This window comes from Platichthys flesus, chromosome 17, assembly GCF_949316205.1.
Source record: "Platichthys flesus chromosome 17, fPlaFle2.1, whole genome shotgun sequence".
NCBI lineage: Eukaryota > Metazoa > Chordata > Actinopteri > Pleuronectiformes > Pleuronectidae > Platichthys > Platichthys flesus.
This window is the reverse complement of record NC_084961.1, coordinates 21,387,239-21,459,327: the sequence shown is the minus strand read 5'-3', so window position 1 is coordinate 21,459,327 and position 72,089 is coordinate 21,387,239. Positions and strand designations below refer to the sequence as shown.

Below are 72,089 nucleotides of genomic sequence, written 5' to 3'. Positions count from 1 at the left end.
AATGTTTTGTTAGGGAAAAATGAAATACATGGGAGAAAAAAATCTCCAGCACCAGTCACGCCCAGGGACCCACTGTAAAGCCCCGCCCTGAGTGCTGAGAAATGCCTAGAAATGTCTCACTCTTTGTGTTAGGTAAAAAAATTACATGGGACACTTGTAGGCACTTTACATTATAGCAAGAATTCCTAGAAATGTCCCAAATGTTTTGTTAGGGAAAAATACAAAACATGGTAGAAAAAAATCTCCAGCAGCAGCCAAACCCAGGGACCCATTCTAAAGCCACACCTTGAATGCTGAAAAATGCCTAGAAATGTCTCACTCTTTTTGTTAGGTAAAAAAATAACATGGGACACTTTTAGGCACTTTACATTAAAGCAAGAATGCCTAGAAATGTCCTAAATGTTTTGTTAGGGAAAAATACAAAACATGGTAGAAAAAAATCTCCAGCACCAACCAAGCCTGGGGAGCATCTGTAAAGCCCAACATTGAGTGCTGAAAAATGCTTTGCATTTGCAAAAGGCTTTAGAGTGGGTCCCTGGGCGTGGCTGGTAATGGAGAATTTTTTTCCCATGTATTTAATTTTTCCCTAACAAAACATTTGGGACATTTCTAGGTATTCTTGCTATAATGTAAAGTGCCTACAAGTGTCCCATGTCATTTTTTTACCTAACACAAAGAGTGAGACATTTCTAGGCATTTTTCAGCACTCAGGGTGGGACTTTAGAGTGGGTCCCCGGGCTTGGCTGGTGCTGGAGATTTTTTTCTCCCGTTTTTTTCATTTTTCCCTAACAAAACATTTTCGGACATTTCTAGGCATTCTTGCTATAATGTAAAGTGCCTACAAGTGTCCCAAGTATTTTTATTTTTTTTACCTAACACAAAGAGTGAGACATTTCTAGGCATTTTTCAGCACTCAGGGTGGGACTTTAGAGTGGGTCCCCGGGCTTGGCTGGTGCTGGAGAATTTTTTCTACCATGTATTGTAATTTTTACCTAACAAAACAATTCGGACATTACTAGGTATTCTTGCTATAATGTAAAGTGCCTACTAGTGTCCCATGTATTTTTATTTTTTTGAATGCAGAAAAATGCCTAGAAATGTGTTACTCTTTGTGTTAGGTAAAAAAATGACTTGGGACACTTGTAGGCACTTTGCATTATAGCAAGAATGCCTAGAAATGTCCCAAATGTTTTGTTAGGGAAAAATGAAATACATGGGAGAAAACAATCTCCAGCACCAGCCAAGCCCAGGGACCCATTCTAAAGCCACACCTTGAATGCTGAGAAATGCCTAGAAATGTCTCACTCTTTTTGTTAGGTAAAAAAATAACATGGGACACTTTTAGGCACTTTACATTAAAGCAAGAATGCCTAGAAATGTCAAAAATGTTTTGTTAGGGAAAAATGAAATACATGGTAGAAAAAAATCTCCAGCACCAGTCACGCCCAGGGACACACTGTAAAGCCCCAACCTGAGTGCTGAGAAATGCCTAGAAATGTCTCACTCTTTGTGTTAGGTAAAAAAATGACATGGGACACTTTTAGGCACTTTACATTAAAGCAAGAATGCCTCGAAATGTCCCAAATGTTTTGTTAGGGAAAAATAAAAAACATGGTAGAAAAAAATCTCCAGCACCAGCCAAGCCCAGGGACCCACTCTAAAGCCCCACCTTGAGTGCTGAAAAATGCCTAGAAATGTCTCACTCTTTGTGTTAGGTAAAAAAAATACATGGGACACTTGTAGGCACTTTACATTATAGCAAGAATGCCTAGAAATGTCCCAAATGTTTTGTTACGGAAAAATTAAATAAATGAGAAAAAAAATTCTCCATTACCAGCCACGCCCAGGGACCCACACTAAAGCCCAACATTGAGTGCTGAGAAATGCCTAGAAATGTCTCACTCTTTGTGTTAGGTAAAAAAATGACATGGGACACTAGTAGGCACTTTACATTATAGCAAGAATGCCTAGAAATGTCCCAAATGTTTTGTTAGGGAAAAATACAAAACATGGTAGAAAAAAATCTCCAGCACCAGCCAATCTCAGGGACCCACTCTAAAGCCCCACCTTGAGTGCTGAAAAATGCCTAAAAATGTCTCACTTTATGTGTTAGCTAAAAAAAATAAAAATATATGGGACACTTGTAGGCACTTTAAATTATAGCAAGAATGCCTAGAAATGTCCGAAATGTTTTGTTAGGGAAAAATGAAATACATGGGAGAAAAAAATCTAAAGCACCAGCCAAGCCTGAGGAGGCACTCTAAAGCCCAACCCTGAGAGCTGAGAAATGCCTAGAAATGTCTCACTCTTTGTGTTAGGTAAAAAAATGACATGGGACACTTGAAGGCACTTTACATTAAAGCAAGAATGCCTAGAAATGTCCCAAATGTTTTGTTAGGGAAAAATTAAATAAATGGGAAAAAAAGTTCTCCAGCACCAGCCACGCCCAGGGACCCACTGTAAAGACCCACCCTGAGTGCTGAGAAATGCTTAGAAATGTCTCACTCTTTGTGTTAGGTAAAAAAATGACATGGGACACTTGTAGGCACTTTACATTAAAGCAAGAATGCCTAGAAATGTCCCAAATGTTTTGTTAGGGAAAAATGAAATACATGGGAGAAAACAATCTCCAGCACCAGCCAAGCCAAGGGACCCACTCTAAAGCCCCACCTTGACTGCTGAAAAATGCCTAGAAATGTGTCACTCTTTGTGTTAGGTAAAAAAATGACTTGGGACACTTGTAGGCACTTTGCATTATAGCAAGAATGCCTAGAAGTGTCCCAAATGTTTTGTTAGGGAAAAATGAAATACATGGGAGAAAAAAATCTCCAGCACCAGTCACGCCCAGGGACCCACTGTAAAGCCCCGCCCTGAGTGCTGAGAAATGCCTAGAAATGTCTCACTCTTTGTGTTAGGTAAAAAAATTACATGGGACACTTGTAGGCACTTTACATTATAGCCAGAATTCCTAGAAATGTCCCAAATGTTTTGTTAGGGAAAAATACAAAACATGGTAGAAAAAAATCTCCAGCAGCAGCCAAGCCCAGGGACCCATTCTAAAGCCACACCTTGAATGCTGAAAAATGCCTAGAAATGTCTCACTCTTTTTGTTAGGTAAAAAAATAACATGGGACACTTTTAGGCACTTTACATTAAAGCAAGAATGCCTAGAAATGTCCTAAATGTTTTGTTAGGGAAAAATACAAAACATGGTAGAAAAAAATCTCCAGCACCAACCAAGCCTGGGGAGCATCTGTAAAGCCCAACATTGAGTGCTGAAAAATGCTTTGCATTTGCAAAAGGCTTTAGAGTGGGTCCCTGGGCGTGGCTGGTAATGGAGAATTTTTTTCCCATGTATTTCATTTTTCCCTAACAAAACATTTGGGACATTTCTAGGTATTCTTGCTATAATGTAAAGTGCCTACAAGTGTCCCATGTCATTTTTTTACCTAACACAAAGAGTGAGACAATTCTAGGCATTTTTCAGCACTCAGGGTTGTGCTTTACAGTGTTTCCTCAGGCTTGGCTGGTGCTGGAGATTTTTTTCTCCCGTTTTTTTCATTTTTCCCTAACAAAACATTTTCGGACATTTCTAGGCATTTTTGCTATAATGTAAAGTGCCTACAAGTGTCCCAAGTATTTTTATTTTTTTTACCTAACACAAAGAGTGAGACATTTCTAGGCATTTTTCAGCACTCAGGGTGGGACTTTAGAGTGGGTCCCCGGGCTTGGCTGGTGCTGGAGAATTTTTTCTACCATGTATTGTAATTTTTACCTAACAAAACAATTCGGACATTACTAGGTATTCTTGCTATAATGTAAAGTGCCTACTAGTGTCCCATGTATTTTTATTTTTTTGAATGCAGAAAAATGCCTAGAAATGTGTCACTCTTTGTGTTAGGTAAAAAAATGACTTGGGACACTTGTAGGCACTTTGCATTATAGCAAGAATGCCTAGAAATGTCCCAAATGTTTTGTTAGGGAAAAATGAAATACATGGGAGAAAACAATCTCCAGCACCAGCCAAGCCCAGGGACCCATTCTAAAGCCACACCTTGAATGCTGAGAAATGCCTAGAAATGTCTCACTCTTTTTGTTAGGTAAAAAAATAACATGGGACACTTTTAGGCACTTTACATTAAAGCAAGAATGCCTAGAAATGTCAAAAATGTTTTGTTAGGGAAAAATGAAATACATGGGAGAAAAAAATCTCCAGCACCAGTCACGCCCAGGGACACACTGTAAAGCCCCAACCTGAGTGCTGAGAAATGCCTAGAAATGTCTCACTCTTTGTGTTAGGTAAAAAAATGACATGGGACACTTGTAGGCACTTTACATTATTGCAAGAATACCTAGAGATGTACCAAATGTTTTGTTAGGGAAAAATGAAATACATGGGAGAAAAAATTCTCCAGCACCAGCCACGCCCAGGGACCCACTGTAAAGCCCCACCGTGAGTTCTGAAAAATGTCTAGAAATGTCTCACTTCATGTGTTAGCTAAAAAAAATAAAAATACATGGGACACTTGTAGGCACTTTACATTATAGCAAGAATGCCAAGAAATGTCCCAAATGTTTTGTTAGGGAAAAATACAAAACATGGTAGAAAAAAATTGCCAGCACCAACCAAGCCTGGGGAGCATCTGTAAAGCCCAACATTGAGTGCTGAAAAATGCCTGGAAATGTGTCACTCTTTGTTTTAGGTAAAAAAATGACATGGGACACTAGTAGGCACTTTACGTTATAGCAAGAATGCATAGAAATGTCCCAAATGTTTTGTTTGGGAAAAATTAAATACATGGGTAAAAAAATTCTCCAGGACCAGCCACGCCCAGGGACCCACTCTAAAGCCCCACCTTGAGTGCTGAAAAATGCCTAGAAATGTCTCACTTCATGTGTTAGCTAAAAAAAATAAAAATACATGGGACACTTGTAGGCACTTTACATTATAGCAAGAATGCCAAGAAATGTCCCAAATGTTTTGTTAGGGAAAAATACAAAACATGGTAGAAAAAAATTGCCAGCACCAACCAAGCCTGGGGAGCATCTGTAAAGCCCAACATTGAGTGCTGAAAAATGCCTGGAAATGTGTCACTCTTTGTGTTAGGTAAAAAATGACATGGGACACTAGTAGGCACTTTACATTATAGCAAGAATGCCTAGAAATGTCCCAAACGTTTTGTTAGGGAAAAATTACATACATGGTAGAAATAATTCTCCAGCACCAGCCACGCCCCAGGGACCCACTCTAAAGCCCCACCTTGAGTGCTGAGAAATGCCTAGAAATGTCTCACTCTTTGTGTTAGGTAAAACAATGACATGGGACACTTGTAGGCACTTTACATTAAAGCAAGAATGCCTAGAAATGTCCCAAATGTTTTGTTAGGGAAAAATAAAAAAAATGGTAGAAAAAAATCTCCAGCACCAGCCAAGCCCAGGGACCCACTCTAAAGCCCCACCTTGAGTGCTGAAAAATGCCTAGAAATGTCTCACTCTTTGTGTTAGGTAAAAAAAATACATGGGACACTTGTAGGCACTTTACATTATAGCAAGAATGCCTAGAAATGTCCCAAATGTTTTGTTACGGAAAAATTAAATAAATGGGAAAAAAAATTCTCCATTACCAGCCACACCCAGGGACCCACACTAAAGCCCAACATTGAGTGCTGAGAAATGCCTAGAAATGTCTCACTCTTTGTGTTAGGTAAAAAAATGATATGGGACACTAGTAGGCACTTTACATTATAGCAAGAATGCCTAGAAATGTCCGAAATGTTTTGTTAGGGAAAAATGAAATACATGGGAGAAAAAAATCTCAAGCACCAGCCAAGCCTGAGGAGGCACTCTAAAGCCCAACCCTGAGAGCTGAGAAATGCCTAGAAATGTCTCACTCTTTGTGTTAGGTAAAAAAATGACATGGGACACTTGAAGGCACTTTACATTAAAGCAAGAATGCCTAGAAATGTCCGAAATGTTTTGTTAGGGAAAAATGAAATAGATGGGAGAAAAAGTTCTCCAGCACCAGCCACGCCCAGGGACCCACTGTAAAGACCCACCCTGAGTGCTGGGAAATGCTTAGAAATGTCTCACTCTTTGTGTTAGGTAAAAAAATGACATGGGACACTTGTAGGCACTTTACATTAAAGCAAGAATGCCTAGAAATGTCCCAAATGTTTTGTTAGGGAAAAATACAATATATGGTAGAAAAAATTCTCCACACATTAGCCAAGCCCTGGGAGCCACTCTAAAGCCCGACCTTGAATGCTGAAAAATGCCTAGAATTGTGTCACTCTTTGTGTTAGGTAAAAAAAAAACAAAAAAACAACATGGGACACTTGTAGGAACTTTGCATTATAGCAAGATTGCCTTGAAATGTCCCAAATATTTTGTTAGGGAAAAATACAATACATGGTAGAAAAAATTCTCCAACACCAGTCAAGCCCGGGGACCACCTCTAAAGCCCTACCTTGAATGCTGAAAGATGCCTAGAAATGTGTCACTCTTTCAATTAGGTAAACAAAAAAAACAAAAAAAAAAAAAAAGGGGCACTTGTAGGCACTTTGCATTATAGCTAGAATGCCTAGAAATGTCCCAAATGTTTTGTTAGGGAAAAATACAATACATGGTAGAAAAAATTCTCCAACACTAGCCAAGCCCTGGGACCCACTCTAAAGCCCCACCTTGAGTCCTGAAAAATGCCTAGAAATGTGTCACTTTATGTGTTAGGTAAAAAAAACAATATATACATGGGACAATTGTAGGCACATTACATTATAGCAAGAATGCCTAGAAATGTCCCAAATGTTTTGTTAGGGAAAAATTACATACATGGTAGAAATAATTCTCCAGCACCAGCCACGCCCAGGGACCCACTCTAAAGCCCCACCTTGAGTGCTGAGAAATGCCAAGAAATGTCTCACTCTTTGTGTTAGGTAAAAAAATGACATGGGACACTTTTAGGCACTTTACATTAAAGCAAGAATGCCTCGAAATGTCCCAAATGTTTTGTTAGGGAAAAATAAAAAACATGGTAGAAAAAAATCTCCAGCACCAGCCAAGCCCAGGGACCCACTCTAAAGCCCCACCTAGAGTGCTGAAAAATGCCTAGAAATGTCTCACTCTTTGTGTTAGGTAAAAAAAATACATGGGACACTTGTAGGCACTTTACATTATAGCAAGAATGCCTAGAAATGTCCCAAATGTTTTGTTACGGAAAAATTTAATAAATGGGAAAAAAAATTCTCCATTACCAGCCACGCCCAGGGACCCACACTAAAGCCCAACATTGAGTGCTGAGAAATGCCTAGAAATGTCTCACTCTTTGTGTTAGGTAAAAAAATGACATGGGACACTAGTAGGCACTTTACATTATAGCAAGAATGCCTAGAAATGTCCCAAATGTTTTGTTAGGGAAAAATACAAAACATGGTAGAAAAAAATCTCCAGCACCCGCCAATCTCAGGGACCCACTCTAAAGCCCCACCTTGAGTGCTGAAAAATGCCTAAAAATGTCTCACTTTATGTGTTATCTAAAAAAAATAAAAATATATGGGACACTTGTAGGCACTTTAAATTATAGCAAGAATGCCTAGAAATGTCCGAAATGTTTTGTTAGGGAAAAATGAAATACATGGGAGAAAAAAATCAAAAGCACCAGCCAAGCCTGAGGAGGCACTCTAAAGCCCAACCCTGAGAGCTGAGAAATGCCTAGAAATGTCTCACTCTTTGTGTTAGGTAAAAAAATGACATGGGACACTAGTAGGCACTTTACATTATAGCAAGAATGCCTAGAAATGTCCCAAATGTTTTGTTAGGGAAAAATACAAAACATGGTAGAAAAAAATTTCCAGCACCAGCCAATCTCAGGGACCCACTCTAAAGCCCCACCTTGAGTGCTGAAAAATGCCTAAAAATGTCTCACTTTATGTGTTAGCTAAAAAAAAGTAAAAATATATGGGACACTTGTAGGCACTTTAAATTATAGCAAGAATGCCTAGAAATGTCCGAAATGTTTTGTTAGGGAAAAATGAAATACATGGGAGAAAAAAATCAAAAGCACCAGCCAAGCCTGAGGAGGCACTCTAAAGCCCAACCCTGAGAGCTGAGAAATGCCTAGAAATGTCTCACTCTTTGTGTTAGGTAAAAAAATGACATGGGACACTTGAAGGCACTTTACATTAAAGCAAGAATGCCTAGAAATGTCCCAAATGTTTTGTTAGGGAAAAATACAATATATGGTAGAAAAAATTCTCCACACATTAGCCAAGCCCTGGGAGCCACTCTAAAGCCCGACCTTGAATGCTGAAAAATGCGTAGAATTGTGTCACTCTTTGTGTTAGGTAAAAAAAAACAAAAAAACAACATGGGACACTTGTAGGAACTTTGCATTATAGCAAGATTGCCTTGAAATGTCCCAAATATTTTGTTAGGGAAAAATACAATACATGGTAGAAAAATTCTCCAACACCAGCCAAGCCCGGGGACCAACTCTAAAGCCCCACCTTGAATGCTGAACAATGTCTAGAAATGTGTCACTCTTAGTGTCAGGTAAAAAAATGACATGGGACACTTGTCCCAAATGTTTTGTTAGGGAAAAATACAATACATGGTACAAAAAATTCTCCAACACCAGTCAAGCCCGGGGACCACCTCTAAAGCCCTACCTTGAATGCTGAAAGATGCCTAGAAATGTGTCACTCTTTCTGTTAGGTAAACAAAAAAAAAAAAAAAAAAAAAACATGGGACACTTGTAGGCACTTTGCATTATAGCTAGAATGCCTAGAAATGTCCCAAATGTTTTGTAAGGGAAAAATACAATACATGGTAGAAAAAATTCTCCAACACTAGCCAAGCCCTGGGACCCACTCTAAAGCCCCACCTTGAGTCCTGAAAAATGCCTAGAAATGTGTCACTTTATGTGTTAGGTAAAAAAAACAATATATACATGGGACAATTGTAGGCACTTTACATTATAGCAAGAATGCCTAGAAATGTCCCAAATGTTTTGTTAGGGAAAAATTACATACATGGTAGAAATAATTCTCCAGCACCAGCCACGCCCAGGGACCCACTCTAAAGCCCCACCTTGAGTGCTGAGAAATGCCAAGAAATGTCTCACTCTTTGTGTTAGGTAAAAAAATGACATGGGACACTTTTAGGCACTTTACATTAAAGCAAGAATGCCTCGAAATGTCCCAAATGTTTTGTTAGGGAAAAATAAAAAACATGGTAGAAAAAAATCTCCAGCACCAGCCAAGCCCAGGGACCCACTCTAAAGCCCCACCTAGAGTGCTGAAAAATGCCTAGAAATGTCTCACTCTTTGTGTTAGGTAAAAAAAATACATGGGACACTTGTAGGCACTTTACATTATAGCAAGAATGCCTAGAAATGTCCCAAATGTTTTGTTACGGAAAAATTTAATAAATGGGAAAAAAAATTCTCCATTACCAGCCACGCCCAGGGACCCACACTAAAGCCCAACATTGAGTGCTGAGAAATGCCTAGAAATGTCTCACTCTTTGTGTTAGGTAAAAAAATGACATGGGACACTAGTAGGCACTTTACATTATAGCAAGAATGCCTAGAAATGTCCCAAATGTTTTGTTAGGGAAAAATACAAAACATGGTAGAAAAAAATCTCCAGCACCCGCCAATCTCAGGGACCCACTCTAAAGCCCCACCTTGAGTGCTGAAAAATGCCTAAAAATGTCTCACTTTATGTGTTATCTAAAAAAAATAAAAATATATGGGACACTTGTAGGCACTTTAAATTATAGCAAGAATGCCTAGAAATGTCCGAAATGTTTTGTTAGGGAAAAATGAAATACATGGGAGAAAAAAATCAAAAGCACCAGCCAAGCCTGAGGAGGCACTCTAAAGCCCAACCCTGAGAGCTGAGAAATGCCTAGAAATGTCTCACTCTTTGTGTTAGGTAAAAAAATGACATGGGACACTTGAAGGCACTTTACATTAAAGCAAGAATGCCTAGAAATGTCCCAAATGTTTTGTTAGGGAAAAATTAAATACATGGTAGAAAAAATTCTCCAGCACCAGCCAAGCCCAGGGACCCACTCTAAAGCCACACCTTGAGTGCTGAAACATGCCTAGAAATGTCTCACTCTTTGTGTTAGGTAAAAAAAAATGACACGGGACACTTGTAGGCACTTTACATTAAAGCAAGAATTTCTAGAAATGTCCCAAATGTTTTGTTAGGGAAAAATTAAATAAATGGGAAAAAAAGTTCTCCAGCACCAGCCACGCCCAGGGACCCACTGTAAAGACCCACCCTGAGTGCTGAGAAATGCCTAGAAAAGTCTCACTCTTTGTGTTAGGTAGAAAAATGACATGGGATACTTGTAGGCACTTTACATTATAGCAAGAATGGCTAGAAATGTCCCAAATGTTTTGTTAGGGAAAAATATAATACATGGTAGAAAAAATTCTCCACACATTAGCCAAGCCCTGGGAGCCACTCTAAAGCCCGACCTTGAATGCTGAAAAATGCCTAGAATTGTGTCACTCTTTGTGTTAGGTAAAAAAAAAAATAATAATAATAACATGGGAAACTTGTAGGCACTTTGCATTATAGCAAGAATCCCTAGAAATGTCAGAAATGTTTTGTTATGGAAAAATGAAATACATGGGAAAAAAAAATCTCCAACACCCGCCAAGCCCAGGGACCCACTCTAAAGCCCCACCTTGAGTGCTGAACAATGTCTAGAAATGTGTCACTCTTTGTGTTAGGTAGAAAAATGACATGGGACACTTGTCCCAAATGTTTTGTTAGGGAAAAATACAATACATGGTAGAAAAAATTCTCCAACACCAGTAAAGCCCTGGCACCCACTCTAAAGCCCCACCTTGAGTCCTGAAAAATGCCTAGAAATGTGTCACTTTATGTGTTAGGTAAAAAAAAAAAATATACATGGGACACTTGTAGGCACTTTACATTATAGCAAGAATGCCTAGAAATGTCCCAAATGTTTTGTTAGGGAAAATACATTACATGGTAGAAAAAATTCTCCAACACCAGCCAAGCCCTGGGACCCACTCTAAAGCCCCACCTTGAATGCTGAACAATGTCTAGAAATGTGTCACTCTTTGTGTCAGGTAAAAAAATGACATGGGACACTTGTCCCAAATGTTTTGTTAGGGAAAAATACAATACATGGTAGAAACAATTCTCCAACACCAGCCAAGCCCTGGGACCCACTCTAAAGCCCCACCTTGAATGCTGAACAATGTCTAGAAATGTGTAACTCTTTGTATTAGGTAAAAAAATGACATGGAACACTTGTAGGCACTTTACATTATAGCAAGAATGCCTAGAAATGTCCCAAATGTTTTGTTAGAGAAAAAATACAATGCATGGTAGAAGAAAGAATGACTAGAAATGTCAGAAATGTTTTGTTAGGGAAAAATGAAATATATGGGAGAAAAAAATCTCCAACACCCGCCAAGCCCAGGGAACCACTACAAAGCCCCACCTTGAATGCTGAAAAATGCCTAGAAATGTTTCACTCTTTGTGTTAGGTAAAAAAATTACATGGAACACTTTTAGGCACTTTACATTATAGCAAGAATGCCTAGAAATGTCCCAAATGCTTTGTTAGAGAAAAATTCAATGCATGGTAGAAAAAAGAATGACTAGAAATGTCAGAAATGTTTTGTTAGGGAAAAATGAAATACATGGGAGAAAAAAATCTCCAGCACCAGCCAGGCCCTGGGACCCAGTCTAAAGCCCCACCTTGAGTGCTGAAAAATGCCAAGAAATGTCTCACTCTTTGTGTTAGGTAAAAAAATGACATGGGACACTTGTCCCAAATGTTTTGTTCGGGAAAAAAAAAATACATGGGAGAAAAAAATCTCCAGTACCATCTGAGCCCGGGGACCCACTCTAAAGTCCCACCCTGAGTGCTGAAAAATGCCTAGAAATGTCTCAGTCTTTGTGTTAGGTAAAAAATACATGGGACACTTGTAGGCACTTTACAATACATCAAAAATGCCTAGAAATGTCCCACAAATTTTTGTTCTGGAAAAATATAATACATGGGAGAAAAAATTCGCCAGCACCAGCTGAGCCCGGGGACCCACTCTAAAGCACCACCCTGAGTGCTGAAAAATTCCTGAAAATGTCTCAGTCTTTGTGTTAGGTAAAAAATACATGGGACACTTGTAGGCACTTTACAATACATCAAAAATGCCTAGAAATGTCCCACAAATTTTTGTTCTGGAAAAATATAATACATAGGAGAAAAAAATCTCCAGCACCAGCTGAGCCCGGGGACCCACTCTAAAGCCCCACCCTGAGTGCTGAAAAATGCCTAGAAATGTCTCAGTGTTTTTGTTAGATAAAAAATACATGTAACACTTGTTGGCACTTCACAGTGTATCAAAAATGCCTAGAAATGTCCCACAATTTTTGTTCGGGAAAAATATAATACTTGGGAGAAAAAAATCTCCAGCACCAGCTGAGCCCGGGGACCCACTCTAAAGCCCCACCTTGAGTGCTGAAAAATGCCAAGAAATGTCTCACTCTTTGTGTTAGGTAAAAAAATGACATGGGACACTTGTCCCAAATGTTTTGTTCGGGAAAAAAAAAATACATGGGAGAAAAAAATCTCCAGTACCATCTGAGCCCGGGGACCCACTCTAAAGTCCCACCCTGAGTGCTGAAAAATGCCTAGAAATGTCTCAGTCTTTGTGTTAGGTAAAAAATACATGGGACACTTGTAGGCACTTTACAATACATCAAAAATGCCTAGAAATGTCCCACAAATTTTTGTTCTGGAAAAATATAATACATGGGAGAAAAAATTCGCCAGCACCAGCTGAGCCCGGGGACCCACTCTAAAGCACCACCCTGAGTGCTGAAAAATTCCTGAAAATGTCTCAGTCTTTGTGTTAGGTAAAAAATACATGTGACACTTGTAGGCACTTTACAATACATCAAAAATGCCTAGAAATGTCCCACAAATTTTTGTTCTGGAAAAATATAATACATGGGAGAAAAAATTCGCCAGCACCAGCTGAGCCCGGGGACCCACTCTAAAGCCCCACCCTGAGTGCTGAAAAATGCCTAGAAATGTCTCAGTGTTTTTGTTAGATAAAAAATACATGTAACACTTGTTGGCACTTCACAGTGTATCAAAAATGCCTAGAAATGTCCCACAATTTTTGTTCGGGAAAAATATAATACTTGGGAGAAAAAAATCTCCAGCACCAGCTGAGCCCGGGGACCCACTCTAAAGCCCCACCCTGAGTGCTGAAAAATGCCTAGAAATGTCTCAGTCTTTGTGTTAGGTAAAAAATACATGGGACACTTGTAGGCACTTTACAATACATAAAAAATGCCTAGAAATGTCCCACAAATTTTTGTTCTGGAAAAATATAATACATGGGAGAAAAAATTCGCCAGCACCAGCTGAGCCCGGGGACCCACTCTAAAGCACCACCCTGAGTGCTGAAAAATTCCTGAAAATGTTTCAGTCTTTGTGTTAGGTAAAAAATACATGGGACACTTGTAGGCACTTTACAATACCTCAAAAATGCCTAGAAATGTCCCACAAATTTTTGTTCTGGAAAAATATAATACACAGGAGAAAAAAATCTCCAGCACCAGCTGAGCCCGGGGACCCACTCTAAAGCCCCACCCTGAGTGCTGAAAAATGCCTAGAAATGTCTCAGTGTTTTCGTTAGATAAAAAATACATGTAACACTTGTTGGCACTTCTCAGTGTATCAAAAATGCCTAGAAATGTCCCACAATTTTTGTTCGGGAAAAATATAATACTTGGGAGAAAAAAATCTCCAGCACCAGCTGAGCCCGGGGACCCACTCTAAAGCCCAACCCTGAGTGCTGAAAAATGCCTAGAAATGTCTCAGTCTTTGCGTTAAGTAAAAAATACATGGGACACTTGTAGGAAGTTTACAGTATATCAAAAATTTATAGAAATGTCCCCAAAAATGTTGTTCTGGAAAAATATAATACATGGGAAAAAAAAATCTCCAGCACCAGTTGAGCCCGGGGGCCCACTCTAAAGACCCACCCTGAGTGCTGAAAAATTCTTAGAAATGTCTCAGTCTTTGTGTTAGGTAAAAAATACATGGGACACTTGTAGGCACTTTACAGTATATAAAAAATGCCTAGAAATGTCCCACAATCTTTGTTCGGGAAAAATATAATACAGGGGACAAAAAATTCTCCAGCACCAGCTGAGCCCAGGGACCCACTCTAAAGCCCCACCCTGAGTGCTGAAAAATTCCTAGAAATGTCTCAGTCTTTGTGTTAGGTAAAAAATACATGGGACACTTGTAGACACTTTACAATATATCAAAAATGCCTAGAAATGTCCAAAAAAAATTTGTTTTGGAAAAATATAATACATGGGAGAAAAAAATCTCCAGCACCAGTTGAGCCCGGGGGCCCACTCTAAAGACCCACCCTGAGTGCTGAAAAATTCCTAGAAATGTCTCAGTCTTTGTGTTAGGTAAAAAATACATGGGACACTTGTAGGCACTTTACAGTATATACAAATTTTCCTAGAAATATCCCACAATCTTTGTTCGGGAAAATATAATACATCGGAGAAAAAAATCTCCAGCACCAGCTGGCCACATTGTAGCCACATTGTATCCACCGCTGACGTTCACACAGCCACTCAGCCGGATGAGTGGCTGCTCCAGGCTGAGCGCCTTGTGGTCATTAAGCCTACCTCCTACTGAAGCACCAGTTTTTCCGTCTATTCATGAGTGAAACATGGACAGTGGGACAGACGACAGGGCGTCAGGGACGTCGCGGACTGAAGAATCGAACCTGTACGTGGGACCGTGGCCAACCAGGTCAGCGAGGGGCTCATGGGTTTAATGACAGCACCAGCTGGGCCAGGGTACCCACTCTAAAGCCCCACTCTGAGTGCTGAAAAATATCTAGAAATGTTTCAGTCTTTGTGTTTTGTAAAGAATACATGGGACACTTGTAGGCACTTTACAGTATATCTAAAATGCCTAGAAATGTCCCACAATTTTTGTTCGGGAAAATACATGGGAGAAAAAAATACATGGGACACTTGTAGACATTTACAGTATATCAGAAATGGCTAGAAATGTCCCACATTTTTTTTCAGGAAAAATATAATACATGGGAGACAAAAATCTACAGCACCAGCTGAGTCCATGGACCCACTCTAGAGCCCCACACTGAGTGCAGAAAAATGCCTAGAAATGTCTCAGTCTTTATGTTAGGTAAAAAATACATGGGACACTTGTAGGCACTTTACAGTATATCAAAAATGCCTATAAATGTCCGACAATTTTTGTTCGGGAAAAATATAATACATGGGAGAAAAAAATCTCCAGTGTGTGGTCAATAATTAAGTTCCCTGCCACCAGGGTATACTTTGTGTGTGTATCTGCTTATGTTTAATCAACTGAGATTGAGAAAGTCAGTCGTCATCTAGGAACAGGTTCACAGCTGGCCACATTGTATCCACCGCTGACGTTCACATAAAAACCAACCTACACAGACAGTGCAGAGTAGTAAATAATTTCATTCTCTTTCTGTTCTTATATGAGATCTCATTAACTCTATCTTTAAAATAATTCCAAAGACCTAAGGGAGAGCGTGGCCTAGGTTGCTGGTTCGAATCCCACTCTTTCCCATCTGCATGCCTAAGTGTCTTTGGCAAGATACTGAACCCTTAAATGGCCCCACATAAAATGTTGAGTGTACTACAAAATGTAAGTCGCTTTGGACAAAAGCGTCAGCTAAATGACATGTAATGTAATAACCTTTAATTTAGGATATGCTGTTTATCCCGAGATTAATTAATATACACCACGCAACATTTGTTTAACAATTGATAACAAATTGTTTACAATGAAATTGAATGCTATTTATCCCAGCATTAAATATTTTACCTTTACATCGTAAATAGTAACATTCACTAATTATCTGTGTAACCCTCATGATATTAAGGCTACTCACCTCAGAAGTTATTGCCAAAAGGGGGCGCAGTATGTGTTCCGTTCAAGGGAACTTCCTACAAAAAAGGGGCGCACTATGTGTTCCGTTCAAGGGAACTCCCCACCAAAATGGGGTGCACTATGCGTTTCGCTCAATTGAACTCTCCGCTAATAAGAAACCCTTTTTCTCCTTAGATTTTCTGATGACACCCATAGAGAAAGAAGCTCTCGGATTTCGGTATAAATAAGATAAAACCCTTGAAATATTACCATAGTCTACATGTAATTATACTAATAAGGTTATTTTCCAACTTGAGAGTGTCAACGGAAGTGATTACATCGACTAATCTGATAGTGGAAACTCCAGTGAGTCAGCACGGTTAGCTAGTCACTACTAGCATCATGCTAGCGAACTTGGGAAAGAACTAATAATCCTGTTAAATTGCTTTTTGAAAGATTACCTCTTTAAAACCAATCGGAGTAATAATATATTGATAATTAATGTTTCCAACGAACTTTAGCAGCCTGTTATCATAGTTAACACCATTTTTTATGTTATAGACAGAAAGAGTAAATGTTAACCCTTGACTGACTGGCGCAGCTAGTCAGCATTGTGATTTAGAATGTTCTAGGATGTGTGGCACTAAGTGTTTATGGTTCAGCCACGCAGCTTATGTTAGTTGCCACCCAGTTTATGTTAGTAGCGAGTAGCCAATGCATATCTTAAATTAACTTCAAGTTGCACTTTATATTTTCATGTTTAAGTCAAGTATATTGAGATGATATAGTAATGATGTTATCATAAAACATATTACTGAAAAAGAATGTGTAAAACAGATAAGCCTTTTGCTTAGTGATGTGAAATACTTTATTGTTATGATTTGTACATTATTATTTAATTAAGCACATCGAAAACTCAAGCTTCCAAGCAAGTGAAGTTCTAATGTTATCCTAGTGGTTACTGTGATGTTGATTTATCATTTCAATGTAATCTGGGTGCACCCAGGTAATGGTTACAAATATAGAAATTAAGTTAATGAGCTCTCATGTAAGAAATAGAAATAGAAAATAGACACTGATTATTCTGCACTTTGTGTAGATTGTTTTTATACGCACTAGAAGAATCTGAATCCTGTGAATCTGACTGCTGAGATGGCGAGCTAAACTCAGATCTTGAATGCGGTATGGCCTACCGTATGATCCAGATCAAACCTGATTCATTTATCGAAAAGACATCAGACCCCAGTCCTGCCCGTCAGGTACACAGGTAGTACTGAGTTTAGAGATACAGTACACATAAAGACCCGGACCAGAACGGAACCGGTGGAACTTTCGAGCACACACTATTCATGGACTGAAAGGACTATATCCTGGGAACTGTATATACACACACACACTGAAGGGACTGAGTTATTTTACAAGAATAATGTAATTTACTAGTCTTTTATTTTATACGGTTTTATATTGTGATTTTTACATAACTGATTGTGAAGCAATAAACTGGTCATTTGTTCAACTTGTTCTTTGTCTTAAGCCTACCTCTCCTTAAAATCTAGTGTGATGGAAATTCATCTTGAGATTTGAAATAATGAAATTCTCAGCCTGGAGTTGCCATTGAGTCTTTATAATAGTAAGGTCTGCAGAGTTTTCACAACAAGCACGGCAGCTCAAAATGGGACAACTGGCCGCAAGTTCAAAGAAGCCAGAACTTATACAAAGATGCATTATATAACACATAATATGAAAAAAAGAAGACATGCCAAAACTTATACAAAGATGTGCTTCATAAAACGTAATAAGAAAAATAATATATGCAATCCTCCTCTGTGTCTATCTGCCGTGTCCGTAACTGTTTGCCAAGGTCACAGCAGTGAGACACCTTGTTAGTTGAATTTTCCCTTACACTAGGTAGATATTTAGTGCTTTTTCTTATACTAGCCCCAGACAAGTGTTACATCTGTTATACTACATATTCTTTATAACCAAATTTAGATATTCAACCATTTAACCTTGAATGCAATCGTGAAGTGATTTATATGTCTTCAACCATCAATCAATAGAATTTTATTTGTATAGCCCATATTCACAAATTACAATTTGTCTCATAGGGCTTTAAAGTGGTGTGACATCCTCTGCCCTTAACCCTCAACAAGATTAAGGAAAAACTACTGAAAAAAATCAAAGAGAACCACATGGTAGGATCCCTCTCCCAGGACGGACAGAAGTGCAATAGTTGTTAAACTCAGACAAAACAGAGGTTATAATACTTGGCCCCAAACACCTTAGAGATGCATTATCTAATGATATAGCTGCGCTAGACGACATTGCCCTTGCTTCCAATGAAACAGTCAGGAACTTGGGAGTGATCTTCGATCCTGATTTATCCTTTAATAGTCACTTAAAACAAATTTCTACGACCGCTTTTTTCCACTTGCGTAATATTTCAAAAATTAGACATGTCCTTTCACAAAAAGATGCAGAAAAACTAGTCCACGCCTTTGTTACATCGAGACTGGACTATTGTAATTCATTATTATCAGGCTCCAGCAGGAAGTCGTTAAAGACTCTACAGCTTGTCCAAAATGCTGCAGCACGTGTCCTGACGAGAACAAAGAGAAGAGAGCACATTTCTCCAATATTAGCATCGCTACACTGGCTTCCAGTTAAATCTAGAATAGAATTTAAAATTCTCCTCCTCACCTTCAAGGCCCTTAATAATATAGCGCCTTTATACCTTAAAGAGCTGTTAATACCTTATAAACCCACTAGAGCACTCCGCTCCCAGAATTCAAGCCTACTTGTCGTCCCTAAATTCTCTAAAAGTAGAGTAGGAGCCAGAGCTTTTAGCCATCAAGCCCCTCGGCTGTGGAATAATCTACCACTTTCAGTTCGGGAGGCAGTCACCATCTGTTCGTTTAAAAGTAGGCTCAAAACCTTCCTTTTTGATAAAGCTTATAGTTAGAGCTAATTAGTGCGCCAGAACGTTACTTGTTCTATTTTATGACACATGACACACGGAGCTTCTCTTTCCAGCTTCTCCTTCCTCTTCTCCATCCCTATCCCCCTTCCCCGGAATCCCTTTGCTTTATCACCCGCAGATCCAGGGCCTCTGTGGCCGCACCATGGATTACGGTTTGTGGATCGCGCACCGGGGGTCGCGGTGTTGGATCCAGTGTGGCGGATTCTGAGTCATGTGGGCTGATCGTGGTGCTGGTGGCGGACCCTGTGTCGCGTTGGCATTGGGCACGGGCGTCGGACCAGGACCGCAGTGGTGGCTTGTGATGGGTCCTCCTGGTGGGCGGCGGTGGACGGTGACTGAGGACTGAAGTGGCGTCTGGTCTGGATGGTGGATCGTGGTCTAGATGGTTGCTGAGCATGGACTGTGCTTCATCAATGCTGCTAGAGACTTTGATTATTGATGATGTTCTCCTGCACGTGGCATCTATTGCACTTCTGTCCGTCCTGGGAGAGGGATCCCTCACATGTGGCTCTCTCTGAGGTTTCTACATATTTTTACCCTGTTAAAAAGGGTTTTTTGTAGTTTTTCCTTACTCTTGCTGAGGGTTAAGGACAGAGGATGTCACACCCTGTTAAAGCCCTATGAGATGAATTGTAATTTGTGAATATGGGCTATACAAATAAAATTTGATTGATTGATTGTGTAATGGAAAATATCACTGACCAGTGTCTAAGGTATTGGATATCCCCTTACTAAGTGTCTCACTGCTGTGATACTGTCTACCTGACAGGATGGAACCCTTATTTGGTGATGTTTTTCTTTAATTGGTACCAGGGACGGTAGGGTGAGGTTTTTCATCTAACTGGTACCGGGGACGGAAGGACACAGCAGATAAGATAGAGGATGATCTCATGTCTTTCATGTCTTCTTTTTTTTTTTCATATCATGTCTTATGAAACGCCTCTTTGTATAAGTTCTGGCTTCTGTGAACTTACAGCCAGTTGTTCCATTTTGAGCACCCGTGCTTGTTGTGTAAACTCTGCAGAGCTTATTATTATAAAGACTCAAAAGCAACTCCGGTCTGAGAATTTCATTATTTCAAATCTCAAGATGAATTTCCATCACATTTTTGGCGTCACGAACAGGATCCCTTGAAAGATCGTCTGGACCCGAGAAGTCTTCGGTGGCTGATCACCCAGGAGAGAAAATCTTCTGCCTCTACCTCCAACACTGAAGAGAAGAGAGGACCGAAAAAAACTGGGGCTCTGGACCTTCTTCACAGGGATCCAAAGACCTCTCTTTGGTCATCTTAAATCTGGTGAGATGTTGAAATTCTGATTTTTGTGACTGTTAAGGTGATTTCTCAAATACGAAATCAAACATAAGAAATCAAAAATTTAAGGGTTTTATTTGGAACAGGTGTATTAGTCATTGTCTCTGGATTATTGTGGATTATTATTGTTAATCTGACCCATTTTGTGGCAATCATTCTTGTGGCATTTTTCCTGTTTTGCCAGAGAAAGAAACAAGGATTCGTGGAGACGTCCACGTCTTAAATTAGAGTGTTGTGAAAACTGTTGATGAGTCCATTTTCACACAGCTAATTAATAAGGTTATGAAAATTGTTGATAAGCCAATTTCATAGACCAGACAGGATGGGTAACAAGGGGAGTCAAGGACTTCAAAACCCAGAGGGTCCTATTGTGGACGCCATGGTTGCAAGGCACGGATGGGAAAGTGTGACATATCTTCCAGTATGGTCCAGAGACTTTGGTTTTCCTCATAACGGGTCATTCAGTGTCGAAAAAATTAAACTTTTGAGAGAGAAACTCCTCAAGAGAGAGGAAGAGTTAAAAAGCAAGAAAAAGGTCAAGGTCGCAATGTTGAAAGACATTGAAGACATTAAAAAGTGTCTTGAAATGTGGGAAAAAGAGGCAGAGTGTAGGGACAGGAAAAAAACGTTTAAACAGATGGCTAAGGTTGACAAGAAGGAAACTGAGAATGTTGAAAAGAAAGTTGAAAAGAAATCATATACATCTCTTTATCCTCCCCTTACAGGGTTTAAAGGGCCTCTCCTCGACGCCTGCCTCCCTCCTCCCCAACGACAAAACCCCCCTCCATATGATGTGCAGATACCAGACTCCACCGATCGACTCTCAGGCCAATCCCAGCCTCCACCCGCCGCTCTGCCAGTCTATGGAGACGGGGCAGCTGGAGGACTGAATGATAACGTCACCTCTTCCTCATCTCTGGGCTCTGATTCCTTCTCTCCCATTGCAAATAGAACTCGTCAACAGCAGGGAGAAGTGATAACTGCTCCTATGATAAATGTCATGGGACCAACCGGCCCAGCCCTCGTCTACCGCCCCTGGACTGACGCAGACATGACCGAAGCACTGAATCACCTCCCAGACCCACGGAACTCTGGCACAGCATTTGCCCTCCAGTTTGAAACATTTTGCCGTGAATTCATGCCAACAGTGTCTGAAATCAGACGACTTCTAATGAAGAAATTAGGCCCCACTGACTTTGCAAAAATACGTCAGCACTGTGGAGGTGACCTCCGTCTGACTTCGCCAGACTGGGAGGATGCGGGGAATGCAGCATATGTCAACGCTCTCAACACACTCCTCAACGCCCTGAAGACCGCCTTCCCCAATAAAATTGACATGTCCAAAATAACGGGGTGCAAACAACAACCAGGCGAAACCGTAGGAGATTTCCTCACACGTCTGACTGTCCTGTTTAATCAACACAGCGGCATCCCCATACCGGACGACCTTGGCAATGAGCCAGGGGCTTATGAAACACATCTGAAACAGGCCTTCCTGAATGGTCTGTTCCCCCCACTACGGGCAAACGTAGGCAACACCTGCATCGGGCTTGAGGATGCTCGCTTGACAGAGATCAGACGTCATGCTGAACATGCTGAACGCCAACACAAAGAAACCAAAGACAGAGAAAAACTAAAAAAGGATCAACAGCTCCAGAAAGCACAGCTAACCATGATGCAGGCTGTTTCAGCCTTGTCAAGGCCAAGTAGCAATGATAACGCTGATAGCAGAGCCAACTTCAATGAACCAGGAAGAGGGGGGCGCGGGCGTGGACGTGGTCGTGGGAGAGGCTTCTATCGACAATTTCAAATTCCCAAAGATGAGTGTATGATCTGCAGAGAAAAAGGACACTGGGCGAAGAACTGCCCCCACCGGCGAGAGGAGGGAGAGACAAGAACTTTCACTGCCGACTGAAATAGAGAAAGGGAGGAGATGGCAGACGGGGAGGAGACGACCAATCAACCCACCGAGGATCAAAGAAAGGAAAGTGAATCACACACACACACAGACGCTAAAGCAATGAAGTATTCGCTTGCCAAACTAACCGAACACATACAAACAAGCTACAGCAATGAAGAACCGCTTGCCAAATTAACCGCACACACACACACACCAGATCACACACAACTTTGTGGTACTTATGTTAAGTACAATAGTGATGCTTTTAAGAAAATGCCACAACTCGAACTGTGTGTTAACGGTCACAAACTTAATTTCATGGTTGACTCTGGTGCAGGTTATTCTGTGGTTAGGACTTCAGATTTGCCCACATCTCCTGAGATGAGTGGTCGCTTTATATTCTCTCAAGGTGCCAGCGGTGCCACTGTAAAAGAAAACTTCACAAAACCTCTCAAATGCGCCGCTCAGTTTGACAAACATCAACAACATCCCATAAAGTTTGAACATGGTTTTCTGTTGTCTCCCTGTTGCCCAATTAATCTATTAGGAAGAGATTTGATGATTGTGTTAGGCCTCAACTTAGTATCCTCCTCTGAAGGAGTGACGGTTACACACAATTCTTCTTCACCCACATTCACAATGTCTCAGACCACACATGAGCAGATGTTTGCATATCAGTGGCAACTTCCTATAAATGCCTCCACTGATCTGCTCTCCACGTCGCACTCTCTTGTCACTCCTTTTTCGGATTTCATGCACACTGATTCATTGCATTGCACCTCACATGTGACAAGCACAGTAGATCACGTTTATGAATCTCTGTTTTTGCCTTTTTCTGACGATTCTCTGAAAGTGTCCAATGTTTTTTGGTCTGGTTCCAGAAGTGCAGCTTTCGTCTCACTCACTGACCAACAGTTGGCACTGTTTCACGTCTTGAATTCCAGCCCTCACATCCCGCTCTCCAAGTCTCATGATGACAAGTGGCAAGACTTAGGCCCATTTGTCAGATCATGCCAGGCTGCCGTTGATTGGCAACCCACAACCAGGCCTGACGTAATGTATTCCCCCAGTCTGAGTGCATTTGATCTAAAAATGTCTCCAACCCTCTGTTGTCCAGCCACACGCTCATTTGTTGTGACTGAAAATCACCTTCATTCTTATGCAATGTTGTCTAGCCCCTCTGACATTTCTCCTTTACTTTCAGATCTGCCTGAAACACTGTGGGCAAAGGACAAATATGATGTGGGCCTCATCAGAAACTGTGATCCAGTCAAAATCACTCCAAAATCTGATTACAGGCCATGTAAACAACAATATCCACTCAGACAAGAAGCAGTGGAGGGGATACGTCCTGTTTTTGAATCCTTTTTGCAGGCTGGAGTAATTGTCCCCTGCCCTGATTCACCGGTCCGCACTCCACTGTTCCCAGTTAAAAAGATCAGAGACAAAGGTCAACCTACTGAGTGGCGGTTTGTGCAGGATTTGAAGGCTGTGAATGATGCTGTAATTTTTCGATCGCCTATTGTTCCCAACCCATACACACTGCTTTCCCAAATTCCGCCTAATGCAGTGTGGTTTTCGGTTGTAGATTTATCCAACGCTTTTTTTAGTGTTCCTGTCCACAAGGACAGCCAGTACTGGTTTGCTTTTAATTTTGAAAACAAGGCCTACACGTTCACACGCTTATGTCAGGGCTACTGTGAGTCTCCGTCATTGTACAATCAGGCTCTCAGGAACAGTCTTGAACCCCTCATCCTCACTCCGGGTTCAGCTCTCTTGCAGTATGTTGATGATCTACTAATTGCCAGTCCCACACAGGAGCAATGTGAAACAAATACGATCGCTTTGCTGAGGCATCTGGCTCGTGAGGGCCATAAAGTCAGTCTCAGCAAACTACAGTTTGTACAACAAACTGTCACGTTTCTGGGTCATGTCGTCACCAAAGATGGCAAATCCCTGTCTGATAAGAGAGTAGAAGCTATTGTTAACATGCCAAAACCCTTGACGAAGAAACAACTCATGTCATTCATCGGCACATGCTCTTTCTGTAGAACGTTCATTCCTGACTTTGCTCTTCTTGAAGCCCCCTTAGGTGCTCTGTACCACGGCAAATCACTCTCTCCTCACGAACGTGTCGTTTGGACTCCAGAGGCAGACGAGGCATTTGTAACACTGAAGAAGACGCTGCAGCAATCTCCCACTCTTGCTCTCCCTAACCCTGACAAACCTTTTGTTCAGGCTGTGGATGAGAGAGACCGCTGCATGACTTCCGTCCTCCTTCAGTCTCATGGTGACAAGTTTCGCCCTGTCGCCTACTTCTCTGCCAAACTTGATCCGGTGGCAGCTGGCCTTCCACGTTGTTTGCGTGCAGTGGCCGCATGTGAAAAAGCCGTTCTTGCCTCACGAGACATAGTAGGTTACTCTGACTTGACACTCCTTGTTCCTCATGCTGTGTCTCTCATTCTTATAGAACAGAAGACTTCACATCTCTCTGCTGCTCGCTGGTTGCGGTATCACACTGTTCTTCTTGACATGCCCAACATCACAGTGAAACGCTGTTCAACTTTGAACCCAGCCACACTTCTTCCGCTTCCGGATGACGGGGAAGAACACAACTGTGTGGCTGAACTTCAAGTCCAGTGTTCCCCACGACCTGACCTCTTTGACGAACCTCTTTCTAACTCTGACTTGATTCTGTATGTCGATGGGTCTGCCTCACGTGACCCTGTCTCTGGTACTAACTGTGTTGGTTTCTCTGTTTGTTCAGATAGCGAAGTCCTCGTCTCGAGTTCTCTTCCTCATCACCTCTCAGCACAGGCAGCAGAGCTCATCGCACTCACGGAAGCATGCAAACTGGCTACTGGTAAAACACTCACAGTCTACACTGACTCCAGATATGCATTCGGTGTAACTCATGATTTTGGTGCCCTTTGGCAACACAGAAACTTCCTCACATCCTCTGGTAAAAAGATAGCACACCATGGTCTCATCACAGATCTTCTATCTGCGATTTTGCTCCCAAAAACGGTGGCTGTATGCAAATGTGCTGCACACACACGTGCTACGGATGTGGTGTCTCGGGGAAATGCCAAAGCAGACACAGCGGCTAAAGCTGCAGCTCGCTTACCACCTCCTCTTTCAAACAAACAATTGGCTGCACTCACATCTGACATGTCCTCCTCTCTTTCTGCAGTACAGTCCACTGCTACTCCTCCTGAGATCTCCCTATGGAAGAAGTCCGGTGCTATTTTCCGAGCTGGTGTGTGGTATGGTCCTGACAACAAACCCTGTTTGCCAAAACATTTCTTTCCCCATTATGCTAAGTTATCTCATGGCAAAGATCACACATCTAAAATGGGGATGTTATCTATGATAACAGAACATTGGTTCACGAAAGGTTTCTCCACCTATGCTCAAAAGTACTGTCAGGCATGCGTAATCTGCGCCACACACAACGTTGGCAGGCCAGTGGCTGTAACCAGCCAGGCAGCTCACCAACCATGGTGAGCTGCCTGGCTGATGAGAAAACGAACAAGGTCTAATCTTTCACCTTATGGGATTCTTTTTGCAACTCCTCCCCACATTGGTGTGGCTCCTCCATCTTCTCCGCTTCCATCCACAGACTGTGATGATAACATGTTGTCTTATTGTGCTAACCTAACTTCGTCTCTTTCAGACATCAGGAGACAGGTGACCTCCTCCCTTCCTCATCCAGCTACTGAACCGCTTCATAACCTCCAGCCAGGCGACTTCGTGGTGGTCAAGGACTTCCGGAGAAAGAATTGGCGCTCACGCAGGTGGCAAGGGCCTTACCAGATACTGCTCACAACCTACACAGCCGTGAAAGTTGCTGAAAGAGCCACCTGGATCCACGCCAGCCATTGCAAACGAGTACCATCTCCATCGGACCAGCTGACGCCTTCAACTGAAAGCACACACACTGATACTCTCCCTCCAGCTTGCGTATGTGTTTCTTAGTGATTTCACTAGACAAAAACAGCTATTGCAATTATCCTTTCAACTTCATATTTTATGATGCCTTAATTTAAATCTCTGAATTTTTAAGGCTGATGTGTTACTTTATGAAGTTTGTACATACTTAATAATATATACATACCACTTCTGTCCGTCCTGGGTGAGGAATCCCTCACATGTGGCTCTCTCTAAGGTTTCTACTTATTTTTCACCCTGTGAAAAGGGTTTTTTGAGTAGTGTTCTTCCTTACGCTCTATAAGGGTTAAGGGCAGAAGTTGTCACCCCATGTTTAAGGCCTATGATATTTTCAACCTTACATATACTTTATGTTGACATTTAACATTTTATTACATTTTAATATGAGTTACTTTTGCCAATCAATACAGTATGTTACATTTTGATAATGGTTAATGAGAAAATGATTTTGTTTGACCTGATTTCCTTCCATATTTTTTCATTTTAAACGCTTGCTCCATTACAGGAAAATAACTTTTTTTTGTTTCCTTTCCGCAAAAACAGCAACGGCTACCTATTGTGGCCTCATCGCCAGTGACTCTGTATATAGGATTGCAGACTCTATGATTTTCTTCTATGATTTGATGTTTGTTACTGATGTTGATTATGATGTTTCTTGATTATTTTTCGTTAGTGATCATATTTTTATTGATGATCAAATGGGGGAGTGTAATGGAAAATATCACTGACCAGTGTCTAAGGTATTGGATATCCCCTTACTAAGTGTCTCACTGCTGTGATACTGTCTACCTGACAGGATGGAACCCTTATTTGGTGATGTTTTTCTTTAATTGGTACCAGGGACGGTAGGGTGAGGTTTTTCATCTAACTGGTACCGGGGACGGAAGGACACAGCAGATAAGATAGAGGATGATCTCATGTCTTTCATGTCTTCTTTTTTTTTTTCATATCATGTCTTATGAAACGCCTCTTTGTATAAGTTCTGGCTTCTGTGAACTTACAGCCAGTTGTTCCATTTTGAGCACCCGTGCTTGTTGTGTAAACTCTGCAGAGCTTATTATTATTAAGACTCAAAAGCAACTCCGGTCTGAGAATTTCATTATTTCAAATCACAAGATGAATTTCCATCACAATTGATTGTCAAGAGTAAAGGAGAACATCATCAAGAAAAAGGTTTTAGCAGCATTGATGAGGGTAAACATTTTGAAAGATAACTGAAGGCCAATGAGTTGATGGATTATTGTCAGTAATGGTCAAATATCTGAGGAGATGTTTCAAGCAGTCCTGCTGCAATCATAGTCTATGTTCAGCAGCGAGAAAGCTCATGATCCACCATCAAGATCGGATGCTACTAAAGTCCACAGCCGGCAATTAGGATCCATTATCAGCTGCCACCTTGATCGTGGTCCACCACCATTTATCAGATGCCAACACAATAAAGGATCCGCAATTATGGGATCGTGGGCGGCTGTGGCTGGGAGGTAGAGCTGTCGTCCTCCAACCTGAAGGTCGGCAGTTCGATCCCCAGTCTTCCCCATCTGCATGCTGAAGTGTCCTTGGGCAAGTTGCTGAACCCAGAAATAGATGCACTGTATGAATGTGTGTGTGAATAGGTGAATATTAAACTGTACTGTAAAGAGCTTTAAGTGGTCATCATCAGACTAGAAAAGCGCCATATAAATACAAAACCATTATTATCAGGATCAGCCAGCACGATACAGAACCAACCATGAAGATCTCTGATACGCAATCCACAGATCGTAATCCATGATTTGGCCAAAGCTGCGGACGATAAGGCAAAGGGACTCCGGGGAAGGGGTCAAGTCAGTGACATGTATTGATGAGATATGAACAGCCTGTGGCAAGGCAAGCTTGTGGCAGGAGAAGTACTCACCAGTACTTCTGCAGCACATTTGAGAGGATAAGAAACAAGGCTCTATGACTCAACCCCAGAGTAAAAGGTCTTCATTCAGACCTAGTGCTTACTCAGCTCTTCTACCACCTCGTAAACCACCTAACTTTTCCTCGATACGAAGGGCCTAGCGCTGCGCCTAACCAATCATGTGGCTGGAATAGAGTTACACCCATATCAAGTAAGGTTGGCACACACAACACAGAGTAACAGAAGAGCAGCAGCACAGGTGCTAAATTGTGGGCACCTGCAAAGAGGACGATGACTCTGCATTGATGCAGTGACTGAACATTAAAAAATGTTCAGCTATGTTCATAGTTTCAGCGGGTTTCCACCACTTAATAATTATAACACTGCTGATTTACAATCAGTAGAGACGCACATTAAACACACATCACACTTTAACAATAAATACCAGCACTGATTACAAGTTATTGTGACTGATAACTTTACTTTCACTTTAATTTGTGTTGGTTTGAGATGTAACTTAAACATAGGTAAGAATTCATCAGGCTTCTATAAAGATCAGTTAGATAAGATGTAATAAAACTTTAAAAATCCACATACCGGGGATATTCAATTGTTACAACAGCAAACTTACCAAATGAGGTAGACAAAAGAAAAAAAAAATATAAAAAGTCAATGGAATAAAAAAATAAAAAAATTGTATAAAAAAAAATCTGTCTGGTTTCATTATATACACATTTTCAATTATGTGGTTTGTATGTCATTTACACCATGTTGTAGCCTAAATATCAACTTATATCCTCCACTGGAACCATCTTCATGTTCGCACACAAACTGCACACACGGTCTTGTCCGTTTCAAGAAGAATTTGAATGTCGGGGCTTACTGATACTTTGATGACAACGCTGGAGCCGTATGGAGGGAATTTAATGTTTTTTCTGTAGTTTTTTAAGATTGAAAAAGTGGTCCCACAGTTTTTTTTATTGTGTTAGATTTGGATGCAGCGCTGTTTAACCCTGAAACTCCAATAGTTTTGAATAAAAAATTTGTGAATTTAAAATGTTTTGGTGGACTGCCCCTTAATGGTCTAATACATCCAGACTTATTCAAAACATGAGTAATATAATACAACACTCATAACATCGTCAAATATCAAAATGAATAAATTTGTTTGAGTTAATGCTAAACCTAATTATTTAAGGTTTAGTATTAGTATCAGTACTAGACTCAATTGGTTTCAGTCAGTGTGTACACTGACCTACACATTGTTGTAAACACACACCTGACACCTGGACCTTGTATTATCATCCAGTGTCAAAATTGAACATCTAATAGTTCTTCTACGCAATGAGATTCCATGAGACCATAATTTATAACCTTCGAGCTTTCATTATCAGAATATATGCCATTAATAAAAAGGGTAAGTGGCAAACCCCGTATTCCTTGATCCCTGAATAGCAATGTCTTTCTGAATTTCTCTAATGATGAAATTCGAACTATTAGAAATAAAATCATCCATCTCCTGCCCTCAATTGGCACTATTATATTATCCTATCAAGAACAGAAATCTCAGAAACTGCTGAAAATCAGCTTCTCTCTGATCAACTTTGATCAGCTGATCAAAATAATCTCATCTTCTAAACCAACAACTTGTATCTTAGATCCCATACCTACAAAATTACTTAAAGAAATGATGCCCCTAATTGATAGTATGTTACTTAATACAATCAATCTGTCAATATGATCCGGATATGTACAACAGTCCTTTAAAATACCTGTTATCGATTCTTATCACAAAGACACAAAACTTGAGTGTCATGGCGGAGTGAGGACGTCCTCTGTAAACTCTCCTTAACTATATAGAACTTTATTCTGTTTAAAACATGTGTTTAGTTTAAAGTCTTGTCGCACTCCTTTGCTGAAAACCTCTATTCCATTATTTGTTACTGTTTGACCGGGTGGGGAAAGTCTTTCATTCCAAGTTCAACGCTAGGGTCAGGGACGCAGCGATTCTTATACCCAAAAGTGTCACATTTGAGCATATGAGTAGCAATGCCATGTTAAGCCCATGTGAGCCCATGCAATGATGACACATAAGAACATGTGGTGCCTGCGTGCACTGGGATGCTGTAGTGCGCATGCGCAGATTAAACGATCTCTCGAGTTCATAGACCACAGAGACGAAGGTGTGCTGTCCTTTTTCTCCCGTAAATATTAGCTAACCACTCTGGTGACTGTCAAAAGATAGACTGATACAGAGATGTCTAACGCTACAGGTTATGGGCCCAGTCTCACAGGCCAGAGGTGGTTCAGACTTTTTTTTGACAGTGATGAGAAAAGTTACGAACTCTGGGAGACAAGGTTCCTCACGCATAGGTAATTACGTCGCCTCAGAGAAGTTATCCTGGAGGACCTGCGGATAGACGAGGATTACGAAGAAGCTCACGCGGAAGATGAGGCAAAGAACGGTGAGGCATATGCCGAGCTGGTGCAATGTCTGAACAATAAGAGCTTATCACTGGTAATGAGGGACGCGAAACGTGTGGGAGAAAAGCACTGAATATTCTCAGCGAGCACTACTCGGGAAAGGACAAACCCCATGTTGTGAGTTTGTATTGTGAACTATCCTCGCTCCATAAGGCCAGCAATGAAACGGTATCTGACTCTATAATTCGAGCAGAGACTATATTCACGTCATTGAGAAGAGCAGACGAGCATATAAGTGACGGGATTCAGATGGCTATGGTGGTAAAGAGGCTACTTGAATCATACAAGCCATTCGTCGTGCACATCACCAAGACAAATGACACTGTAACGTTCGGCGAGTTTAAAGAGAAACTGCAGAGTTACGAGAGTACTGAAAAATATGGGAAGAGTGACGTAAATGTGGATGATGACAACGTTATGAGGATTAGCAGGGCAACGAGGTCACGAGGACGAGGAAGAGGAAAGAAAATGGATCTGGCTGATGTCGAGTGTTACACGTGCGGTAAAAAGGGACATGTGGTCAGGACATGTCCTGACGAATACAAGGTGAGAAGAGAGGAACGAAAATGGGATGCGCAACAGCGACGAAGGGGACGCGGCCGAGGACGAGACTGTGACCATGTGAAGAAAGCTGATGGAGAGACAGAGGCGGAGCCCACATCTTTCTGTTTCTTCAGGATGAGTGACTGTCCCACACAAAGAGGAAACAAAAAGGGTCTCATGGTTGACTGCGGCGCAACAACACACATGATCAACGACACGACAAAGTTCAAACAGTTGACAAAAGCTTCAGACCCGAGGACCACATGGTCAAGCTTGCCGACAGATCAAAGGTAAGCGGGATGGGGAAGATGAGGGGAGACGCCGAAGTCTTCTTGCTGGACAGCGAGGGACGACAAGTGAAAACGAGGCTAAAGCAAGCACTGTGCATCCCCTCGTTTCCACAAAACATCTTTTCAGTCAAAGCAGCAACGGTAATGACTGGCTGGTCCACAAGGAAGGTAACAAGTTTAAAATGGAGGTTAATGGTAGGTTGTATTACCTTAGCACAGTAGAGAATGAAAATGTTGATGAAGTGTATGGTTGTCATGACATTCAAACCTGGCATAGGATACTTGGTCATTACAATTTTGATGATGTTGCAAAATTAGAAATGATGGTTGAAGGGATGTCTATAAAAGTGAAACATGACAAGTCCAATCAAAACTGTGAAATATGCAGTCAGGGCAAGTTTACACAAACCAGAAACAGACAGGCAGACCCTAAAGCTACAACTGTATTAGATATGCATAGCATTTACTGATGACCACATTGGGATGATTTCTCCATATTTCATTAAGGCAAAGAGTGAAACGACAAAAGCTACAGAAAAATTCAAGGCAGATGTAGTTCCATATGGAAAAATAAAGTGCATTAGATCTGATAACAGCACAGAATTCACCGGGCAGGAGTTCCAGTGTTTACTTAGGAGTAATGGGATAAGGCAGGAGAAGAGTGCACCCTACTCACCTCATCAGGGAACTGCAGAGAGAGGTTGGAGAACCTTATTTGAGATGTCTAGATGCATGCTATTGGAGAGTAACCTCCTAAAGCAATTATAGATATATGCTGTACAGACGGCAGCTCAAATCTGCAACAGCTGCTACAGTAAGCGGCTAGAGCAGACACCTTACCATGTTTTCACAGCAAAAAAACCTAACCAATCTAACATGAAGGTATTTGGCTCTGAATGCTACGTATTTAAGCAGGATAAGAAAAAGCTGGATTCCAGATCCAGGATTGATTATTTTATTCTAGATGCACCAATATTATAGTGCTTCTACACGTTAATTTAGGTATCTGGCATGTCTACCGGCCAAAAAACGGCAAGTGCTGAGGAGCTGGGGCGCTAGGGCTCTCGCAGCCATGCTTCGGCCAGCCTGACTGTGGTTCAACCACGATATGGTTGCAAGATTGTATCTTTGTCTCCAGTAGCCATATTTCTACAGAGGTAATGGATAGCTAAAATTCTGGGCGCTTTTATGTTGTGAAGGAGGGAGGAGGGGTGAGGGGGAGAGGGAGGTGAGAGGGAGGGCGGGGCACTCAAAACAGGTCAATCTGAGGTGGGCTGTTTTAAAAAGGGTGGTTTTAAATTATCCTTGTAGTATTTTGACCAAAATATGTTATAGACATTTCATTAAGACCCCAAGGAACCATATCAACTGTGGTAAAATGGGCATACAATGGGTCCTTTAAGAAATTTGCAGAAGACTTATCCCCAATACTACTATCTATGGTTAATGAATCATTTTCAATTGGCCATCTCCCTGATACCCTGAACCAAGCCTCTATCTGTCTCCTATCTAAAAAGGGCAAAGACCCCTTGTTGTGCGGGTGTCACAGACCGATTTCCCCTCTTAATGTGGACTGTAAAATTCTTGCTAGGTCCCTTGCTCTGCGGCTTGAAAATACTCTTCCCAAGCTGGTGCTATCTGACCAAACCGGATTTATCCGAGGCAGAAACTCCTATTCTAATATCCGTAGGCTATTCAATATTATTTATACTACCACCCGTTCGGATGATCCTTAACTTGTAATATCCTTAGATGCAAGAGAAGGCGTTCGACTGGGTGAAGTGGGAATATTTATTTATGACCATGAGGAAATTTGGTTTTGCTGATGATTTTATCTCCTGGGTTAAATTGTTGTACGCCTCTCCCTTAGCATTTGTCCATACTAGTGACTCTCACTCAAAAAATGTCCCACTACATGGAGGCACGAGACAGGGTTGTCTTATGAGTCCCCTGCTTTTTGCTCTGCCATTGAACCGCTTGCGGCTTCTATTCGTCAGTGCCAGGCAATTGAAGGGATAACTAGAGGAGACCAAACACACAAGCTCTTGCTTTATCCTATTTAACCTATTCCTAGGTTTCTGTATTTGCAGCAATATATTCAGATTTTCATTCCTAAATTATACTTTTCTACACTGGACCAAATACTATTTGCATTTATATTGGACAGCAAGACCCCCTGTATTCGCAAAACTTTTTTACAAAGGCCGAAAAGTTAGGAGGAATGTCAATGCCTAATTTTCTTCACTATTACTAGGCTTGCAATGTTCAAAAGATCTTGAGGGCTAGTAGTGGTGCAGATGTTGAAGGTCCTGCTTGGGTTAAATTGGAATATTTCAAAATTACAACTCCATTCACTGGATACGGCTCCTTTTCATCTTAACTCTGGTTCTTTTGGAAACCCTGTAGTTGCCCATACTTTGAAGATCTGGGTACAATTTCGGAAGCATTTTGGATTCAGAGTGCATCAATACAGGCTCCTATTCTTGCGAATCATCTTTTCACCCCTCCCAAGTCAGATCTGGACTTTCGGGCATGGCATGGTAATGGGATTAGACTTGTGCAGGATATATATGTTAACAAGGTGCTCTATTTGATCAATTGTCAGAGAAATATACGTTGCCCCGTTCCCATTTCTTTCGACACTTACAGATTAGGCACTTTGTTATAAAGGGGTTACCACCCTTTCCCTGAGCAGCCCCTAAGCACGTCCTTAGATGGTCTCTTAGGATTTAATGATGGTGTCAAGGGCGCCATCTCTTGGATTTAACGGGAGATTGACGCGATAAACCCACAGTCTTTGAATAACTTAAGGACACTATGGAAACAAGACCTAGGCCTGTCATTTGCTGATGGTCAGTGGGCTTCAATCCTTGGCTTGGTTCACTCCTCTTCCGCCTGTGCTAGGCACGGTCTAATACAGTTTAAGATAGTTCATCGTCTCCATTTCACCAAAGAGGGAAGCAAGAATATACCATAATACTGATCCTACATGTGACCGATGTAAGCTAGCCACTGCAACGTGGCTACACATGTTTTGGCTATGATCGAGCCTCCAAACATGTTGGGAGATAATCTTTGCAGCCCTTTGCATCGATGTCACTAATTAGTGATATCGATGGCATGACGATTGAGCCTCAACCTGTTATTGCACTCTATGGGGTGATGCCTGAGGGCACAGTGTGGCCGGTTGGCATGCATGTTGTGATCGCCTTTACCACTCTGCTAGCTTGGCGCCTTATCCTCCTTAACTGGAAGAGGCCGGTGCCACCATCTCATACAAGCTTGAAAAGATTAAATATTCACTGAGGAGAGTTATAGATACATTTGAAAGGGTATGGGGGCCTTTTCTTACATATGACAATTTAACCCAAATAAAAGACTGGATCTATTCATAATATCTTTTGTATAGCACAGGACATTACATGTTTACATTTTACATTTATTATTTATTGTTGTCAAGGGTATGCTGGGAAGGGGTGGGGGGAGGGCACATGGAACGGCAGTTACAGTTGCAATCAGAAATATTCAACCCCCTCACCTCAATAGACATTATAGTGATGTGGATGACAGATAATGACAATAAATGACAAAAAAAACTCATCAAACAACAAAAGATATTTATTGATGCGTATTTTAGTTATTTTGACAACAGAAGTTGACTTAACTTTGAAGTTCAAATGAAAAATGTAACTCTTTCAACACATGTGCATGTTCAGTATTATTCAACCCCCCAGCTTCAGTACTTACCAAAGATTTTCAATCAAATTTGAATCTGGTGACTGTGAATGCAACTCCAGGATGTTCCAGGATCTTTTTCTCAACCAAGCTTTGGTGGACTTGGAGATTTTGCTTTGGATCATTGTCTTGCTGGAAAGTCCAATGATCACCAAGGTTTAATTTTTCAACAGAAGGCATCACATTCCTCTTTAAAATGGCCTGGTATTTCTGTGAATCCATGATGCCATGTACACAATAAAGATTGCTAGTTCCTGTCGCAGAAAAACAGCCCATCATCTTTGACCAACCTCCATGCTGGACTGTGGGGATGGTATTCTTCTGGTCATAAGCCTGGCCTTTCACACGCCAGACATACCGCTGGTCCATACGTCCAAACAGTTCCAGTTCGGTTTCCTCAGTCCATAGAACTGTCACCCAAAACTCTATAGGATTATCCAAATTCCTCCTGGCATATTGTAGTCGACATTTGATGTTGCTTGTGGTCAAGAGCTGAGTGTGTCTTGGAGCCGGCCATGAAGGTCTTTATTATTCAGTGCACGTCTTATAGTTGCCACTGCAGCACTTGTAACAGCCTTCATCAGGTCATCCTGTAGGTGTCTTGCAGTCACACAGGGGTTTATCTGAGTGGTTCTGACTAAGTTGCTGAGGGTCCTTGATGAAATGCTGGGCTTTCTTCCACGGCCAGGCAGGTTTGAAGCTGCTCCATCAGTTGTAACCTTCCTTATAATGTTCCCAATGGTGTCTCTTGGAATATCATTTTTTGGGGAATTCTTCTTCTACCCAAGGCATTTCAGGTGTGATGAAATGATCTCCTCTCTCAGCTTTTGTGGAAGCTCCTTTGTCTTTCCCATGATTGCAACTCACCTTGAATACCTTCATGGGTAGGGTTTATATTGCATCACAGCTGAAGCAAATGAAGGATCAGTATAGAGTTCCCAAAGGCTTAATAATGTTTCAACTCAACTTTAGGACCAAAAAAGCTGTCAGACAGCTTTAAAAACAACAATATTATATAGGGGTTGAATAATTGTGACATGGCTATCTTAACAAAATATACTGCTACACACAAATACTACATCATGCATTTTCCGCGTTGATTTTCTGTATCACTCAACTCATAAAGAAGGCATCCGAAGCAGAATCTTGATCAAAGAACAAGATTCTGTCTACTTTAATTGATAAATCCTTAAAATCTTTGGGGGGTTGAATATTTCTGATTGCAACTGTATGTAGAATGTATTTCAAATCCTGACTTCAAGTTTCTGGACTTCAAATCACTGAGTCTAAAACAAGAAATGTCTGTAACAATGACTTGTTCCATAGAGAAAGAAATATGTACCATTGTTCTCTGAAAATCATTGTGCTTGTCGCTCAAGGAGCCATCTGTGTATACCACACACCTACAAGTTGCGAACTGCTTTATATTTTGTGTGTAATTTATGTTATGAAGATGGAGATTTTCACAGAAGTCAGACGTGAGCTCTTACTCTTAAAACCTGTCACTGACTGGAAAGTGTGTTTGAGACAAAAGACATTTTACTTGCGGCAATTCCAATATCCACATATTTGCAATTTTATAAATTGGAAAGTAATGTTATTATTATTATTATTATACTTATCATTCTTTGCTGTAAATAGTTTTTTTCTGAACACATTAACTGTGATTATGCCTGCAATTGAAATGTGATGCATGCTACATTGCTCCTCTACTTGACTTTATCATGAAATGTATGTTTAGCTAAAAAAGAATAAAGAAATTAATAAAAATAAAAATAGCTGTAATCAAACCCCTTCTCAAAAAACCCACCCTAGACCCGGAGGTTTTAGCGAACTACAGACCAATATCCAACCTCCCCTTCCTCTCTAAAATCTTTGCAAAAATTTTTAGCCAATCAGCTGTGTGAGTTTTTCCAGGGAAGTAACGTTTTAGGAAGAATTTCACGCCTTGGCAAAAGTCACTAATGACCTTTTAACACCTTCAGAACCAGGATTTTTGTCTGTCCTCGTTCTGTTACTTCATAGTGCAGCATTCAACACAATTTACCTCAAATTTTATTACAGAGACTAGAACAGTTAATTAGCATTAAAGGAAACGCCCTAAAGTGGTTTAAATCATTTTTCAGATCGATTCCAATTCTTGCAAATAAATGATGAGTAATCTGTGCTCACCAAAGTTATCCACGGTGTTCCACAGGACTCTGTGCTCAGCCCAATTTTATTCTCATTATATATGCTTCCACTAGGAAACATTTTCAAGACACACTCTGTTAATGTCCACTGCTATGCAGATGACACCGAGTTATACTTACCTGAACAATATAATCAATTAACTAAATTCCAAGCACGTCTAGGGACATAAAAACCTGGATGACCCACAATTTCCTCTTCTTAATCTCAGATAAAACAGAGGTTCTAAAACTTGGCCCTAAACACCTTAGAGATACATTATCTAATTATATAGCTGCACTAGACGACATTGCCCTTGCTTCCAATGAAACAGTCAGGAACTTGGGAGTGGTCTTCGATCCCGAGTTGTCCTTCAATTCTCATTTAAAAACAAATTTATAGGGCCGCCTTCTTCCACTTGCATAATATCTCAAAAATCAGATATATCCTTTCTCAAAAAGATGCAGAAAACTAGTCCATGCATTTGTTTCAACCAGACTTGATTATTGTTATCCCTTATTTTCAGGCTCCAGCAGTAAGTTATTAAAGAATCTGTAGGTTGTCCAAAATGCTGCAGCTTGTGTCCTGACAAGAACAGGTAAAAGAGACGACATTTCTCCAGTATAAGCTTCGCTACACTGGCTTCCGGTTAAATCCAGAATAGAATTTTTAAATTCTTCTCCTCACCTTCGAGGCCCTTAATAATATGGCACCATAATACCTCAAAGAGCTGACAGTACCCTGCGCTCATAGAATTCGGGCTTACTTGTCGTATTACACATTAGATCATACCTTTCTGTAGTCCCATAAATCGTTTCCAACCACACCTGCTGAAAGAATGGAGCTATCATACTCAGAGGAGACATGGCACAGCTTTTACTGTTCTTTGTGCCACAAAATATAATTCTGCCTTAATTTGATAATCTGAGATATGTCACTTTTTAATCTGGGACACTTGAACAGATATTTTCTTTGTACAAATGGTCTTTTGTTTCCATTAACAAAATGCCTAAAGATAAACTTCACAACCCTTGAGCCAGTAAAAAGGTCAATTAATCAAACTAGCCTCCAGTAAGAGATGGAGACCAATTGACAGCACCACCAAAAAAAGGCCCCGTAAACTGACACAAGGGAACTGCTCTCCACCAGTCTTTCACATTGCTGTTGGGTGACTTTATGCCACTCTCGTGTCTTACTGTCCACGGGACCGAAGAGTCACTTGCCAGATTAGTGTTTAATTTCTGCTAGCTTCACATCTAGCTGCTTTTCAATCTCCAGCAGAGATACCTTCTCCCTTGCAGTTCGGCGGAAGCTGTTGGATTTTGTGATGAAGGTCAGTTGGCTTGTAGCTTCTGCTTTCTTAGCATATGTATCTCAGTCATGGTGATCAATAGTTTCTTACAGTCCATCTTGATCTCTAGCACCTGTCTCTCTGAAATCTACTTGGAATAATTCCATTGGTTTAAGGTGATTTCTGCTGCAAATCCAATTTCAATCTTTGAAGCGTCTTTGTGCAGACTGCTGTCCTGAAAAGAAACATGGAGGAGCTTCAGTGTGGAGGTGGCCTCCCTCAGGGATTTTTACTTCAGAAATCGTACAGAGACAGTTTTAGAGTTGTTCAAATGCTCTACAAAGACATATTTTTTATAATAATTTGTTATCATCCAGTTATGCGGCGGTGCTCTATTAATCTATAACATTAATCCAACATTTTACTCCAAGACTAATTAAAATTTGCAAAATGTTACAAGAAATATTTAAAAGCCAAAATATCTTGCTGTTTTATTGCAATGCTTAAAACAAATATGAACATATATGCCTTCAAAATATGTTTATGCTTACCTTTCATCAGTTTGAACATGTCCTCACTGAGGAAGGGAACCATGGGTTTGTCTGTTTGTTAGGCAGTGAGGAATGAGTGACTTCTCTTGCAACGCTATTGAAGATGCCACTTTCATGGTGAAGAGTGGATCTGCACAGCGGTCCTTCAGATGCTCAAATGACTTCACCTTTGGATTGTGTAGTTCACCTTTTCCTACTATCTCAACGTAGGCTTTTACGTGCGGCCAGAGCAGCAATCCTCGTTCCGACACGTTGACATTTTCGATACATCGGTGATTACAAAATCGTAGCATGTTGGTGCTGCAACCAGTTGCCGTCACAAAATCTTTGTGACGAGCAGGGCAGTCGTGGAACAGCCAGTAAATGCTGGAGAGTGCGTGTACAACTTCCCAACCTGTAGATTTGCATCAAGCTCTGAATGCGTTGTGGAGTATATGCAACCCACACGTTCACATTCTGGCCGTCCATAGAGATTTGGATAAGGTTGTTGACTCCAATCTCAGAGAGCAGGTTGGTCATTTTCCCACTGACATCAAGCGCAGATGAATGGCCCATGAACTCAGAGCCGATGTATTTGGTCTTCACATTGGCACCATCCCATAGCCTCACATGCAAATCCATCTGTTTTGACTGTAAATAGTGGTTAAGGCTTTCGTCAAATAGCATTACATAGGCCCTTTACTTCAACACTTTGGACAACATGAGACTCTTGAAGTGGGGAGCGAGCCCGAACAAGCAGAGATATGAGCATTTGCTTTCACCACAAGCAAATTGTTTTGTAATCTGGCTATCGGGGAACATTCGTCGAAAACGCAGGCCGGATGATTTAAAAGAATAATGGGAATTGGCCACCTTCACTGCCCACATTACCTCCGCAGTTAGGAAGAGAGAGAGGTCCTTTCCTTGTAGCAGTTGGCGTTGCTGTGGCAAGAAAGCCGGTGATGGGGGTAGCTTTAGCTCTGCTAGCAGAAGCGCTCTGATGTTTGCTTCATTTGGCATGGCTCGCTAAAGCCGCCTCTCCCATTTTTGAAATATCGAATGTTTTGCCTGCACACAACCGGCATTTTGCTTGTCCCGGGTCTTTGTCTGGTGTAACCCATGACATGTTTTTTTTACAAATTATCGCTTGGAAAAATAATTCGGAAATCATTAACTGTCATATCTCAAAAATCAGAAATGTTCTTTCGCAAAAAGATGCAGAAAAACTAGTCCATACCTTTGTTACATCGAGACTGGACTATTGTAATTCATTATTATCAGGCTCCAGCAGTATGTCATTGAAGACTCTGCAGCTTGTCCGAAAATGACATCTTGTGTAGGAATAAACTCTACTGCATTGCACTTTGACCATCTTGAGTGAATTCACGTATTGGATAAAAAGTCAAGACTTCTTCTATCTGGCCAAGTGTTAGACCTTTCATCCCCAAAATCATTCATAAAGATACTCAGCTAGGCCACATCTGTAGCAGCCCGGGGTCAAGTCCGACCCGCAGCCCTGTGGTGCATACCGTTGGTGGGATACCGTTGGTGGGATCATCAACGTGGATATCACCAATTATAATGGCTTCGTGAAAAACAATTAACAACAAAAGGGCAACAAATCACTAGGCAAAGTGCTGCAATTATGAACATAGCAGCGTAAAAAATAGAAAATGTATTTGTTGTAATTAGGGCAACAAGTAAAACATAACAAAAACACAGCTAGGCCACTCCCCTGTCCATTATCCCTGGGAAAGCTTAGATGTTCATAGTTTGGTGGACAAAGCTTAAGCAACTGGGTGTAGTCACCAGGAGACAACCAGGTCTCCATTAAGAATAAAAATCAAAATTCGATGAGATAATAACATCATTAAAAATAAAACATTTGTTTGGCCTGTTGTAATAAACAAGGGTTTATTCTATTTTATTTATTTAAAATATGTGGCTGACAGGGAATACAGATGGAACTTTTAATGGTTGCTGTGGAGGTTGATTATTTATTCTTGCGATTTTCTTTAGTTCCAACTCAACTAAGTAAAGAGAAATGACAGTCCATCATTACTATAATATAGGAAGGTCAGTTATTCTGGAAAATTTCAAGAACTTTAAATTTATCCTCAAGTTCAGTCGCGAAAACCATCAAACGCTTTGATGAAACTGGCTCTCATGAGGATAGCCCCAGGACAGGAAGACTAAGAGTTACCTCTGCTGCTGAGGATAAGTTCATTAGAGTTACCAGCCTCAGAAACTGCATTTAACAGTAACTCAGATTAGAGGGGACATAAATGCTTTGTAGAGTTCAAGTAGCAGACACATCTCAACATCAGATGTTCAAGGGAGACTTCATGAATCGGGCCTTCATGGGCGAATTGCTGCAAAGAAGCCACTAGTGAGGAAGTAAAACAAGAAGGAGAGACTTGCTTGGGCCAAGAAACACAAGGAATGCACATTAAACCAGTGAAAATCTGAACATTGTCCTGATGAGTCCAAATTTTAGATTTTTGGTTCCAAACACCATGTCTTTGTAAGACACAGAAAAGGTGAGTGGATGGTCTCTACATAGAGGAGGAGGTGTGATTGTTTGGGGATGCTTTGCTAGTGATACTGTTGGGGATTTATTCAAAATTCAAGGCATACTTAACCAGCATGGCTACCACAGCCTTCTGCAGCGACATGCCATCCCATCTGGTTTGCGCTTAGTGGGACCAGCATTTGTATTTAAACAGAACAGAACTCCAGTTGGTGACCCATGAGATATATAATGTGCCTGCGCACATATAGTACTATCACTGGCTTCACTGCTATCATTACAGTTTTTATTGCGGCTACACTCATCTCTGTTCGTCTGTGTATAAATAATTGAAAAATGTATCAGCTACCCTAGCGCCCATGAAACAAAATTGCACTGCTGAATGTCTCCTGACCTGCCTCACCGACAACAATGGTAGTGGGTGAAGGTACTCGTGGGGATGCATTAGCGGTCAATGTGAGAGGGCTGGCAAAGGCAGCGGTTGAGCCCAGAGGAGCTGAGGTAAATTCGGCACTAAGACCCAAGGTGTGGGGCGAGAAGATCGTCGTAGCAAGCTGTTGTGGTGACCGAGGCGCTGGGGATCTGCCAGACTCTGCAATCTATTGCAGGTGAAGAGGCCGTTGGTTTCCAGCCAATGGAGGCAATTCCTGGGGGTCAAGGAAGCAGTATCAATTCTCCAGGTGGATTTCATAGGAGAGTATCGAAGGAAATTCTGCCCGTCCTTTTGTGTTCGCCGAACTCAATTCAAGGCCCTGGATGAGATGGTGTGGAGCTGATAACAGCTTTGGCTTTGACCCTGAGCCAGGGCTCTTCTGAGTTGGTAACTGTATCAGGAATGGCCCCTGGAGCTGCAGCTGCAGCCATAGCCCGAGCATTGATAGCAGCCGTAGCAGATGAACACTGAGCAGTAAACTGAAGAGCAACAGCAGCAGCTGCAGATAAACTTGAAGCCGTAGCCGGAGCAGCAGGGTCCTGTGCGTTAAACGCGACCTGAAGAAGTAGAGATATTCGACTTTACTGGGCTAGCGGCATTGATTTGTGCAGGGCCAAAAAGGATAGTGTCCAATTATGCCCAGCCCTCTAGATTTTGTGGAATGGAAATCTTGTGCTCCAAATCAGTAATCGTGAATGCACCTATTGTAAGTCGCTTTGGATAAAAGCGTCAGCTAAATGAAATGTAATGTAATGTAATCCTCTTGAATGATTGGATGAAGTCATGGGGCGTGGTCTTCTTTTTATGAATACTTGTGCTTCTGCTCATCCTTTTTTGTTTTCAGCTCAGACACCTAATGAATAATTGAAACTCAAAAAGGACAACTTGGTCTGAACCACATTTATTGAATTTGTACCAAAAAAGCCAATGAGCCAAAACAACAGTGGAAGGGAAGAAGAAAATAGATACAATGGCATTGAAATAGAGCATTTTCAATAAATAAAAGCTATGCAAAAGGACTACTTTCCCAGCTTTCAGAGAAAAAACACCACATTGAATTTATGAAGACCTCTGCCTCATAACACACACAAGTTTTTTTTTAAAGTTTGGTGATTGGTAGAGTTAAATAATGGTTGATACAAAATTGCATGTTCTATAAGATCCAAATATCAAACCTTAACTATTTGATAACGCATCAATACTGGAAAAAATTGTTGGATGTTGGTTTAGTATGTGCACTAAGCTCACTTTCGAAGTTCACAGGAGTCCCTTTGAGGATCCTTGTGGAAATTTTGGATGTTTTTGAACTCCTGGGAGTGGTCTTTCTGTGTTTAAATAGGGCTTTATTAGTGTTGATGACCACTCAAAGCGCTTAACATTACAGATTTTTGCTATTTACCCATTCACATAGATGCATACAGTGATGACCACTCAATACCTCAGCCACAGGCCCCCATTTAGTCTGAAAGTGTGAACACTTCAGGAGTGTCAGTTTTACTCTGATGCTGATGTTTTGGTTTTAGTTTGATGTTTCTCCATCAGGTCAGATATTAGACAACTGAGCATTTGGTAAATTCGGGTTTCAACTTGAGGGCTGAAAACAATCATATGTGAAAAAGAACTGTTGTACTTTAACTGTGTTCCTGTAAAGTGTAAACAGCTGGTTTAATCAAGCTTAAGGCAAAAGCTTAATTATTCTAGATATGCAATCCATAAGCATACAAGGCTTAAAGGTCCCTGTGGTGTTTTCTTGTAAACCAAAAAACAGTGTTCAAAAAAACCTAATTAATATATTCCTTTACACAGAAACCATTTGCAATGCTTATATTTAATTCCATTTTTACAAGCTTCTTATGCTGCATTATACAAGAAAGTAGTCCATCAGCATATCTACAAATTACACAAATCATTTACTCAAAAAGTTTGACTTAAGCTAAAATCAAAAGTAGTATCAAAAAGGGAAAGAAAAATAAGGTATATAAGTGCATCTTGTCACCAATTATGAGTGGGACTTCTGTCGTTTCCAGAACCTCTTGACCTCACTGTGTCCTTGCGGTGTCACCACCATCACCCTGTGAGCCATGTCCTGCCACACCAGACAGCCCAGACCCTGCACAACAAAAATGTAATTAAAGGAGTTGAAGGAAGTGGAGGATCATTGGTTTAAGTTAAATGTAGGGCTGCTCGATTTTGGAAAATATCATAATCATGATTATTTTGGACAATATCGAAATTATGATTATTTAAACGATTATTAATATGTACCCTTATTCTGAAGTCTATGCTTTATGTTTTTAATCACATCCGGTTCCGGTAAACACTAATGATGGCTGTGTGTCTTATTCCAGTTTTATTGAAACCAGGATATCGGTGCCCGGTTATGGCTACCCTTAATGATAGCAACCCTAACACTCTCTGACCAGCTGACCGGCGCGGAGAAGTGCGGGTCCGTTCAGACTGGTCTGAGCAGCCAGGCGGGAGCGCGGTTGAGAATAGCGGTGCGCGGCGTGGCTGCTACATGGTGTGCTGCTGGAACTTTTTCAACCCTTTTTGCCATCCCTGCCTTTCCACTCGCGCTGATTTTTTCACCGCTGGTCAACACACACACACAACTCGCCTCCTTAACTTTACAGCTGCTTGAGAGTGAGGGCCAGTCAGCTGGGCTGCTGAATGCTTTGGGGGAAAAAAACGCCAAATAATCGTTTCAACTCGATTACAGTAGTTTGGAGATCGTTTGACCCAATAGTCCTAATCACGATTAAATTTCGATTAATCGAGCAGCCTTAATTAGATGAATTCAGTAATCCCTGCAGTAATTACCTGATCATCATAACAACAAAACGTTATAGCAATTCACCCACATTTGCTGGTAAGTCACCAGTTTTTATGTTCCCTGGCTACAACATCCAACACATTGTCTACAGAGAACTATGGTTTATTACAACTGTAAGAGCCATTTTATTATTCGGATTTGGAGGTGCTGTGGCCAGGCTGTGCGCCTTCTTCTGTCTTTGGAGCTGTCCCTGGCCTCCATAGCCAGGGACTGTTTATTTATCGCAAGTCATATCGTCATCTCATATCACATGTTAATCTAATATCATGCAGTCCTACCACCAACTGAGAATGAAAAGTACACACGTATATATAAACTAAGGCTGTCAACGTTAACGAGTTAACGCTTGCGATTAATCTGGAAACCTTAACGCGTAAAAACAAATTTAACACTAATAAATCACATCACCAAGTCTGACCACAATTTCCTGCCGTAGTACTCCAGCCCGGATGTTTACCTGCCTGTGGGTGAAGAAGTAGCGAAGTGATGACTGAGGAGACGGACCCCGGTGTGCTTAACGGCAAATTTAGATAAAAAAAGTTTCGGAATGGGAATTGAGATCACACCATAGTTGTGTGTACATACTGCAGTGATCAACTGTCTTTCCACCGTAGTACAACGAGTCTGAAATACCATCTTCGTGCAAAGCTCATCATTGCTAACACAGACGCTAACACGAGACATTATCCAGATCGCCTTAGGGGACTCATCCTATAAAAACGTCTTTGAGGAAAACTATTGCCACAAGAATCCATGAACTCTATGGAAGTGAAAAGGCAACGAAAGTGGAGCAGCTGGCACAAGCTTCATTTATTGCACTGACAGGAGAGCACTGCACACCAGTAAGCAACCATAAATACCTCGGCATAACAGCTCATCTAATAGATAAAGTTCACCAGTATCAAGTAACGTTATTCATTGTAGAGTTTGAAAAGGGACTGTCTCTTCAAAGACACCATGGCAATCATTTTCTTTTAAAACCTGAAGCCTACTCAATGAATGAGTAATGTGGATAAAATGTAATTTTTCCAAATTATTTACAGGCAAGCAGTTATTTTTATACTTGATGTGGTCACCTGCTAATTAAGTTTGCATTTTATGGTTGTTGTTGCTCAGTGAATTAGGATATTCGAATTGTCTGATATGTAAAATAAAGTTTAAAAAAGCCTTAACCATTTTTTTTATACATTTCTTTACTCAAACACCGTACTTGTAAATAGTAGTAAATATTATTTAATTGTGTGATTAATCATAATTAATCACAGCCTATTGACGTGATTAACTTGATTAATTTTGTTAATCGATTAACAGCACTAATATAAACTAGTGCTGTCAGTTTAACGCGTAAACCCATTTTAACGCCGTCAATTTTTTATCGCGAGATTAACGCAGAGCTGCCAACTCTAACGCTTTCGCCGTGTGACACACGCTTTTGCATGTTGGTGGTTGACTAAGTCAAAATATTTTTAATCAATCAATCAAATTTTATCAATCAAATTTTATTTGTATAGCCCATATTCACAAATTACAATTCATCTCATAGGGCTTTAACAGGGTGTGACATCCTCTGTCCTTAACCCTCAGCAAGAGTAAGGAAAAACTACAAAAAACCCTTTTAACAGGGTAAAAATATGTAGAAACCTCAGAGAGAGCCACATGTGAGGGATCCCTCTCCCAGGACGGACAGAAGTGCAATAGATGCCACGTGCAGGAGAACATCATCAATAATCAAAGTCTCTAGCAGCATTGATGAAGCACAGTCCATGCTCAGCAACCATCTAGACCACGATCCACCATCCAGACCAGACGCCACTTCAGTCCTCAGTCACCGTCCACCGCCGCCCACCAGGAGGACCCATCACAAGCCACCACTGCGGTCCTGGTCCACCGCCCGTGCCCAATGCCAACGCGACACAGGGTCCGCCACCAGCACCACGATCGGCCCACATGACTCAGAATCCGCCACACTGGATCCAACACCGCGACCCCCGGTGCGCGATCCACAAACCGTAATCCATGGTGCGGCCACAGAGGCCCTGGATCTGCGGGTGATAAAGCAAAGGGATTCCGGGGAAGGGGGATAGGGATGGAGAAGAGGAAGGAGAAGCTGGAAAGAGAAGCTCCGTGTGTCATGTGTCATAAAATAGAACAAGTAACGTTCTGGCGCACTAATTAGCTCTAACTATAAGCTTTATCAAAAAGAAAGGTTTTGAGCCTACTTTTAAACGAACAGATGGTGACTGCCTCCCGAACTGAAAGTGGTAGATTATTCCACAGCCGAGGGGCTTGATGGCTAAAAGCTCTGGCTCCTACTCTACTTTTAGAGAATTTAGGGACGACAAGTAGGCTTGAATTCTGGGAGCGGAGTGCTCTAGTGGGTTTATAAGGTATTAACAGCTCTTTAAGGTATAAAGGCGCTATATTATTAAGGGCCTTGAAGGTGAGGAGGAGAATTTTAAATTCTATTCTAGATTTAACTGGAAGCCAGTGTAGCGATGCTAATATTGGAGAAATGTGCTCTCTTCTCTTTGTTCTCGTCAGGACACGTGCTGCAGCATTTTGGACAAGCTGTAGAGTCTTTAACGACTTCCTGCTGGAGCCTGATAATAATGAATTACAATAGTCCAGTCTCGATGTAACAAAGGCGTGGACTAGTTTTTCTGCATCTTTTTGTGAAAGGACATGTCTAATTTTTGAAATATTACGCAAGTGGAAAAAAGCGGTCCTAGAAATTTGTTTTAAGTGACTATTAAAGGATAAATCAGGATCGAAGATCACTCCCAAGTTCCTGACTGTTTCATTGGAAGCAAGGGCAATGTCGTCTAGCGCAGCTATATCATTAGATAATGCATCTCTAAGGTGTTTGGGGCCAAGTATTATAACCTCTGTTTTGTCTGAGTTTAATAAGAGAAAATTGCGGGTCATCCAGGTTTTTATGTCCTTGAGACATGTTCGAAGTTTAGTTAATTGATTACTTTGTTCAGGTTTTATTGACAAATATAACTGGGTGTCATCCGCATAGCAGTGGAAATTTACCGAGTGTGTCCTGATAATGTTTCCTAGTGGAAGCATATATAATGAGAATAAAATTGGGCCGAGCACAGAGCCCTGTGGAACACCATGATTAACTTTGGTGCGCACAGATGACTCATCATTAATTTGCACAAATTGGGAGCGATCAGAAAAATACGATTTAAACCAGTTAAGGGCGGTTCCATTAATGTTAATTAACTGTTTTAGTCTTTGTAATAAAATTTGATGGTCAATTGTGTCGAATGCTGCACTGAGATCTAACAGAACGAGGACAGACACAAGTCCCTGATCTGAGGCTATTAAAAGGTCATTAGTGACTTTTGCCAAGGCTGTCTCTGTACTGTGATTGGCTCTAAACCCCGATTGAAAGTCTTCATATATATTATTTTCCTGGAGAAACTCACACAGCTGATTGGCTACCACTTTTTCTAAGATTTTAGAAATGAAGGAGAGGTTAGATATTGGTCTGTAATTGGCTAAAACCTCTGGGTCTAGGGTGGGTTTTTTGAGTAGGGGTTTGATGACAGCTATTTTAAAAGACTGTGGTACATAACCTGATGATAATGACAGATTGATAATGTTAAGTAACGAACTATCAATTAGGGGCAGAATGTCTTTAAGTAAGTTGGTAGGAATGGGATCTAAGATACAGGTTGTTGGTTTAGAACCTGAGATTAATTTGGTAAACTGATCACGGGTGATCAGAGAGAAGCTGTCTAAGTAATGGGTAGGATTCTCAGCCGTTTCTGAGATCTCTGTTGTTGGGAGGGTATTAGTGCCAATTGAGGGCAGGAGATGGTTGATTTTATTTCTAATAGTTTGAATTTTATCATTAAAAAAGGTCATAAAGATATTGCTATTTAGGGATGGAGGAATACTGGGTTCGGTGGAGGTGTGACTCTCTGTCAGCCTGGCTACAGTGCAGAAGAGAAACCTGGGGTTATTTTTATTCTCTTCTATTAGTTTTGAATAGTAGGCCGTCATGAAGTACAAGGAGCGGGTGAGTGTGTGTGTGTCTGTGTGTGTGTGTGTGTGTGGTTCCAGATAGCGCACCGTAGCCCCGCCCCCGCTCACTCGATCAGGGAGACACAGTGAGATCAGAGCTCAGTGACTGACTGCTTCTTAACTATGGAAACAGTGAAAACACAGAGTTTCTCTGGTCTCAGCTGATCAGAGATCAGCGCCTCAGCTTCTCGATCAGAGCAGAAGCTGCAGTTGGTTTCTATCGAGCTTCAGTATCTGTGTTCACCTGCAGTCTGACCGGCTCTCCCTTTTTGTTTTAATATTTCGCCAACTAAAATATATATTTTTAAGCTATTAGGCTGCAGCTATATGTTTTTATTTATTTAAAAACAGGGTGCTTCTTATTTCATACATTTTCCACAAATATGGGGAGGACTCAAATAGCCCTACATAGTTCTGTGTTTAATTTGTTTCAAAGTAGGCCGACACTTGCCTGTGTATTTTGTTTGTTATTTTGTTGCTTGTCTGTTTGAGAGGCCTGACTGCTATGTTCACAGCAAACTTGAAAAAAGAAAATATTAAGCCATGGTTTAACTGCACTATAGGCTTTGTTTACCTGAAATTTGCACTTTACAATTTTATTTTGTACCGCCCTGTTTGGCAATGTTGTTTTTCAATCAAATAAAACATTTGCATAAAGCGCGCCAATCCACTTTCCATGTTGATAGAGCATTAAAACTCCAAACAAATTATGGAGAAAAAATTAATGAAGGGACATTAAGAATAGATACAAATTTTCGATTAATCGCGATTAATTTTGAGTTAACTATGACATAAATGCGATTAATCGCGATTAAATATTTTAATCTTTTGACAGCACTAATATAAACACAAGGTATTATAAACGTTTGGCTATAAAGTGTATGTGTAATTTTAGCTGTGGACATATTGGTGAAGGAAAAATAGAAAATTGGCGCTTTGGTTCTTGAAATTGATCAAATGTGCAATTATAACAATAACTGGGTGTGAAAAAGCTGAAATTTGAAGCTGTATTTTCAAATAAATTGTATATAACGTTCACATTTAATTAAAGATCAGACTTTCTGGAATATTACCCTGTCTATAGGTCATGCAATGTCCCTTCTTTAATCATTTGGACCCAATTCAGACCTTGATTTTGATATCCGATCACAAGTGGAGTGAACCAAGTAGAGGTCTGAACGCAGCCTGAATTCCTCCTGACATCTCATCCACGAGACCACATTCAAAGGTGTTCTGGGATGTTCATGAACAATCTTTTTAACATATGAATACAAAAGTGTTCTTGGCCACATACTATATGAAGGACTAAATACTGCACTTCATCACCTCCCGCCTGGAGTACTGCAATGGAGTCCTGTCCGGTGTACCAGACAATGTCCTGAACAGACTCCAGTATGTGCAGAACTCGGCCAACAAGGTTCTCACCCGCACTATCACCTCAACCCTCATTCAACTCCACTGGCTCCAGATCAAGGCCTGCCTCAATTACAAACACCTCCTTCTCACCTATAAATCCCTCCATGCCCTAGCCCCACCATGTCGAACTCCTCCAACCCTACACTCCGCTCAGAATCCTAACCCTCCTCACACACAGGTTACTCGCCATCTCAAACACCAAACTGCAAACCTTTGGAGACAGAGGCTTCTGTGTAGCAACCCGACTCTCTGGAACTCTCTCAACGCCGAAATCTGCAATGCTGCATCTCCAGACAGCTTTAAAAACTCCTCAAACACTGTTCACCAAGGCCTTTGGTCTCACCTAACGCTGCACCCTACCATTAGTGCCGTTTATTTCTCTCCTGTTTTGAGCAAATTACTTTCTTTTCTTCTCTCTTTTTGTCCCCACTGACATATGTTAAATTTCTTTAGGTCTCTTGAAATGCGCTATATAAATTCAAGTTATATTATAATTATCATGAATTAAAAACAAATCACATACGTAATTACTTCCATATTGAGCAGGGAAGTCTGACAGGAGACACAATAAGGATGCATTTAAATGACAGGTGTAGACAGGCGGACTAAGAGCTGTCCTCTTGTGATCATATATTACAAGATGGATGGCAATACCAGGTATAAACAGAGTATTTCAGTGATAACTTACCGTTGCTGTCCGGGGGCATTAAGTACCCTGTATCAGTTTTTTTTAACTTCACATATCTTCCACATAGAAAACGTTGACAACAAGATGTGTTTAGTTACTGTCGAATATATCCTAGCCATTGACATGGACTGTTGTTGCAACAAAACAACATATCTATTCAAGTAATTTCTAGGCGGTCATAATGTTTTGGCTCATTGTGTGTATTTTTCTAGTAGGAAATAATAACCAACCTGAGCTCTGTCTCGCAGCACCTCAAAGTCAGCCTGGGAGAGGAACTGGTTATACAGAACTCCTGAAGGAAACATGGACAACAACACACAGACGGGTAAGCAATTACATTAATGGCTAGCACATCAATTGTCATCCTCTCTGTTACACCATACAACACCACAGTCACATAACAGTTACATGCAGCAAATAGATGTGAGTAAAAATATCCAGGGAGGACAAAAAAAGCTAAAGCTAGAGCTAAATTTCCACAACACTTAAGACCCTGTCATCTCACCCAACTGATTTAATTTTCTTAAAAGTTCCTAAAGGATATACATTCATTATACTACAAACACTGTTAATGTGGTGTTACTGAAGCTTGAAATAAACTTAAGTCAGTACTCCAATAATAGTAAAGTTTTACTGTTGCCAACATATTTAAAATCATTTCACTAACCCAGTCTGACAAAAATGTGGAATGTCTTGTATTGTAATGCTTCACATTTTAAATGCAGTATAATGCAGATTTCCACAACACCAATTCCATCAGTACGCCAAAAGCGCATGTCAAACTCTACCAAGCAGTATCAAGTTACATGATACATTCTCACAAGTTCCTCTTCTGTTCCAATGTTATGGATGTTATGTTTTTTACTGAACAATACATTAACGTCACACCATCATCCTTTAACCCCGGGGACGCACCGGATTGAGAAGTGCCACAAAAAGCTCTCCGCCTCCTTTCCACGACCATGTTTAATAATTGGGCTGTTCGCACCGGCAGCATAGTGCTGGGAAGCGCCCAACTGTCTCGTGATCTGCAGCGATGGTTTCGGAGTCTGTTCTACTTTTCTCGCTCGCCGCGAGCAAATCGGGCAGGTTAACACACTGAAAATCATTTTTAAACGATATAAGTGATATATTATATATTTCCATAATTTCGATTTCTCCGCTGTTCTCCTGGAGTTCAATTTCCCTGACTTTTGCCCCCACATGATGAAATTTCCCCATCTTTAATTGTGTAATTAATCCACATATTTGTCAGTTGTGTCTAAATAGACACACACGCTGCGGTGTTAGGGTGCGGTTAGAGTCAAAGATGATATCAAAAAAGATTAAATTCTCAGGGGCACAATTCAGAAAGCGCAGTAGGAGTAGGAGAAAGAACAATATAGAGGTAAGAATCACCCTGATTGTGGACATCATTAATGTTAATTTTTCTCGACATGAAATGATATGCTGTCAGTACATGTGATTTCAGCTTATAATTTTGTCTGCCTGTATATGCATCTGTACACAGTCCAAAAGTTATACGGGATGCATTACAGTTTGCGTGTGTATGTTGAGGGGGGGATCAAATCCAGAGGTGTAACGAATTACATGTACTCACGTTACTGTAATTGAGTAGTTTTTTGTGTACTTTGTAATTTTTTAAGTAGCTTTTGAAATGGGTAATTTTACTTTTACTTGAGTAGATTTTGACCCAAGTATTGTACTTCGCTACATTAGAAATTACATCCGTAACTGAGTAAAAAAAAAAACAGTTCAAGGCGCAAGGCAATTCTCACTGCAGTGGTAGATGCTGCATAGAGTGGATGACGTTCCCTCAAGTGCAAGTTCAACATATGAAAACTGATCGTAAAGTTCACTGTTCCCGAAAAATAACCGCCACATGCACAACACTGCACAGGGAGCCACTGCAGAACGGCTGAAGAGCCGCGGGTTGTCGACCCCTGGATCCGGCGAAAGAGCGACTTCTTTACTGCTCCGCCGTTAAAGACATGCGGACGTCAAAGCAATAGTTCAGCAAGAATATTAGTTCCGCCTTGCATTTTCCCCTCCCGGTCGCGCGCGCACATGTTATGCCTCCGCGCTGCACTACACAGGGCCGGCCCTAGCACATTTGGCGCTCTATGCAAGCTTCACTCCTGACCCCCCCCCCCAAGACTGCATTTCTTTTCAAATAAACACAACAACGATCGCAAAAACATTGTGCAGGCATTCGATCGAGACAGCGTCTCTCCTCAGGAGAAGGAAAACATTCCGTAACGTATTAGCTAGACTTCAGATAACATGAACGTGTTCACTGTTCAAATTCAATATTTATCATTAAGTTTCGTTCAGTTCAACGTTCTCATACAAATGAACGTGTTCAATGAACGCTTTCTTTTTAATTTGTTCATGCACAACACTGCCTGAAACTCAATACTGTCCTACCTGCCTCTGCCGCCTGTGCTGGATGCTGTTCACTGCAAAGCGAGCCTGGAAGAGCTCTACTCACCTTGAAAATCAGCTGCTGCTCAAACTCGACAAGAAGTTTGTAGACTAGTGCTCTGAAGGTTGACCAAAGTTTGACCAAAAGTTTAAATATACAGTGGGACAGCGGCATTTTAACTTTTTATTTTAGCTGTCGTGTAGTTCATGTCTTGACATGTCCTCTCAAAAGTTCTTAAATGTTGTGTTGACATGTTAAATGTTAAATGTTTGACATGTTTAATGTCATTGCACTTATTGTAAAGATTCTCCTTTAATTCAAAATAACTGTTTTTGGATTGGATTTATGACCCCTTGTCCTTTTTTGCACTATGTAGGACTGGCCCCCATCGAGTTGTTGGAAGTAACTAGGTAACTTTTACTTAAAGTACATTTTAAATGAACTACTTTTTACTTTTACTTGAGTAGATTTTTAGATGTGTACTTTTACTATTACTTGAGTAAAATTTCATCAAAGTAAAGGTACTTTTACTTGAGTACAATATTTCCGTACTTTTTACACCTCTGGTCAAATCTGAAATCTCGCCTAGGGCGCTACAATGCCAGGGCTTGCCCTGCTCAAAAGATAAGGGATATAGATAATGGATGAATAGCCATTATCCATAGAGCAGACACGTTAACAAATAAGCATACTCACCCTCTGTGAACTGTAGTCGATCTCTCTCCAGCTCCCACAGTCGGATTTGATCTGTTATGGTTGGAGGTAACACTGGAGTCTGGAGCACAGGAATGAAAGGATAAAGATGCTGTGCAGACCCATTAGAGGAAATAACAGACACACAAAACAGATGGGGTTTTTGTACCTGTTTAAGCATGACAGGGTGAGCTCTGGTCCTTAGAAAGTGGATAATCTGCAGAGGGTATATTATAACTCGGAATTAGCTTTTGATTTCAAGGAAAATCTGAACTGCACATATTGTTGTAGTGTTGTCTCTCATCGTCAGAAGCGTTGATTTCCCCAATAAATATTTTATTGCCCGAAAGGTGCATTAGAAGAAGAATGGTAACTATTGTGCAGTGTTATTTGTAACAAAGACAGTCTTCTTGGCGAATTAAACCAGAGTGGTGAGTACTTGTGTTTGTACTGGGATGTTACAGTTCTCTCAGGTCGGTCTGTGTAATATTGGACTCAATTTAGCACAGAGATCCAAGATCACAGCTCTATAGAATCTACATCAGCAGTTATCATCAACGGCCAGGAAAGCTTTAAAATTCGAAATGTACTCATATCCTAGTAATCCTTCTATCCGCATACTCCTCTATCACTGCTTCTGCATTAATCACACAGCATTACGCATTAGTGTCACTGCAATATTAAAATTCTACAGCAAAAAACATTTGTGAGACAAAACCCCCCACCCTGAAGACATTCATATGGTTATAAGAAAAGGGTGTGGCAAAATAGCTGAATAGCATCCTCTAAAGTGCATCCCCAGCACCATGATGGATCAACATGTACAAAAATTGGTATGAAACACGTGTCATATCACTTTCAAACAAAAAAGCCTTTTGGAGTGAGGAAGTCAGCAAATTTGAATAATGTGGCCATTTTTGGCGATTTACAAATGCTGTATTTGAACGAACTCCTCCTAGAGTTTTCATCAGATCAACTTTAAATTCAGTGAGTGTCCTCTCAACTCCATGGATATTATATAAAAAACGCCATGGAGTGTACGTCACATGGTGTGACCGTGGCATGGCGTAAAAATTTGACGATTCGCCAAAAAATAGGACTTTTTTCAGCCTCGAAATCAGCCTCGAACTGTTCAAACATGATCAGAGTCCTGGCCTGAACAGATCCACGTCAATATTACTCATTGGCACAGCGCCGCTTGGTGGCGAAGAAACATGTTCTAGACACCCTGGTCTTGGCTGGTTTACAATATACAGCTCAAATGGGCTCAATATATTCACAAGAGCTTCATCATACTGCATGGTCAGAATTGTGACGTTTCCACAAAAGTTGATGCTTCATGATGTCAAATCAAGATGAATGAGCTGTTGCTGCATCTTTGGTCACTAGAGGGCTGTGTGAGACCATGGTTTGCTCAAGGGACAAAGCTCCTCCTCAGAGCTGTTGAGAATTATTTCTCTCCTGTATTTCAAGGTTGATAATGTGTTGAAAACTCAATTAAACTTACTGATGTTTGTCATTGAAAGATGTCTACTTTGGTCATTAGAAGAACAGAAATGTTTTTTTTATGTTACGTGGTGGGAGCATCTAGATGAGGTTCTTCACCAATTATTTTCACCAAAAAAGAAAAGGAAATTCAAATTCGCGACTTATTTTTTACATCTGTATGAAATGTGGAAGGTTATTAGTTTCTGAATCATCGTTTACAAGATATTCAATTAATTTGGGTTAATTTTCTGCGTGTACTGTAATGCATGATCATTGGGCTTGGTCCAGCACTGCGTGACGGAAGCAGGATGTGAAGAGTTTATCTTCGGCTAAACCCCAGTTGTATGGCGCTGACGTACGACGGTAAGCAAATTGAATCATTTCTTGTTTTCTCTGCCGCTGCTGGTGGCCACTCTCTCTGAACTAGCTCCTCTGTTAACACCGATATTTCTCTATATTTCCATGGCTAAATCGCCAGTCTATAGTTAAACTTCCACACATATCAACCCTTACTCTCCGGTGCTTTAGCAACTCTGTGTCTCTCCATCTGCGTGTCACCGGATATTTCAGTTTGAGCTCACCCTCGTAGGTTAACAGACTAGTGTATATTAGCTATGCCTTCTCTCCTCCATCTAGCTCCACTGCTCTCTCCTGCTCAAAGTGTCTGATGTTCACTTTCTCCTCTGGCTAACAGTCGTGGTACATGTAACAAATGTAGTTTATTGGAAGTCTCTTGCGCTTTTGTCAAACCTAGTCCTAAAAACAGGTATATATATCGTCATGTTGACAATAATAATGATAGCCTTAGCGTAGCATTTATTTAAGTAAAAGACTCAATTGGTTTCAGTCAGGATGTACACCAACCTATTGTTGTAACCACACACTTGACCTTGTACTATCATATGTTGTCAAAATTGAACACCTAATAGTAATTCCACGTAATCCAATTCTATCAGACCATCATTTGATAACCTTCGATTTCTCATTATCAGAATATATGGCACTAATACTACCTGAAAGTACTGTAGCAAAATTTAAGGAAATAATTCCAATTACATTTAACCATGTATTAGCGGTAGATATAACCAACAAATTCTTTAAAACCCTAGCTCCACTGAGATTGACCATCTTGTCGATAGCTGTGTAAAGTCATTACGATTAACATAAAATTCAATAGCACCTCCAAAAAAGAAAGTTGTAAAAAACAGTAAATTAGCTCTTTGACATTATTTAATAATAAAATTCCAGATATTAGAAAGAAAATAAACCATATCCTGCCCTCAGTTTGCACTACTACCCTATACAGAATGATAATCTCCAAAATAGCTGAGAATTTTAGTAATTATTTAGACAGTTTCTCTCTGCTCACCCTTGATCAGCTGACCGAAATAATCTCATCTTCTAAACCCACAGCTTGTATCTTAGATCCCATTCCCACAAAATTACCCTTAGAATTTGTAAATTCTGCCCATAATTGATAGTACTTTACTGAACATCAACCATCTCTCATCATTATGAGGATATGTACCAGTCCTTTAAACTAGCTGTAATCTAAAAAAATTCACGTACACAGAGATTTTTGCCATCTACAGACCGATATACAACCTCCTCTTGCTGTCTAAAATCCTTGAAAAGGTTGTAGCCAATCAGCTGTGTGAGTTTCTCCAGGAAAGTAACGTATATTAAGACTTTCAATCGGGGTTTAGAGCTAAGCACAGGATGGAGGCCGCCTTGGCAAAAGTCACAAATGACCCTCTAATAGCTTCAGATAAGGGATTTGTGTCTGTCCTCATTTTGTTATATCTAAGTGAAGCATTCAACACTATTGATCATCAAATGTAATTACAGAGACTAGAACTGTTAATTAGCATTAAAGGAACCGCCCTTACTTAAATCCTGTTTTTCAGATCAATTCCAATTTGTGCAAATTAATGAGTTATCTGTGCACACGAAAGTTAACCACGGTGTTCCACAGGGCTCTTTGCTCTGCCCAATTTTATTCTCATTATATAGGAGATATATATGAATATTATTTAATAATTGTGTTTATTGTGTATTACCTATTCCTCATTACATCTACATTTGAAAATATTTTCATTTTTAAACCTAATAGCATTTTCAACTGCTGGACGTGTTTTGTCCCATGTTTCAAGAATCAGTTAGCACAGTCATGTTCACAAAGTTGTGTGTTAAAGAAGATATGGTTAAAAACTGTTATTACCTCGGTTCTGTAACGGTTATTTTAGCACAAATAACATGTACCTACTAAATGGGGTCCAAAAAATGCATATGCAGCGGTTATGGCCCCAGCCCTACCTACATTTAAATCCCCTTTGGTTCTCACATAGACCCTTTGATAAGCTAAAACTACAACCTATTGTTTTAGATTTGCCTTGAGCTAACCATCCATACCCAAAAGCTCCCATGTATTAAAACAGTGTACCTGCTGTGCAGTGATACCATTGGCGATCGCCTGTTGTACTGACTCCCTTGTAACTTGAGCCACAACTACATTAGGGAAGTGATAAAGCATTTCACTAAAGAGAGCCACCAGAGCGATCTGAAGTTCGGAGTCTGTAAAGGACAAAAGAAAACACAGATTATCATTTAGAATTCTGTAAAATCATGCCCAGTAAGGAATCTTTTCAAAAGCTACAATGTGAACCATTTGAATGATGATTATGAAATAGAGATCAATACCACGATATAAAGATCCAGAATCTTAAAAAATTATGATTTACGATGAACAAACCAGGTAGCCTGTATGCCAGACGAACTTAGCCCCGCCCACAACATTTGAGGTCCGGAAGGTCGGTCTGGCATCTCTCCGTTGGGGAGAAACTATGCCCGAACAGAAGCTGTTCGGACCAATCAAATTGTGAGGGCGGGCTTTATACGATGATGGACAGATAATCAACAGTAATGTAATCAACCACGTCACCAAAGAGCGCTTGGGCCCCGGACTCTTTTCACTGAAGCCTCAAATGAACACGCTTCTTCAGCCTGGTCTCCTCCGTCGTCTGTCCATTTTTTAAACACGGGAATGTCTCGTTAAACCATGTTATTAAGTTCTTACAGGACCGACAAATGCGATACGATTTGTTTGATGTGTTGTTGAGTTGTAATCCTAAACGGAGAACTGCATTCACCTTTACGCCGGGTCTCACCGGAAGCTGATATTTCAGTTTTTCTTTTTTAATAAATTTGCAAAAATGTCTACATTTCAGTTTTTTCTGTCAAGATGGGGTGCTGAGTGTACATTAATGAGAAATAAAAAGGAACTTTTTTGATTTTAGCAAATGGCTGCAATGAAACAAAGAGTGACAAATTTAAAAGAGGTCTGAATACTTTCCCTACCCACTGTACTACTCTCCTTATCCTGATCCTTACAATAGTTTCTAGCCAATGGCATGTATGCAAATTAAATGCTGTGCTGAAACCACACCATTTGATGAAAACGCAGTTAAACTAAGTTAACATATAATTAACTTAAATGTTAGCTGAGTTAGTTTGAGATCTGAATAACCTGCTTTTTTAAAGTATACTGCCTACAACTTCATGTTGCCTGCAACCGAATAACACTTAACCTACAACTTTTCTAGTGTCATCGACCTATCAAAGCACTTACCAGTTCAAGTCCCATTCACCCATTAACACACACTTTCATACAAGTTTTATACACAGCTCTTTTTTCTATCATACACCAATTATATACCATGCCAGCACAGCCGTCAGGGGTAATTTAAGGCTCAGTGTTTAGCACAATGACACTTCAGCTTACGGAATGGAGGAGCCAGGGATCCAACCACCAATCACCTAGTTAGTTGCAACTCACTGTTCCTCCTGAAGCAAAGATGATGACTCAGAATTGGCAATGTTCATCTCTTAGGTTGTGGCTGTGGCTTAGAGATGGAGAGGCTTGTCCACTAACCAGAAGGTTGTGGTTCAATCCCGGTCTCCCCCAGTTTGTGTGCCAAAGTGCCCATGGGCAAGATGCTGAACACCTAATTGTTCCTGACATGGCAGTGTGTGATTGATATGTGATAGAGAAAGTGTTGCCCATAGATACAATGTATGAATGTGTGTAAACTGTAGAGTGGCCATCAAGACCAGAAGGGCACAATATAAATATATTTAAGTCTGATGGTGTGAAAGGTAATACAAGTCTGACTGTTTAGAGTCTAGTTGCAATGAACAAATATAATGCCAAACACAGTTGCAAAGTGTCTTTTTAAGGCAGAATATATCAGGGTTTGAAAAAGAGGGGGACACCAAGTTCATGGTATATTAAGAGTTAGTTTTCTAACGCATGCATTCAATTATTTCTGAATAAAACCCAGTTGGATACCTCTTTAGTGTCACGAACAAGATATAAAGCTGAAATACTCTTCAGGAAGAACCATGCACTATTTTCCCCATGAAATAAAAAAGGTGCATGCTGGTTGATGACTAAAAGGAATGAAAAATTATAATAATTCAAAATCCAGTATTTTGAAACAAAGATGAATTTCAGTGTCATAGAGGAAAGATTGCTTATTTCAAATCAAAAGTTCCCAGTGTTCTGACGTACTTGTGTAAGCATAGATACGATAATTTGTTTCCACCACAATGAAGCCTTCCTCTCCAGTACCAGGAGTGGAAGTGAAGTTGGAGCAGGAGGAGGCGCTAGTAGTGACCCCTGCAGCCAGAGTGATGGCCAGTCTGGTGGGGTAATACCGCCTTGACTTTCTCTGGTGAAAAAAGACAGAAGCAGTAAAGAAAAAAGTACATTTGCGGTCCATCAGGACCAAAACCGCCCGCCACAAGACCAGCTTCTTCCTGGCTGCAGTTGGCCTTATCAACAAGGCCCGGGACCCCCACCTGACTCTGACTTATATTCCGCCCCCACACCTCAAGGATGTGTTAAATTAACACATTATATTATAGTATTAAAACTTAAATCCCTTCTGTAGTGTGTCCAATGCATTTAATTACATAAAAAGGTGCTCCCTTTTGTGATGCTGCTGGAGCTACTCAGCATCTATAAGGGTCATTGGTGCCGACAGTGCTCCTCTCATTCTCATACTAACCTTCCTCTGGAAGACCAGTCCAAACTCCCGCAGGTGCTGCAGGAAAGTGAGTAACGACTCACTCATGCCCTCCACTGAGTAATCCTGAGACAGAGAGTAACAGATGTTTAATAACAACAAATAAAAAATGTAAACACAATTCTTTAAATCCTCAGACTGCTGCATTTCGGCACACATGCACATATTGCACACTGAGGATCAAACGGATGCAAAATGCTTTACACTCACTCTGCCGAGAGTAGAGAAACTGAGCTGGAATAAGAATGACAAGATCTCGACCAGGTCCATCCCTCTAGACTGCAAAAGAAAAGGATGAAATATAGGCTACTACATTCATGAAAAGTACATTTTCAAAGGGTAATTTCTGCTGCTATTCAATAAGCTCTGATGAATGGATGTGAGTCTAGAACAATTCCAGTCTACAAAACATTGAGGGAGAGGAATTACATTTTCTACAATTGCTTACATGCTACTTAATATGCTCACTTCATTTAATAGTTTTTACAACATTGTCTTTTAAATATGGTTGAGCTACTGTCACTTGAGCTTCGATCTTGTATGTTTAAATTACTGCAATTTAAAATCCAGTGATTTTGGAACAGGTTAAGCTTTCTGTTCCCAGGCTTTTTGTTTTTGACATCCTGACATTGACATGTCAAATCCACTTGTAGCTCACCATCTGTTCTGCTATCTTGATCATTTTGTCATAAATGTAGGGGAAAAACACACAATTATATAATTTAAAATGTTTAATCGATACAATTATCATTTGAATTACATTAACTGACTAATAATAACAATAATTATAAAAGTGTCCTCTGAGGGCCTCCTGTCTGCTTGAGGCCCTTGGAATCATCAACCCCCACTTACGCCCCAGGTATGGGTCTAAGTTCTACCAAGAAGAGGACATATAGGTACCTGAGCAGTTTTGAGGTACTGCAGGGTGAAGTACCATAGCTGAGAGGCAGTGTCCAGGAGGAGGAACTGAAAACCAGCTGAGGTTATATAGGGCGCCTCTCCTGATTCACTGACAAACAGAGAAGATGAGAGGACAACATGAGCTACAATTCAAATGCAAAGATCTTCATTTATTGTCATTATTCTTTGGTGAACCTTCCTGTGACTAATTATGCTAATGAAAAGTCCTAGCTGAAACACTGGTATGCTCACTCTTAATTTACTAATTCCACATTTTATGTTAAATAATTTACAATATGTTAACAATCAAGTTGGAAAAAAAAGCATTAGATATGGAGCTAATATGATCAGTGTGATTGAAAGAACAATAGAATCTTGCAGAGGCACCAAATGTCTGCTTTTATAGCAAATTTTCTCTGTGGACCCCCTGGCGGAAGCTTTTTCCCCAAAAACATACAATTAGTGCATTCAACATCTTTGAAGGGCTATTTTGGGGTTCAGTATCTTGCCCAGGGCAAAGTTGGCATGCAGATAGGAGAAGACGTAGGATTGAACTGCCAACCTTCTGGTTGAGGGACAACCACTTTACCCCCGTAGCCACAGCTGTCCAGTGCAGAAAACCATTTATCAAATTTTTGGGTTAATGAGTACATTTTTGTTCTTTGGCCGTCGAAACACAAAGAACTGGTTCCTGATTGGGTACTGGCTCCTAATTCCTGAACTGCCTCGATAAAAACCAGAAACTGCTCAAAATCTATCCTCACTCTAACCCCACTTCATGTCGCTGACCACTTCTTTATCTCTTACCCTCTCCCACTCTCTCAAACTGTGAGAGCCCTACCACATCAACCGACTCTGTATCTGTCCGTTGCATCGTCCGCTCCCTCTCTACCTCCTCTCTGGCCTACTCTGTTTTATATGCCCTCCCTTCAACTGACTCTTTCTCACTCATGCATCTTAACTCTGCCACAGACACTCTCCTTTCTACTCTGTCTTCCTCTCTTGATTCTCTCTGTCCTCTTACATCAAGACAAGTCCGCAAGTCTTCCCCAGCTCCGTGGTTGTCTGACTCAGTGCGCGCCAATAGAGCCTCTATACAAGCATCAGAAAGGAAATGGCTAAAATATAAATACCCTTTTGACCTGCTCACATATCAATCTCTTCTATCCTCTTTCCTTGCCTCTATTTCTGCAGCCAAAAGCTATTTTTACCTACCTAGAATTGAATACTCATTTTTTCTACCTCAAAAACTCTTAATCTTTTCCAGCCTCCTTGACCCACCCAGTCCCCCTCATCCTTCCACCCTTCTACCAAGCCACAAAAGAGGTTCCGGCACTAAGTCTCCCAGGTGCCTCATCTTTACAGCTAGGTGCAAAACCTGGCCCTGGACACAACTTTCAAACACTTTTGGTCACTGTTTACCTCATGACCCATGAAGTCACCAGGCCCATAAAAGACTAATTCCCTCTCTTTTCTTTCTGTTTCTACTCACTTCACGGGAGAAATGGGTATCTCTCATTCTTTCTAATCACAGATCCTGGAGGAGTAGGTATCTCCCCCTACCAACGCTCTTCCAGCTTTCAAGCCGGCCTGCCTGTAGCAGACTGCTAAAACCTTCCAAAAGGCAGCAACGGGAAAGCCTGCCTAAGAACTTCAGCACAGGCTTTTTCGACATGATACCTTGCCAGTAGACAAACCATAAAAACAATTTCACTGGACTTTCAACAGCACATCAAAGTTTTTTCCCCTTATCATTAACTGGTAACAACTGGGCTTAATAGTTAAACTTAGCTAGGCAAGGACTCTTAAATTTAATTAAGTGTGATTATTATAAGTTTGATTTGTGCTGCTGTGATATTTTGGTAATAAGTTACTTCAAAGCTAATGATTGTTCTGTAATGCTCTACATAGATAGATTCTACTTTCCCTGACCTAGCATCAACACCTCACACACTAATCTCCCCAAACTTAACACATACATGTGATCTCAGCCACATTATCTCATCCACTCCAGGCGGTCTTTTGCCTGGCAACTATGAAGTTGCCAGGCTCTAAGCTGGCTCTAAGCTTGTCACCCTGGAGGAGGTGGTGGAGGACAGGATGCTGGCAAAACTGCTGGCAATCATGGACAATCCCTCTCACCCCCTCCACAAAACACTGGACAAGCTAAGGAGCAGCTTCAGCCACAGACTCATTCAACCCCGCTGCTCTAAGGAACGATACAGGAAATCGTTCCTCCCAAGCACAATAAGACTGTACAACGCATCTACCTCTGTCAGAGCCACCATCACACAACTGCACTAAATATACCTGTCTCAATTCATCACTTTATACAATAATATTGTCTTTTGCACACTCTGTTTACATATTCTTACACTCATAGTATATTATATTATCTATTGCAGTGGTTCTCAACCTTTTTTTTAGTGACGTACCCCCTTCGAAGAAAAAATTCTGCCGAGTACCCCCTAACCAGCGCAAAGCATTTTAAAACTCCATCAATTTCCATAACATTGCTCATCAACTTAAAGTGACCTCTTTTGGGATCATAATAAAGATATGTTCTCAAACTGAACTCATGAACTTAATTATAGCTAAACACTTCTTCCCAAAAAATAAATCATTAACTTAGTTTTAAATAAAAGATTAGCTCAAAACATATTTTTTCAATATTTATCATCTTAAAATATCTTCTTTAAGGATCGAAAAGAATACTGACAGGTAGCTTGTTTCCCTCTGCTTCTGGGAGGCTTTTCGCATCGTGTCTTGAGATGACCTGAATTCAGAAAGTTTCCTCTTAAAAAACTCAGGTGGCTTACCAACATGACTTTCATGTTTTGTCTGGAGATACCGCTGAAGATGTGGTGGCTTAATGCCACTGTTGGCTAATCTCTCCCCACAGAAAAAGCAAAAAGTGTAAATAACCCAATCTATGTTATTGTTAATATTGTTGAAGTGTCTTTCTGTTATTTTATTGTGAAATATTTGCTCGCTTTAAGGTCATACAATTTCATTTCCGCTTTTGTATTACATGCTTTATTTTGAAAGGGTACCGTTAGAGACGCGGACTTGTTATGAATCATTAACTTCACAACGGAAAACTTTTACGTTTTAGCGAGCCTCCGAAGAGGCACAAGCTCTCACGGTGTTGTTTAGGGAAGGCTCTCTGCTCTGGTTTCGCCTTCTTTGGTACTTGTCCCTCCGTGTTTCAGCAGCATTGCTGCTGCACTTCAACTCAACTCCATTGTTGAAGTTTTCAAGGCAGGTGATGACAGGTGGTGTGTGCCAGGTTGGGTCAAACCATCGGTATGGGGGAGACTCTGTTTTTTTAGGATAATTAAATTGAAAAGCCTACTGAATATAAAATTTAGTTCATGAACTTACACTTATATTTTATTGAATGTTTGTTAAATAACAAATTTTCAAGGATTTTTGAATGGATGCTAATTTTAAATATATAAAAACAAAATCTCAAGTACCCCCTGGAGTACCTTCAAGTACCCCCAGGGGTACGCGTACCCCCATTTGAGAATCACTGATCTATTGTATCGCCAAATACTTATATTTATACCCGTACTATATATCATATATTATATCATACTCTTTATATATTCTTTGTATAGATAAGTCTATATACACATTTTTATACATGTGTACATGTTGTTGTTATTATTATTATATTTTACTATTATTATTATTATATATACTGCTGCTGCTATTATTACTATATACTGCTATTATTATATTGGTATAATCACCTTCATATATAAATATATATTATATACTATATATACTGTACTATTTTTATATACTGTCTAACAACAACATTATCATATTATCATATCATCAGTACTTACCATCATCTGCCACTGCACCTTATCTACCCATTTATCTTGTGTTTTTTGTTCTTATTGTTTCTACCGCAATATTTTATATTTTATTTTATTTTATTGTATTCAAATGTACCGGCTGCTATGACGACTTAATTTCCCTTCGGGGATGAATAAAGTAATCTATCTATCTATCTATCTATCTATCTATTTTGAAACTTACTAATTAATCACACATACTCACATATACATCTGCATATATAATAAGTACACCTTTAGTAAGGTTGCATGTTTATACTTTTATTTTCTTAATAAATGTTTTTCTTTAAAACACGTCTTCATTACTTGTGCATAAGTGTGAACCTCTACACTGTCAAGAAATCTATATCCTTCAACTATACTAGCTCCTGTTGTGGTAATTTTGGTAAAGTTATTAATATAAATATGAATCAGAGTTCCAAATTTCATGAGATTTTTCTGATAGCCACATTTATTGAACGCCCCAAGGCACAATTTAATGGTGCAACACTTAAGTTCTATTAATCAACACATCTCTGCTCTTTTTTCAGTATTTTTGTTATTTATTCTGGATAATGCACACTGACCAAGCAACCTGTTGTTACCTGTTGTTATACCTGGAGCACAGAGGCAACGAAGGAATCGAGGGTCGCAGGCAGGAGTCCTAGTCAGAAAACCAGCCCCGCTACAAGTATTCTTCTGGCTAATGTTTAATCTCTCAATAATAAGCTAGATGAAATTTGGGTCAGGGTGGCTTTCCAACGGGACATTAAGAACTGCAACGTTAAGGTTTTCCTAGAGACTTGGCTCAATCCCTCGATCACAGAGCAAGGGGGTTGCAATTCACATTCATAATAAAATCTGGTAAAATCAAGGGAGGAGGTGTCTGCTGCATGGTCAATAACCTGTAGTGCTCAGATCTGGAGATTATTTTTTGGGGCTGTTCTCCGAACCTGAAGCACCTCATGATCATATTCAGACCTTATTATCTACTGAGGGAGTTTACGTCGGTCGTTAAAACAGCAGTGTGTATTCTGCCACATGCCTACACAAATAATGCCTTGACGAGCTGCATGCAGTTATTGACAGAACAAAAACCTCACGGCCCAGAGGCTGCGTTTATTGTGGCCGGAGATTTTAGCGCCAAGCTGAGGAAAGTCCTACCGAGATAATATAAACCCACAGCTGTCGTGTGTGTGGTGAGAATACATTCGACCATGTCTACACAGCTTTCCGGGATGCATATAAGGCCAGGTATGCGCTCTGGAGGGCTTTTAGCAGTGCTAAGAGACAGCACAGGCACAAAGTGAAGTCTCACTACCAGGGCTCCAACACTAGGACTTGACCTGGACTTACCCAATAGACTCCATCACAAAGAAAGTCAGCGGTTCTTCTCAACATGAACTCCAGGATTCTCTGTAACTTCTACAGGTGCACCATAGTGCCTGCTGCCATCTGGCCCATGGTAAAGCAGTGACCGGGCCCACACCACCAGGCTCAGAGACAGCTTCATTCCCCAGGCCTTAAGATCATGTCATGTCCCCCCTACAGAGAAACGTGGCTGTAAAAGCAGACATGTGGTGCCTCTGTAAGAGATTTTAATGCAACCGTTGTTTCATTCACACTTATATTACTAGCTCCATATTTAATAATTTTTTTTACAACTAGATTGTTAACATGTAGTGAATTATTTAACAATAAAATTGGGAATTAGAAAATTAAGAGTGAGCCTTGAGTGTCTCAGCTCGGGTTTTCATTGGCATTATCAGTCACAAGAAGGATCATAAAAGAAGAAGGATAATGAATGAAGATCTCAGCATTTATATTACTCTAAACTGCCATAAGACTGCCCTTGTAATATTTGCACTACCACTCATCAGTAGGGGAGAGCGGGGTAATGTGGGACATTTTTTACATTTGCTCCCCTCTAGGCCAGCTAAAAAGATATAAATGTAAAAATTTCACATTTCCCATTAATTCAGGATGTTTTCTAGCAATGTCAATGATCAGAATGTCTTCAGGACAAAGGGCAGTGAAAATATGATAGTTTTTAAAAAAGTGGTCTTGTGTCTCACTTTACCCTAGCTACGGGGTAAAGTAATCCACTTACTTTTTCCACTTTAAAACTAAACCTAACTTGTGGTTCATGGTGGGGCAAAGTGAGAGCATTTGTCCCACTTTACCCCACAGCCACCGTTTTAGAAAAAAAAAAACATCTCTTAGCAATTCAGGCTTATCTTCAGCTAGCATTAATCACATGGTTTTATATGTTGGAAGTTCATCAACATGTATGATATCAGTTTTTCTACCTAATTCAATTTGTTTTGACACAACAGTTGATTAAGTTCAAAGCAAGTAAATATACTTTTACATGCAAAAAACACTTTTTTGTGAAAAAACATACTTTCCACAGCACCAGCACCAACTTCTCCTTCATGGCTAGGGGGGAATGGGAGGGGCTTGAAAACATAATGGTCAAATGACCACAAATGTGTTCCGTTGCCTAGATACGGGGGGGATCTCACATTACCCGATGTCCCACATTACCCCGCTTTCCCCTATTACTTACATTCTCATTCATCCATTCTATTCAGTGATAGATTTTATTTTATTTTATAATTTATATTTTAGGTGTATATATTATTATATTTCATTATGTTTGCTATATAATGCTGTCATGAGAGTGTACAGCTGCAACCATAGCTGCAGCCTGATGCACCCTCCTCATGTATCACAGTCATTTATAGCCTCAATAGCCTGGCCTAGCCTGTCTTTAAATCACGCCTCAAAACATATTTTTATAAAAAAAAATGCATTTTTAACATGTTATTTGTAACTCTGGTGCTACGTTTGTTTAAATTCCTTTTATACTGCCATGAATCTTATGAAGCACTCTGTCATGCTGTTCAGATAAGTGCTACTTACTGATAAGAAAATATGGAAATTTCTCTATTGCAGCAGCAAAGACGAAATTCAATTCAAGTCAAAAACAGATAACAGTAAATTTAATAAACATGCCATATAAAAACAAGGACATATAAAAGATAGAAATAGAATAGAAATGATACAGAAATATAGATACAGTGGAGAGCGATTATGGTGATCATGTTTGAACTTTGTTCCAGCCGGATATGATTATTATAAGCGGTTGATTACTGTAAATTAGTTGCGTAGCGTCTGAATAAAAGTCCCAGAACTTGAGGGAAAGGCAACATTGCTCACTTGCATATGCGCACGCACTCACACACCTGATACATGTGTAAACTCAGACTGCCTGAAAACAACAGAATTTGTAAATTTTGACAATTAATGGAGAGCTGGAAAAGATTGCAGAGAGCGCTGGGCTTGGTTCTAACAGATTTCTTTTGCCATTTTGCAGGCTCCTCCTCCATTTTCTAAACTGCATGTGCAGTGCTGAGATGTAAATCATGTCTGTACGGGGTGAGCAACAGTAATTAAAAGGATGTACTCAGCAAAGGGTAAGATAGTTCTACAGCATCGATATGAAAAATTAATTAGTTTTTTTATGCATTTTAGACATAAAGTAGAAGCAACCATTTAAAAAGGTTCCTTATCTAGTATGTGTGACCAAGATATGTACAGAATACAGAGCATTACATTTGATGGTGTAAAAATAAACATGTGTGAGAGTACCTTTTCATGAGACCTGCTTGAACTAGCAGCTGTGCCAAGTCCTGACTGACGGCAGCACTGGGAGAGCCCACCATGAAATGCAGAATGACCTCCCAACGCTCCATAGCATAACGGTCAAGGCTCTCAATGTCCCGTGAATGGCGGTCAGGACCCAAAGTGCTGCCCTCATCCGCCCACGCTGTGCCCCTGTGTGTTGATACAACAGTGAACACTTTTACTTAAAACAACAGGTGATAATAGCAGCTTGAGTTCTGCATTTCTATCTCCAATCAGTCTATTTGGCATAAAGTTGCAATCTTGAAGATTTTATTCCTGGTTTATTTCTTAACACCTGTAGTTACTGGTGGTACAAGCAAAGAGATGAAATACTACAAGTCATACAATTCTGCAAGTCATTTTAATTTAGGAAGAAGTCTGAAGTAATTAGCCTTTCAGATCTGTTATCAGAATTTATCCTGTGCACAACAGGAGTGTGAATAGCAGGTCATAGTGACATTGTCATTTGTCTGGGAATGTTTCCAAAGACACATGTTAAACTTAAAATTAAACACTGATAAAGATTTATGGGTACAATACGTGGCAATACCTGGTGTGTTCACAGAAAGGAGACCTACCCGCCAAGCAGCGCAATCGTCAGGTTGTCTTTGAATACTGGATTTAAAATGTATCCCTGCCGACCACCCTGGAGCTGCTGACTGTGCCAAAGGCAAAGTCCAACCAAGACGAGGACACATTCATCATGATCTCTGCAAGTAGAAGTCAAAGAAAGAAAAAGATTAACTTAGCCGTTTATCGCTCTGAATACATTAAAGAGCTGCAAACACTTTCATTCTCTGCTGAGACAAAAGTTAAACTTTCAAATTTATTACGTTCACTAAGATGTTTCAACCATAACGAATTTCTGAACTCTTTGACACCAGCCACATTTGCATACAGTCTGATCAACCCCATCTTCCAACTGTTAAAGAGTCCCCCTTTCCTTCAATCTGGGTCATTCTACTCTCTCAGTTGCATTATGTGCATCAGGTTCAACATATTTCCAAATACCAATAAAACTCACAAGCTGTCTTTGAGACACTACTCTGGTTGATATTTCTTTAATATTCCCTAACCATGACACTGCCTGGCTGATACGGAACAAATTCATTAGGACTGTTGATATGAATGAAAAAGAAGTCCCCAGTAACTGTAAGTGGATGAAAATGTATATAGCAGCACATGAACACAGTCTCTGTAATGAAGAAATCACTAGGTATGAGACTCACTTCTGATTGTCTTTATTCACCCACAATGCCACTGCCGCCTGTGGAAGTGGCTGATCCAGGAACAACATACGGATCACATAATTCTTGGCCATAGAGGGGAGTTCCCTGTAGAAGAACAAACACTATATTAAAACATATACCTCATGTCATGTGACTAATGCGGCCACGCTAGTATAAGCACAGTCATCATACCTGTAGACCGCCAGACAAGTTGCTGGATGGTTGTATAGTCTGTCCAAGATGTCCGGACTCAGCTCTCTCAAGTACTCGTGCAAATTCTTACACTTAAGTTGGACACGCAGATTCATTATCTACAAACAAACAAGAATGTCAAAATTACCTAATCACATACATGTTGCTTTAGTATTGCCCTAAAGACCACAGTCATAAGTGAGTGGAGTTGTTTCAATTCTTTAAAAGAACACACATTGCTTCGTCCGGAACGAAGACAGTAGCTGCCTAGAAAATAGGATTTGAAATGAGATTACTTGGATATGTTTGTAAAATGCGTTATTTACCGTACGGATTGACGAAGGATAGCGAGCACTTTCAGATAAGGCTATTGTAAATTACAAAATGACAACATTGTTATTATTTGGCGTCTCTCACGAGGCGGCGGGGTTTAGCTTCCGGTTTCCGGGTCATGTGAGCTAAGGCGAACGCCAGGTTGAAGGGCACACTACCGCTCCCTGCTGGCCTTATTATTTTTGTTTTATTTGTCATGAATTCAATGCCTTGATGTTAGTACGTTTCAAGTTTTCAATCAAAAGTTGGACAAAAAGAAATGTAATGAAAACGTGTTCAACAACATATAATAAAATAAAATACTGCTCCCTGCTGTAATGCCGGAATGTCAGTAACAGGAGAGCAGTTTTAGAAGCCCATTTCTAGGAACCCAATTTTTGTGACAGCGCAGACTAACGAATTCGATGACCAAAAACAGAAGTTTCAAGACTGCAGTTGTTGGACCCCAATTGGTTTAAGATTGGTTTATTCAACCAAAAACTACCATCTGTCTTTTATACTTTTAAAGGTTTATTCCACCCCAATACTACTTTTTGTTTGAACTGGTTTGCTAAAAGTTTAATGTTGGGCAATTAATGAAATTAGCATTATATGCTAACCCAAACTCTATTATATTATGAGTTCATTATCAGGTTAAATAAAGATGAATACTATGACCTTTGCAGTTACTAAATCTCAATCAGTTATTTGAGTGGAGAGACGGAAGTCACTAAGACATTTCTTTTATAAGATATGATCAAGAATTATTTTTCTACATACATACACACCCATGCGCACACTCACATGGGAACAAACAGGACCCATAAACTTGATGAATGATGGCACTGCCATGGAGTGCACTTCAAGTAGTGTCCAAGAGATTAGCACATCTCCAGGCACCAGACAATCAATCGATCAATCAATAACTTGTTATTAAATAGCCCATTTTCACAAATTACAATTTGTCTCATAGTGCTTAAGAAGGTGTGACATGAGTGAGCCACATGTGGGGGATCCCTCTACCAGGATGGACAGAAGTGAAATATATGCCGCGTTTAGCTGAATACATCAACAAAATTGCAATATTAACAACATAGTTTAGAAGAAATTATTAGAAGAAATTATTTATACATTAGTAAATGTCTGATAAAAATGAAGGAAGCAGAATGACAATTGAAATGGTGGAGTTATTGCCAGTATTGGTATAATACGGAGGCATATTGTTTATTGAGCAGTCTTGTTGTAATCCATGATCAG

The 72,089-nt window shown here is 40.4% G+C and overlaps 1 protein-coding gene across 2 annotated transcripts; it reads right to left on the bottom strand.

Moving 5' to 3' along the window:
- Nucleotides 1–42,875: 42,875 nt before the first annotated feature.
- Nucleotides 42,876–70,988, bottom strand: gtf2h4 (general transcription factor IIH, polypeptide 4). Of its 2 annotated transcripts, XM_062409481.1 has the most exons (14): nucleotides 70,847–70,988; nucleotides 70,521–70,639; nucleotides 70,329–70,433; nucleotides 69,678–69,809; nucleotides 69,064–69,249; nucleotides 61,562–61,670; nucleotides 60,872–60,940; nucleotides 60,644–60,727; nucleotides 60,145–60,304; nucleotides 58,018–58,148; nucleotides 54,256–54,303; nucleotides 54,090–54,168; nucleotides 51,199–51,260; nucleotides 42,876–44,103 (listed from the first exon to the last, which is right to left on the bottom strand). In XM_062409481.1, exons 2-14 carry the CDS (start codon nucleotides 70,634–70,636, stop codon nucleotides 43,993–43,995), a joined length of 1,392 nt encoding a protein of 463 aa, XP_062265465.1. In that variant the 5' UTR covers nucleotides 70,637–70,639; nucleotides 70,847–70,988; the 3' UTR covers nucleotides 42,876–43,992. The 2 variants fall into 2 exon arrangements, with proteins under 2 accessions (XP_062265465.1, XP_062265466.1); XM_062409482.1 differs by lacking the exon at nucleotides 54,256–54,303.
- Between the last annotated feature and the right edge of the window lie 1,101 nt (nucleotides 70,989–72,089).

Bases quoted from the DNA above. Each gene is read 5' to 3' on its own strand.
- gtf2h4 (XM_062409481.1), bottom strand. From the start codon at position 70,636: ATGAATCTGCGTGTCCAACTTAAGTGTAAGAATTTGCACGAGTACTTG. The intron at 69,810-70,328 runs GTGAGTCTCATA...TTCTACTTGCAG, and splicing joins GTGAATAAAGACAATCAGAA to AGATCATGATGAATGTGTCC. The intron at 44,104-51,198 runs GTTGGTTATTAT...TTTGTTGTGCAG, and splicing joins TGCTGCGAGACAGAGCTCAG to GGTCTGGGCTGTCTGGTGTG.